General features: G+C 38.3%; 1 protein-coding gene and 1 pseudogene across 1 annotated transcript; both read left to right on the top strand.

Annotated features, from left to right (window-relative positions):
- Window positions 1-42,063: 42,063 nt before the first annotated feature.
- LOC138375626 (small ribosomal subunit protein eS6-like) lies at window positions 42,064-42,794 on the top strand (annotated as a pseudogene).
- A 4,341-nt stretch (window positions 42,795-47,135) lies between these two features.
- On the top strand, window positions 47,136-69,994 carry CR2 (complement C3d receptor 2). The gene is made up of 18 exons (XM_069459496.1): window positions 47,136-47,193; window positions 51,973-52,362; window positions 53,737-53,925; window positions 54,012-54,111; window positions 54,360-54,442; window positions 54,966-55,373; window positions 55,993-56,169; window positions 56,250-56,340; window positions 56,632-56,708; window positions 57,948-58,355; window positions 58,754-58,930; window positions 59,008-59,092; window positions 59,452-59,534; window positions 60,040-60,432; window positions 61,493-61,678; window positions 62,761-62,946; window positions 64,306-64,378; window positions 69,901-69,994. Exons 1-18 carry the CDS (start codon window positions 47,136-47,138, stop codon window positions 69,992-69,994), a joined length of 3,258 nt encoding a protein of 1,085 aa, XP_069315597.1.
- Window positions 69,995-72,089: the final 2,095 nt, after the last annotated feature.

Genomic DNA, 72,089 nt, shown 5'->3' with positions numbered 1-72,089 from the left:
CCTGACCCTGTCCTCACACTCCTATTCAGAGATGCCCTAGACCCGATCTATCAGACAAGCCACTTCCTACAGCAGACTTAACTTTCTTTGTTGATGACAACTCAGTCACAGGTGAAGACTACAAACGCTGGGCGGTGGGGGTCACGGACAAGTTATACTGGCATGCAAAATACCAAACGCCTCAGGGTACCCTCCAAATAGGTCGTCCCTGTTTCCCGGTCATGGTGGTTCCTCAACTTACCCTGTACGGTTAGTCTAAATTCGGGTGGCTCTTCCCAAGATCTCGGCCAAGGTGCGCCATCTTCTTACCGGTCATGGTGAGATTAACCTTAACCTCCTCCATCACAGCCTCTGGCCTCACTGGAGGCACCCTGGGTCATAGTGTCCTTTCCACGCCAATAAAGCCTCTTTACTTAACCCTTTCAACTCTGCTCATCTTTCTTTCTCTGGTGCTGGCCATCCAGAAACCTTACAGTGAGAATAATGGAACATATGAAAAGCAGAGTTCCAGTGAAAAATGTCAGTTATTACTAAGCAGCATAGTGGATTAATTATTGAAATGGAAAGGTTATTGATTTGGTTTGAAGATCAAAATAAGCATAACATTCCTATTAGCGTAGGAATTAAAAGAAAGAGCATACTAGTTTCTGTAACTTATTACAGTACAGGGGTATGATTATTGTTATTACAGTATTACACTGATTATTAATAGATATGAGCCCGTATAGTATTATTATTACCATATATGTGCTGTTCATCAGGGATCCAAGTTACGTACAACTCAGACTTATAGGTGTTCTCAGGAATGTATTTTGTCTATAGCCCAGGACTTCCTGTATCCTGGTTATAGAGACTATAACTACATTTAACAATCTGTATTTTATCATATTGCTTCATGTATTTTGTAATTGTTGAAGTACTTTAGATTCCATATGCTTCATGGCATTTTACTGTAAATACTTCAATATGTATTTCCAAAAGTAAGGACTTTTTTTGCCTTAAACACAATCATCACAACAAGATTAATAATAATTTCTTAATAGTTTCTAATATGAGGATATTCTTTGAACTTTCCTGAAGGTTCTGGTAATAGGCATCTATCCTCGTATTTATTCATTCATTCATTCATAAATACAATGGCCCTGCTCTGCCTATTCTGTAACAACCTGGTGCTTCTTGGGGTAGCAAGGATAACACCAATTCAACTATTCAGAAAAATATCTGAGCACCTACTATGTGCAGGTCACCATATGCTAGGTGCCGCACTTACCAGGAGAACTACACCACAGTGTCTTCCTCAAGTTGCTCATAGTCTGCCACAAGAAGGCCCAAACTATACACTTACACTGAGAGAAGGAATGCAGTTTTAAGTGCTATAGTTTTCACACACACCTGTCCAGAATACAGTGAGTGCTTAAGCTGTGTTAACCAAGTGGACGAGTGGTAGGCAGGGAGACATTCAAGACAGAAAGTTGATTGAGGAAGGACCAGTAGGTGAAATTATCGTGGCAGAATTGGGAACGGCACATAGTACAGCACAATCAAAGTAGGAAAGTCTTGGAGAGAGGGCCAGAGTGTGTCAGCATAGAAGAAAAAGTTATAAACTCCAGATTTTTTATTCTATCTTGATCAAATTAAAAGTTAGAATCAATGGATGCAGGTTTATAATAGCAAGAGTTTTAGATGTTGGCAAATATTGAACTTTAACAATGTAATACCTTGGTTAGCTTTTCCATCTTATTATTTAGATGAGGGTAACAGCTAAAATAATATTTAACAGTTTCCTTGAAGAAAATAATAAATAGTAGGCATGTTGGGGGCAAAGGGATTTTCTTATAGGATTTATATTTATTCTGTATCCTATTGTCATGGGATTGAGCAGTTTTATTTTTTCTCAGGGTAAGCTTTCCTAGGAGATTATACTTTGATTGCAAAGGTTGTATTGCTTTTCCTCTTTAGACTGATGATATTATACTGAATTATATTTGCTCACCACAGAAATAGAAATTTTTTGTTTTGTTTTTGTTTTTTGTAGAAACAAGGTCTCTCTATGTTGCCCAGGCTGGTCTTGAACTCCTGGCCTCAAGCAAACCTCCCTCCTTGGCCTCCCAATGTGCTGGGATTATAGATGTAAGCTACTGCACGTGGCCAGAAATTCGGGTTTTTATAATATTTAACTCACTATCACATTTCTCATTTCTGGGAACACGTGAACATTAATATTTTTGTTTTATCACACTCTAGCCTTTTGTTGTTGTTAATGGCCAATGTACAAATACCTCATTTTCCACCCACCTGCCTTGAATGTTTCCTCCTCCTTATCTGAGCGAAAAACAGCCTCTTCCCTGAAGGCACCGCTTCCCTTTCAGCCTGTTCCAGTGGTGGCTGGTCTATTTTCTTACTTCATGTGACTCATTGTTGAGAGGCGGAGGTGGTGGTTTCCTTGCTCCTCATTGCCACTACTTCCATTTCAGTTCCCCACATGCTTTTAAAAGAGCAACTGTTCCTCTTCCAGTCATTATTGCAATCTCCCTACTTTCTGTTCACTCACCCATGTCTATTGAGGGCTTTGGAACCTGGCTCACTGCCTGCCAACCATTCAACAACATGATATTACCCATGATGACTTCACCATTGACAAGGATCCAGATTTCCAAAGACCTTTCTCAACAAAAGAAAAACAAATACCACATGTTCTCACTTACAAGTGGGAGCTAAACAATGGGTATATGTGGTAATAAAGTGGTGTAATGGACATTGGAAATGAAGAAGGGGGAAGGTGGGAGGGATGAGGGCTAAAAATCTACCTTATTGGGTACAATGTACACTATTCTGGTGAAGGGTACACTAAAATCCCTGACTTCAGCATTACACAATTCATCCGGGTAACAAAAGACACTTGTACCCCCTAAATCTATTGAAATTAAAAAAGGAAATTAGGGTCCCTGGAAGAAATGGCTGATCCCAGGGCTGAGGCAGGGAAAGTAGAAGATAAGCCTGGAATATCTTTGGTACCAGAAATGAAGTGTTGCACAAAAAAAGTAAGTGCTCAAAAAATGATGGTGACAAGCTCCCATTGACCAAATCTGGGACAATTACAGCCAATAAATAATGATGGTGATGGATTATAACACATAGAATAAAATAAGAATTTGAGTTCATACTGGTATAAATGAATAAATGAACGACAAGAAGGAAAAGTCTTTATAGCAGGGTTCCACTTACCTACACGTAGAAGGAATGGCGCAATGAGAAAGCATTTGGCAACCGTCACAATAATTATTATGTCAGGCAAGAATCATCACTGGATTCCAAATTAGTGAGTGAAAATCTGGTGAGAAATAGGATAATTACATAGTCTCCAATTTCCTCCCCCACAAAATATTATTAATAATCGCAAATAGTAACTTTGCAGTGGAAAAATCTGACAGATGATATTTTAACCAAGTGATCAAAATTAACATTGCTGGTAATGGGACAAATAACATCTAGTTCCTCCTGATAGAATATGAGAAGAACTCAGCATCATTTCTGTGGTATTGCTGCCAAAAATGCATAGTATGAACCAAATTACGAGGAAGCATCAGAAAAAAAACATTTGAGGCATAGTCTACAAAATGGCTGACTTTTACTCTTCTAAAATCAAAAAGTTCTGAAAATCAAATAGAAGAAAGCAAATAAAAATAAATTATTCATTTTAAAAATTAAAAAGAAAGTAAAATAATAAATATGAGTACAAAAATCATTGAAATAGAAAATAGAAAAATATAGAGAAAATCAATAAAACCCAAAGTTGGGTCTTCTAAAAAAAAAAAATCAATAAAATTGATAAACTTCCATTTAGACAGATAAAGAATAAAGCAGAGAACACAGGATTCCTAAGTCCTTATTGCTATTCCACAGATAAACCTCCTTGGGCCAACAGAGCTGGGGAATTTCACTCCAGCACCATTTTATATGTTTATAGACCGGTCTAAGATTATGAAACACCATTCTGTGACAAAGGGCTCCACGATCAATGAAGTGGGGAAGTATATTCCACCTACTATAATGGGAGGTACTGAAAAGTCACCTGGCAAAAGATGTCCAGGTATAATTCTGTAGAATGGAAGGGGTGAAGAATTAGAAACATTAATAACATCTACACTGTGCTGTTCCGGGTAATTTCATATCTCCTACCACCAGAAAAGATGAGAACACTGCTGTCACTCATAATGCTATGGCTCTTTAGAATCTGTTCATACAGGTTGAAATGATACAGATTTTCTTGCCCTTGTGGTTCCCTAATGCCATTTATTTATTGTTAATTATATCATTACTCATGACATTGATCATCTATCGTGTCACCCGTGAACACCGGCTCCCTTCCAATGACTCTCACAGGTTGTCACTGTGCTTCATTGATAATAACCACAAATATCACCACAAATATTTATCATGAAGGAAACATCTAAATACTACTTCATTTTTCTTGTCTTGTTAAATTTATTATTTGGAATTTATAGAGTGTCTTAGTCTCGTACTCTTTAGGCTGTAATAACTGCATTCCTAAAATGGGATTTCTGTTAGTGTGGACTGCATCCCTGTCTTCCACACACTGTCACCAGCAGAGGGACAGGCCAGGGGAGGAATGAAAGAGCAGACCTAGTCTCACAAAGAATGTCCATTTCTCCGCCAGCATGGCTGACAGTGGATCCAGGACAGCACCTACGCAGATCACGGGCAGGGCATTGGGAGGAAGGGCATGTGCGTGTTATGGAGCAACAGTCTAGAAAGCTCTTGGGGGAGAACTGCCTGACACACGGGTTGGAGCCAGCAGTGGGGGATGGGGGGCGGGACGGGCTAGGGGAGGAATTAACCGCCCCAGATGCCACAGTAAGGGGCACACAGGGTAAATCTGCGGTCCCCAGCCCTCTGTCCGTGGACCGGCGGTCCGCAGCCTGTTAGGGACTGGGCAGCAGATCTCTGCCACCCGCCCCCCACACCTTCCTGTGTTTGGAAAAATTGTCTTCCATGAAACTTGATGGGGGAAGGCACACAGCAGGCGGTGAAGGGCGGGCAAGCCAGAGAAGCTTCACCTGTATTCATAGCTGCTCCCCATCGCTCACATCACCGCCTGAGCCCTGCCTCCCCCGTCCCCCTACCCAACCCCCCAGTCCGTGGAAAAGTTGTCCTCCATGAAACTGGTCCCTGGTGCCAAAAAGGTTGGGGACCGCTGGGGTAAAGAGCATCTGTTACCACCCTCTCCATCCTCACGTGCCATAATCTAGAGGTGCCAGAGGTGCTTTCACTTGGACTCCCCATTCCCCACCTTTTAATTCATGGGCTTTCATTTAAGGGGGAAGCACTGATCACCTTTAGCGAGAGAATTTCATCAAATGCTTGGGCAAAATGGAGTCTATGGCCATCTTTTTGGTCCAAGTAAAAGAAAGGAAAAAGATAGGTACCAGAACGGGGCAGGTAGTTGCTAACCTTGTGGATGGTTCTACCCGGAGGTTCCTATGACTGTCTGGAGTGAACGTCAAGGGCACAGGATGTCACTTTGTATTTGTCCACCAGGGAGTGGTAATGCGCTGTTGCTGAGGACAGAATCCGAGGCGGTCAGAGGTTCACCTGTAGCTCTGGCGCGCTCCGCTGCTGGGCACCACCGCTGTGAAAACGAGACTTCCCTCTGCTGGGCCAGCAGCTGCTGCTGGTCACTCACACTGCAGACAAAAAAAACAAAAACAAAAACAAAAAAACACAAACAAAACAAACAAACAAACAAACAAAAAAAAGCTCCTTCTGCTGGGCCCAGAGTTTGCATACAGAAAGAACTCTCAAACCAGAAATGCAGATTTTTGGAAATTAGTCATTCTCCCTTAAGTTCAACGCTGTGGAGATTTCCTCCTGTCATAGAAAAAGCAAATTCTGGATCCTAGGGATCCGACCACAGTAACATCTAGCAACAGCCCCGTAGACGCCGCTAGCTTCTCCTTATTTTGATGGCTCTACAGATGCTCTCAAACCCAGACGGCTCAGGTCAATATTGCTCTGAGCATGTTGGGGACTGATTAACAGCTGGCAGTTGTCCCTCTGAGCCACAGACGGAGGTTAACTTGCCCTGTTTGTCAGTGTACACCCCAACGCAGCGTAATCGTGCAATCCCAGACAATTGTTAATTTAGAAGAGACAAGGACTCAATTCTCTATTTGAATAAGGAATCCGATAAAGCTATGGGTTTTATGTTTTGAAAACAAGAAAGAAGAAAAATTCAAAGCTCTTCCTCAAAAATAAGACTTACAAGAATTTATATTTTTGGTAAAAGAGATATAGGAATTTAAGTGTGATCTTCAGGGCTAAAATGATTAAAACAGTGAATCGGAAGCCCATTCTTTTAGGAGATATATGTTATGAACCATAGGATGACTTTTACATAGCAGTAGTTCTAAGAGTCTTTGTAGGAGGGCTGGGGGGGGACACATTTTATCCAGGCTGGCACAGGATTAAGCAGCCAACGCAGGCTTTCCCCTCCTGAAAGTCCCACTCAGAGGAAAAGGCCTTTCAGCTAAGTTTAGGTAATTTGTAATGGGGCAATACACCACTGCTACCAAGAAAACAGAATTATTTACTGTAGGAAAAAAACTCAAATCAAAACAATAAAACTATTCATTGTGGAAAAATTATTAAAACAAAAAGCACTGTGTTGTGTTTAGGTTTCAGGAAAAATAGGAATCATCTTGGTTTATGACTTCAGCTGCCTCAGAAAGAGCAATAAGTAAAATTGTTTACCTTTGCCATCAGAAGTGCAGGAGTTATACTGAATTTGAGAGTTCTGTCATTAATTTTAACACTAGCCATTGGTTTATGTCTTTGTTAAGTATTTAAAACAAACTTCGTCAAACTGTAAAATTCATCATAAAGGATAGTAATATATACTTTATAATAGATAAACCAGTAGAGAGAAATACATACAGTACAAAAACAGATCCAACACTATATGGAAATTTAATTTAGGATGAACTTGACATCTCAATTCAGTAGGAAAAAAATGGCATATTTTTAAAATGAGGCCATCATAAGTGTATATCATTCTGGAAGAAAGATTGTTGCACACACCATTCTATAAAGAAAATCCAGGTGGATTAAATGTCTAAAACTTAAAAACACATATGTGATTTTATTCTCTATCATATATATTGCATATATATGATAAAATTGAGATTTGACTAAACTTGAATAACAGAAACCCAGAAAATATAAAGGAAAAGACTTGATTACATTAAAAGTTACGTGGCAAAAGTCACTGTAGATGTGAGCCAGAGAGAAAATAGTTGTGAATGATAGACAACAGGTTAATATCCAATGTAAAATGATGTCTACAAATTAAAAAGCGAAGACAATCAAATAAAAAATTGGGTAAAACATGTGAACAGGCATGTACAGAGGGAAAATTACATATAGATAATAAATATATGGAAAGAAGTTCAACCTCACAGGTATTCAGAGACATGCAAATAAAAAATTATACATTAGTTTTTATTTATCAAATTGGCAAAATTTTAAACATTCAGTGTTGAAAAGATTTTGGTAAAACATATATCAATGGTAGAAGTGTGAATTTCTACAATGGGAAAGTAATTGGAAAGTAATCTGGCAGTATCGGATAACACCTAAATAAATATATGTAATGTTTAACCTAGAAATCTGAGTTTTATGATATTTATTCTATAAAAGGATATATATGTAAATTTATATATATATGTACATCTATAAGTATATAATAAACATAAAACATTTTCATTGTAGACAATAAATATAGAAATAATAAAGGAAATTGTCCCTAGTTTGAAGATAGCCTTGAACCTGTAGAGTGAATAGGGTCCCAGAATTTCAGGCAGAATGGATAAAGCAGATACAACCACAATAGGTTTATTCTGGTGGAGAAAAAAATTTCCCATTGCTGTTTTAGTTTATTTTGCTTTTATAACTAACTGACTATCTTCTGCTGCCCAATTCCAGAGTTTGAGATATATAGATATGGCATCTAGAAAATACTTGAAACCTTCATACAGGACAAAATTTCATATTTCTGAAATATTACTAATTCAAACAAGTATATTATATTAAAATATCAAGGAAAGTTGTTATATTGTATTGCTAATGAATGTACTCCTTTCCATATACAATTATTGGAGGGTGAGATGGGTTTTTTTCCTCTTTTAAACAGCACAGTGGACTTTGACCACTTATGGTTATGTCTCCATCTAGTGGTAGAAATATATTCTAAACTGCATGAAACATCCGAAGTGCCGAATACATAGGAGTTACTATGGTTATTATCGGGTACATGTTGTCAGGGTCACCAACAGTGTATCCTGTTGTTATTCAGGAAAGAAAGAATACTTTCTGCTGATGATAACTTTTATTTCAATTTTATCTTCTTAAATTCAAGTTAGTAGCATCATATTTTTAAATTTTTTTTCTGTAGGGGAGGGGAGGAGGTCTTGCTATGTTGCCCAGGCTGGTATTTTTCTTTTTTTTGAGATAGAGTCTCACTCTGTTGCTTGAGGTAGAGTGAAGTGGTGTCAGCCTAGCTCACAGCAACATCAAACTCTTGGGCTCAAGTGATCCTACTGCCTCAGCCTCCCGAGTAGCTGGACTACAGGCATGCGCCACCATGCCTGGCTATTTTTTCTATATATATTTTTAGTTGTCTGGGTAATTTCTTTCTATTTTTTAGTAGAGATGGGGTCTCACTCTTGCTCCGGCTGGTCTTGAACTCCTGACCTCGAGCAATCCTCCTGCCTCGGCCTCCCAGAGTGGTAGGATTACAGGCGTGAGCCACCACGCTCGGCCCCCAGGCTGGGCTTGAACTCCTGGCTTCAAGCAATCCTCTTGTTTCAGTCTCTCAAAGTGCTGGGATTACAGGTGTGAGCCACCATGCACAACCAGTAGCATCAATTTTTTAAAGTATCACAATGTCTTTTCCTTATTGACTAAAGCTCTAATTAAAAATATATGTATTAAAGGAACTGGTGGCACTTATTTATGGATTCAATTAGCTATATTGGCATCCTATCAGTTTTGCCTGAACTTTAGAGCTGAGGCTTCTTATCCACACTTATTAATATTTATAGCTTTCAGACCTTCTTAAATATAAAAAGTCCTATGTATAAAATTTATACACTTTTGTGATGACTCTCCATCTGCTAACCGAACCTCTTTGAGTCTTCATTCTTATCTCAACAATGTCAATAAACACTTGAAAAATCTATACTTCTTTCTGCATTTATACATAATGTTTCATTTAACCCTTCCCACAACCCCATGAGGGCTATAGGGAAGGTGTTTATTGTCTCTGTCTTATGATGAAGAAAATGTAGTTCAAAGAGACCTTATAACTCACCGAAACTCAATAAGCAGGTAAATGGCAGAGCTGGAAATTTATCTTAGAATTCTTGATTTCAAGTTCAGGGCTCTTTGTAAGATTTGCCCCCATTTGCAATTATAATGAAGCAAGCTCATATTTGTATAAATGCTTAAGTCCAATAGCAAAACAAATTATTGCAAAATTACATAATAAAGATGATAATGAGATCCTTGAATGTTAGAAGCTTATGGGGAAATCAGATAGAGAAATACTTCATCAAAGTATATACATCAGGCTGAGTTTAGCTGACCATCAAAATAAAAAATCTCCAGAAATTTGAAAGTCCTGACACACAGACAATCTATTCAAATATATATTTTTTCTGTCTTCTCACTCCCTTGCTGTGGCCATCTTCTTAAAACACTACTGGATGGATCATTGCTAAGTGAAGGCTTCCGCTGTAAATTAGAACAGTAACAAGGAGAAAAGGCTACACAGTTCAGTTCAACAAGCATATGTTAATACTAGCAAAAAAAAGAGAAGCAACCTAAACATTTGTGTTTGCCGACTATATGTATAAGGTGTTACGTGTGAGAAGTGTGTATGTTGGGGCTGGAGGCTGCTGTAAGGAAGAGTAATACCTAAAGGAAACTTTTGTTTCCCCTCCTCCTCTACCTCCCTTTCCCATTTCACTCTATTCCCATCAAAGGGATTCTAACTTGTATAAAACTGTGAGACAACAGAAATGGGAGACAGAGATACAAACTGAATCATATCTTTTTTTGCTCCTATGTCTGATAACACCTGAACATAACATCTAACAGGTAGTCTCCAGGTCCAAGTGCAGTGGTACATTGAGTACCTACTGTGTGTCTGTAGAAGAGCGGATTCTGAACAGACGCTCCATGTAAACAGCAACTGCATCGCAACCTCAATTTCTCTTAACTTCTGTCTCCTGACACTCCCCATCCCAGATCCATGAATTCCTTTAAAAACAATGGGAAGCAAAACCCAAAGAGCTAATCTCATACTCGCTTTCTTCCTTCTCAGCCACTACAGACAACAGAAGGGAACCAGAATTACTGTGGCCCTAATAATCTAACCAGGCATACTCAAAACTAATCATGGATTTTTATTTTAGGATAAATACAAGGCCTGCAATTGACTTTGGAAACCTAGACTTTCTTCCCTTCCCATCATAGGCAATAAGTAAGGCTAGGCTGGTGCACATCTTTTCCTGCCCCGGGAAAGGTTTCATTATGTCCGGACAAGTGATTTCCTAACCTGAGGTCAAGACTGTCTTAATCGTATTTCACAGATAGGCCAATGCTTAGCATACTTCTCAGCCCAGAGGAGCTTTTGAGTTGTAGCTAGAAAAGACATTAGGCTGGGCGTCAGGAAATCAGATTCCAGTCCTAGCTGTCCCTGGCTTGTGTGCTCCTGGGTGAGGCACCTACCTCTCAGGACCTTAACTCCCTCTCCTGAGAATTTAATGGTTTAACGTAGAGAATCTCAAAGGTTTCTCCTAACATTAGCAAGCTGATTCTATAACTTAATCAAGAGCTAGAAATGAATTGCTGACCTCTGTTTCAAAGTCCCTGGTACGGAAATGCATCAATTCTATGAGTAATCCTTGCCAAAAAGTCTGCCGTGTAGATCGCTGAAGCCAGCTTGGTACAAGCTCTTTCAAGAAAGGATCCCACCTTTCCTTTAGGTTAAACATGTTGTTTGTCAACATACTAAATCTTTGGTTTTTCAAGTGTCAAAAAGATAGACAACTTCAGGGGTGTCTTTATCTACTCCTGGAGAATCGCCATTATCATTGCTGGTGGTCCTCTTTCTTTTTCTTAGTAAACTTTAACCTAGGTTTTAAAATTTCATGGAAATCACAGATCCTTGGACTCTCTTAGCTCTTTTTCAATATACAGCTTGAGTTTTTGTTCTTTAAGGTGCTCTTCCTGAGCCTCTCTTGGAAAGAGGAGTTGCCCACAATGGAACATTGCACTCCGTCCTCAACTAGGCAACAAGGCTGTCCTGCTCCGTGCTAGGGCCATGCTATTCCTAAGACCTGCCCTCGCCCCTTACTACTTGGCCCTCCAGGGATCCTGAATCCTTTTGGAGAGAGGTTCCCTAAGGGCCTGATAGAGGAATTATTTCCCTGCTGTATTCCTCAATTTTCTCAAATTAGTGTCATGTTCTCCCGTAATTTTTTTTGTGCCCCCCCGCCCCCCCAAAATTTTAGAGTCCCAAGTTTTCCAAATGATTCATTCGTTTGCAGAAGGCCACGAGAAGTCCCGTCTTCTGCAGGGAAGTCTGGGGCAATTCAATTGCCTAAATTTCCAGCTAAGGGTCTCTAGGGATTTTCTCAAAGCGAGGAGGTATGGAATGCTTCCAACTACTCCTGGAAGTTTCCAACTAGGAGGTCAACCAGAGACCCCTTCAGTCCAGCACTACACAAGCCCTCAGGGAGACACCCACACCTTCTGGAGCCACAAGCTGGTGCGAAGCATGTCAGGCACCTACTAGCTCCCACCTGCTCCTCACAGGAGGGTGCCCCCACCCCCACATCTCACTGTGTCGTGGCTCCGGGCCTCGATGCTTTGCCTGAGTGGGAAATGACAACCACCCGAGAACACCACGACTCTTTCCTCCTCCACCTCCATTTGTAAAGTTGTGTTTCTCATGCTGGTTGCCAGATATTTGTTATATCATTCTCTATACCTCTTTATATATCTGAATGACTTTGTTAAAGCAAATAAAATAGAAAAGGATTGGTTTCTATTTTATCACCTTCCACTCCAGCTAACGGAAGCATTGCTTCTTTGAGTGGGACAAAACTCTTATTGAGTTTTTTCCTAATGCTATTATATATTTTCTTATCAGATCAGTCGAGAAAATAAAAAATAGCTGCTAGTTGAAAGATCATTTGCATCCTTAAATATTTAACAATTATCTTGAGTCAAATAATAAGGGTGAGATTTTGTCTTAAATTTCATTTTAAAGAAATGGAACTTAATAAATACAAGTTCTTAATACAATTTTAGAAGGCTTTTTTTGTTCTTTTCAACAGATACTTATTCATTACTGTATTAGGCTGGTGTTCCATTAGGAGTCCTGGAGTGTACAAATTAAAAAAACATGCTCCGTGCCATTAATTACCTTATAATCAGATAAGAAGGTAATAAATTCATATATTAACACCTAAAATTCTTTTGGGAAAAAAAAACATATTCTAAATCATACATTCATTAAAAGTTAACTATCTACAATTCAGGAAAATGTATGACTTGGGGAGGCAGTATCATGTACTTAATATACTATATATACGTCTAAGCAATATGGTAGACTACTGGGCTGACTTTTGAAGCTTCCCCCGTCCATACAGAATAATTAGAAACATTGGATACAATAAACCCCAATTAAGTTTTTCTTTTATTGATGTTCTTATTTTGATTTTTATTTATAACTGTATTGAGGTATAATTGGAATAAAATAAACTGTACACATTTAGACTGTACAATTTGATAATTTGTGACATATGTATATACCTTTGAAATCACCGTGAAGATGATAAACATTTCTATCATTCCCTTCAAAAAAGAGTTTCCATTTGCCTCTTTGCAAACCATCCTTTCCATTCCCAATTAAGCTTTAAAATGCTTAGCTGAAAATATATATAATTATGTGTCAATTATAAATTAAAAAATACATAGCTGAGATTAAAATTAAGAAAGAGAAATCCCTAGGTAGAGGAAATGAGTAGAATATTCAAAGTCAATGTACTGGGTAAGAACTAAACCCAGTGACCTGAGGAAGAAACAGGATGGGGGGAATCCCTAAGGGGATTTTTAACACACACCAGGGTTGTAAATTTGAGCCTAAGGTCCCAGGTAATACTGGAACCTAGAAATGGGCCCTTTAATCAATCTGACAGCTAGTCCATAATATGGAAATTAGAATACCGTCCCCACTAAGCCACTGAGGCAGCAACAAAGGTCGCCAACTAGTCTCGGCTGTGGGGGGAAAAAAGAAATAGGAAGCCCACTTCTGACCCTTTCTGAGAGTGGTGTCTGAATTTGCATTAACCTGTCTGCGTGGAAAACCCCAACTGTTAAATTCTTATATAAACTGAAATCCCTGGGGCCCTGGTACAGTCAAATGTGCTCCTGTCCCACACGAACCAGTACACTTGATTCCTGTGGACACAGTCGCCCCTGGAGATGAGTTCCTTGTAAAAATTTATAATCCACAAGAGGAGACAAAGAACTAGGGAAGAGAGAGATGTGGGGCACAGTGAACTAAAGAAATCACATCAAAGAAACACAGCTGATAGAAAAATATGAAAATACGTTCAATTAAGGATATTTACAATGCTCAAAGAAGAAGTAAGGAGGAGAAGCCGCAATATGGGAGCAAGGTATAATGAAAAGGACCCGATATATTTTCAAAAGAACGAAACAGAAATTCTAAAAAGTAATTCACACTTCCACATGCAGCCAGGTAGCATAATACCAGACTTTCCCTGCTCTCATGAACAGCGAGCAAACTGGATAAAATACATAAAGCGGTTGTTTTCATATACTACATAACAGCCAGAACAGAACCACGATCCCTGAGAGAAGGGAAACAAAGTTGTTGACCTCTACAATTGCCCTGCTTTCTGCATGGAGACACATTCGGAATCACAACAGAGAGAGGGAAAGCCCAAGCCAAACAAAGCGAGTTCCTAGACTTCAGGAGATAGAGATAAGGTTTGGGGAGTCTAAGGTGGCAGGAACTTTCTGGGGAGAATACATAATAGAGTGACAGACAGGAAGAGCTCCAGAAATCTGTCACCTTGAGGGTCACCTTGAGACAGACATTTTGTAAGAGGCGGCGCAGGATTGGAGACAGAGGTTGGCATTTGGTGCTGGCCAGTTGGCTAGAATTTGCAGGACAGAGGAGCAGAGAAGAGGGTGCTGGACAGACCTGCAGAGGAGTGTTCTCAAGTCTATGCATGAGTACTGTGTACACATGTATATGAAATCACTTGAGGCCAGAGAAACAATCACCAGAAAGACACAGTCAGAAAGTTCTTGAAGCTTAACTATTCTGCGAATAATTTGTGTTGTCACCAGAGAGACTGGAAAGACCTCACAACACACAGGATATCAGGTAGAAACCTAAGAAGGTATTGCCTTAGTACTGGGGCTAAATTAGCTCTAGACCAAAGGCTGTTCTGAACCTTCTTAATAAAACTTAGGTTTTATTATCTATGCTTCTAATAATCTAATCTTCTAATGCTCACAATGCTCTAATCTAACAATCTAATGCTTCTCTTTAAGATATTTTTATGGTGGTAAAATATACACCACATAAAATTTAACATTTTAAGCATCTTTAAGTGTACAATTCAATGGCATTTGTTACATCATCGTGTTGCACAGCCATCACCACTATCCATTTCCAGGATTTTTTTTGTCATCCTAAACAGAAATGGTACCCATTAAATAAGAATTGCCTGTTCCTTACTCCCTCCAGCCTCTGGTAACCCCTACTGTCTGTCTCTATGAAGTTGTCTATTCCTGCTGTCTAAGTGGAATCATATAATATTTGTCCTTTTCTGCCTGGCTTGTTTGACTCAGCCTGTTTTCAAGGTTCATCTGTGTTGTGGCATTTATCAGAATATCATTCTTTTTTAAGGCTAAATAACATTCCATTATACATATATATCACTTTTTACAAATCCATTATCTGTTGATGGAAATTTGAGTTCTTTCCACATTTTGACTATTGTGAATAATGCTTCTGTAAGCATTGGTGTTCAAGTATCGGTTCAAGTCTTTGCTTTCCATTCTTTTGAGTATGTACCTAAAAGTGGAATTGCTGAATTATATGGTGATTCTGTGCTTACCTTTTTGAAGAACTGCCAAACTGTTTCCCACAACACCTGCACCATTCTACATTCCCATCAGCAATACATAAGCTCTCCAATTTCTCTACACCCTTTTAAAATATATGCAAATTAATTTAATCTTAAATTAATCTTAAATTTTAATCTTAATTTTTAATTTTAAAATCCTTCCTGCCCAGATGGTAGAAAATTCTACTTCATTCCTTCTTGTGCCCTCCACACTCACCCCAAGGATGTATCAAGTCCAAGGGACTTACACAGGGTGTTGGGGGTTGGGCCCCTTGGTCCACAAAGGTTACCACTAAAATGCTCTTTGCTGCTGATTGACACTTTCAGGGTTGGCAGGTGTCTGTGGCTTCCATACCACACTTGAGACGTGGGACATTCTTGTAAGGCAGGGAAACTCAGCACCTGTAAATTCTACTCTCTGTAAGATCATGTAGACCCAGCACTACCAGAGAGCCCTTCCTGGTCCCCCGTGCTCTGAAATGCACAAACCCCTCTCTCAACCCCTAGGAATCATTTTGTTTTTTGGACGAAGTTTCGCTGAGCCCTTTCTGTTTTATCCAAACTCCCAATTTCTCTTAAAAATTTTGCAAGCCTTTACACCTCAAATAAAAGACCGGAAATCTTGCAGATAACTTCTGCTTTTTCACCAACCTCACATCTTCCCAGAAACAGTGAAGCACAGTCACAGTCAGGTACCTGAACAATTGATTGGGGAAGGAAATGGGGAAATTAGTGGGGGGTAGGGAAGGGAGGTCATTAATACTTCAAAATATCCAGACAAACAGATTTTTAAGCAAACACAAAAACAAAAACGTATACATGCTCAGGGAGAAAATTTGAGAAATGCAGTAAGTGTGAAGAAAAGTAGAAATTATTTGTAATCACACCACCCAAAGTTAACATTTTGATATATATATATCCTTCCAATCTTTTCTGTAAGCACAGACATGTACTTTACAACTTTAAGTTTGTAGAATATATATGTTACTTGTCTTTCAACATTTTAGGGTCACCCTCTCTTAAATAACCAAATAAAATATTTTAGGCTTCTATTTTATTGGATTTCCAGAAGTCCAGTGCCCGCTCTACTAGTTCTGAGTTTTCTAAATGACAGAGAACACACTAACATTCTCTAACATTCTTCTGATTACTCATTTTTTACCCACTCTTTCTGGCTTTCTCTAGATGCTCTATGCTCTCCAATACCATAGCCACAAGCTACATATCGTTATTTAAATTTAAGCTAGTTACATTTAAATAAAATGGAAAATTGATCTCCCAGTCTCACTAACCACATTTTAAATATTCAGTAGGCATGTGTGGCTAGTAGCTATCATATTAGACAGTGCATATCTAGAACATTCTGCCATTGCAGAAAGTTTTATTGGACAGTTGCTCTAGATTACCTCAACTCAATCTGACCCCTCCCCTATATCTGCTATCATTTTCTCTTATTATCTAGCTCCCACTCTTGTATTCCCCAAAACACCAAAACCACATTGCTGCTGGTTATGTTTTTTTTTTTTTTAAAGCATCTTACGAAGGTTTAGCAATAGCAGAGGAATATTATTTTTTTAAAAAATAGGAAAACAATTTAAAAATGAATAGCAGGTTTCACTGTTGCACAAGTTCACTAACCTGCACTGACCCGGTGTATAAATCCAACCAACTGGTTAACCAATTGGGCCTCAGTTCTAAAACGGATAGGTGGAGTAATAACTATATTTTATCCAAATGTTATCTGATTTGTAGTACCTATTGTGCTCTTTTCTTCTACTTAAAAACACCATATAATATAAATATATAGAATGTAAAGTTAAAAATTATGACCAAGTGTCTTTGTGCAATTAGATGTTTATTGTCATTACAGATAGTCCCCAGCCTGCTCCCATAAAATTGACCATCTTTGTGCTGCTTCTCTCTTTCCGGAACAAGTGCTGTGATCTTCCATCTTTCACATTGCCAAGGTAAGAACTGAAAACTCTTGTTACTTTCTCATGCTGAGCAATTTGGCTCCTGATTTTTCGAAGCCTCTCTCTATCTAGACTGGCCTGTGGCCTTGTGTTCCGGAGCTCAAGAGACTCCTTCATCAAGCTTCCCTAAACAAAAGAGCTGTTTTTCCCCCAAGGAGAATTTTGTCATTCTGTCATTTTTCTAAAATGCTGAAGTAGCTATCGGGAAATTTGGTTTTATAATGAATGGCCTTTTTTTAAAATTCTTGTTTCATGCTGCTTTTTTTCACTTCTCAATATTTCATAAATATTTTCTTCATTTTTTTGTGAATGTCTATAATAATATTTCATAGTTACAACCTACTTTATGCCTTATTATTAGATATTTAAGTATTTTATTTGTTTGTTTTTATCATGCTACAAATACAGTGATTAGTAACTTTTGAACACACTTCTGCTTATTTCTCTAAGATAGATTTCTGGAAGTGAAATTATTTGATCCAGAATAGTTGAGCAAATATTCATCACATTCTCACTGTGAGTGAGTTTACACTCTCTTCCCCTACCCCATTGATGTTGGACTTGGCCAAGTGACTTGCTTTGGCCAAATGAACTTCAGCACATTTGATACAATCAAAATTTTAAATGTGCTTCTGTAGCTGGACTTGCCCTCTTGCACTTTTATAGTCTGCCATGAAAAGAGAACACTGTGGGTAGCCACTGACCTTTCATCTTGGTCCCCTGAAATACACGTGGACCAGATTTGAATCCAATCCATAGACTGGAGCCAAGCCCAGCTAACTCCTAAAACTGAGTCACTCAGCTAAGTTTATCATAGATCAACCAAAATAGAGTCAACCTACAGAAGCAAGAGCATGAGAAAAAATACTGGTTGATAAGACAATGAATTTTAGGATAGATTGTTACATGGCATTATCATAGTGTTTGCTAACTATAATAATACACTTTCCTTTTTAAGATTTTTGCTTAGTAACAAGACTTCCAAAATGTTCTTGGGTCATGGGCTCTAGCCAGAACTTATGGTTCCATCTCTAATAAGCTCAAAAGATTAAAAACTTTACAGTGACTAGAGAACTTTTATTATACAACCAAGACCAAAATCTAAACTAACCTAAACCAGAATATTATAACTCAAAGTATTAATTTATGGTTCGAAAATCCTGTAAATTTAGCTTTTCAAGTCCAGGCAAGAGTCTCCACGATGATTTTAAAATGCACATTCTTAAATGGCTTTATTGATGGAACAAGGTCATTATGATTCACAAGAAAATACCTAAGTAGCTCTGCTACAAACTGTAGCTACTTGACATACACTGGACAAAGGTGAATGTCCATGTTTAGGAGTGCTATGAACAAGCACAACATTGTACTCTCTGCAACAGTGAAGGAAATAAGTGTATTTCCCATTTTTGCATCAGCCTATATAGCTAATTTTAATGGAAGTGAAGAGAGACTAAGGACTATATGCTTTATTGATTAATTCTAAATGTACAGAGAATGTGAAGAAAAAAATAAGCTCAAGACTTTAAATCCTCAATTTAAAGAGAACAAAGAACAAAAAGTTTTCTGAAGGCACAAAAGAAATCTTTATCTGCTATAGCCAAAGGGCCAAAATTTCTGAAAAACCAAACCTAAAGTTATATCCTAAGGATGACAGAGTTGCAATGAGATACTTTTATTTTGAAGAAACTTTAATGAACTTCCCAGAGTGGTTTATCTTGTAGGGGAATGCTGATCCTTACCAAGACCTACCTTCACCAGTTCCCATTGCTTCTAAGCCTATAACCATTTTCAAATTCTACCAGTTCTCTGGGCCTGGGTACATGTGTGATTTGGGAAGAAGTATCATATGCATGAAAAGAATCTCAAGATTTTTCCAATTTATGTCCTCAGAAATCTAGGACATATGAAAGGGGATCTTAACCATGTTGAATTAGCTTGGAAGAAATATAATGTTATATTTTTTTTCCAGATTTGGCATAGGTTCACTAACAAGACATTCTGGATTTGGTGTATTAGCTGAGATAACTGGAAATGGTTCTAACATTTTGCTCCACTGGTTGACTAAAACCGGAATTCAAACATGGTCTATGCTGAATAAAATTGAGATGCCAGAACCTTCTAGGTATATTGTAGAGAAAGGTATCTAACCATTAAGCAAATTTCTGCTTCCAGCAAAGATGGAGGAATAGGAACTAGATTTATCCTTCCACCTATAATAAAGAAAAAAATGAATAAACTGTATGAAACAATGATTTGGAAGACATTGGACATCAGTGATCCCTGTGAGATGGAAAACAAATAACAGTGTATGTTCACAAAGATAAGTAAAGGTATGGAAGGTATTTTAAAAAAGACCTAAATTGAACTTCTGGAGGTGAAAACTACAATGTCCAAAATGAAAACTATACTGGATAGGATTAACAATAAATTAGATGCAGAAAAAAAATTAGTAAACACGAAAACATAGTAGTAGAAACTAGCCAAAATAAAATATAGAGAGAAGAAAAAAAAAAAGGTCAGAGCATCAGTGAGCATTGGGGTAATTTCAAGTGGTATACATGTTATTGGAATCCTCAAAGATAAGGAGAAAGATGGGAGAACAGGAAAATATATTGAGGAAATAGTGGCCAAAAATTTTATTAATTTGATGAAAACCATAATGCACAGATCAAAGAAGCTCAATGAACCCCAGGTACAAGAAACATGAAAAAAATTAAACTGAGGCACATTGTAATCAAATTGTTTAAAACCAATTAAAAAATAAAATCTGATAAGCAGTCAGAGATAGACACTAATGTATAAGGGAAGAATGATATGGATGAAAGCAAATTTATTGTCAGACTCAGTGCAAGCAAGAAGACAGTGAAGCAACATTTTAAAACAGTGAATAAAAACCCTGACAATCTAGAATTCCAGTGAAAATATTTTTGAAAAATGAGAGCAAAATAAGGAATTTTTCAGATATACAAAAACTGAGTTAGTCACCAGCAGACTTACAAGACATAGTTAAAGAAAGGTTTCATGAAGAAGGAAAATATTAATACTAGACGCAAATATTGATCTCTATAAAGGAATGAAGAGCACCATAAATGGTAACTATATAGATAAAATAAACATATAAGGGTTTTTTTTATTATTCAAACATTAAGGGATATAGGAATTCTGAAGTGAAATCTGTTCAAGCTATTTAACTTCCACCTAATTGTGTTCCATGGAATCTAGAGGATACAACCTTCCCTAAAGTTTGAGAAATACATTGGTGAAAGGAGTTCCAGCATTCTTTAAGTCTACTGTACTAGATTCTTTATGAAGGCCAGAGATGATAGCAAGAAATTCTGCCATTGAAAAGGCCTCTTTGAATTCAATAGAGATGATTGGATCTTGAAGTGGTAAAGTCCAAGTGATAGCACTTATTCAACAGAGACCAGATAGATGTGGTTATTGTAATTAACATACAGAGCAAAGCAGTAATCAGAATGGTTGATCCACAGATATACTTGACATTGTCTAACTGATTAAGGTTGTCCCTTTGACAGATATAGATAAACAATAAGTAGAATTTTGACTCAGTGGGCTCACGTGGTCCCTGAACACAGTTAATGGCTCTTTTCCAATTCTGGAATGCATAGTTGGAATACACATAACAATTTGCAGAATCCAAATATTGTTTTCCTAATTAGCGTATTGAGGGCCAGTCAATACCCGGATTGTTTCCCTGATCCATGTATTTTCCTAGTAGGAAAGGACAAGGGGAAACCTTTAGAACTTCCTCTACTTACCAAAAGTGTAAACTAAAAGCAGTGCCAGCAATTTCCTGGAGAAATTGCAGAGATTGGTGTAACCATCAAAGATCTGAAGGATTCAGAGCTGATGATTTTTACAACATTTTCATTCAACTTACCTGTTTGGTCCATGCAGAAAATAAATGGTCTGTAAATGATAGTGGCTTAACATTAAATTAACGAAAGTCTGACTCCAACTGATAGAGCCAATCAACATAGTCTCTTCTAACTGCTATATACCTGGTCCAGACAATATTTTACTCTGTGTCTATTAGTAAAAACCACCAAAAGCAATTTGCTTTCATCTGGCAGGGCCATCAATGCATCTTTTCTATTCTACTTAGGATTATATCAACTCTCTAACCTTCTTTTTCTAGTCTGTAGGGACCTGGATCATCTCTCCATTGCAAAGAATATTACAGCCCAAGGCATAACTTAGAATGGAGAGAAATCTAGGATGATAGTGGTAGAAGGTGAGCTAGAAAGATAATCAAGGGCCAGACAATGCAGCATCTTGTAACCAAGAACTTTGAGAATGTTAAGGATTTTGGTCTATAACTTAAAAACAATGGAAAGCCTTTAAATATTTTTAAAGCTTCAGGGATTGGTAAAAGTGTGTGTGTGTGAGGGGGTGATGGTGACATTTTTTCTGTTATTCCAATAACAATGAGGAATTTATTTAGCCAAGAAGAACAAAACAAGAATTCCATTTTGAAAAGATCACTCTTGGTGTGGTATAAAAAATGGATTAGAATGGGAGGTACAAAAATGCAAGGGAAATCAATTAGAAGGCTAGTGAGTTATTTCAAGTTACAGATGGTGGTAGGTCAGAATGTGGTTGTAGAAGATAAAGAAAGTACAAATGGATAGAAGCAGTGTTTAGAATAAAATATAGATGTATCGCTTGACTGTTTTTGGTGTGTAGGAATGCAACTGGTATGTGTACATTGATTTTGTAACCTGAGACTTTGCTAAATTTATTTATCAATTCCAGGTGGACCCTTTGGGGTTTTCTAGATATAAGGTCATATCATCTGCAAAAAGTAATAGTTTGATTTCCTCTTTCCTGATTTGGAAACTCTTAATTTCTTTCTTTTGCTTGATTGCTCTCGGTAGGGCTTCCAGCACTATGTTGAATAGAAGAGGTGACAATGGCATTCTTGTCACGTTCCAGGTCTTAGTGGAAATACTTTCAACTTTTCCCCATCCAGTATGATGCTGGCTGTGGGTTTGTCATATATGGCTTTTATAATTTTGAGATATGTTCCTTCTTTGCCTAGTTTGTTGAGGGTTTTTATCATGAAAGTGTGCTGAATTTTGTTGGATGTTTTTTCTGCATCTGTGAGATGATCATATGATCTTTTATTTTGCTTCTGTTTATGTGGTTAATCACATTTATTGATTTACGTACATTGAACCATTCTTGCATCCCAGTGATGAAGCCCACTTGGTCAAGGAGGACTATTTTTTTTTAATTTGGTTTGCTAATATTTTATTGAGGCCAGAGAGCTAGGTAGAAAACCAGTAGATAATGATATCTATGGAAGCCAACCAAACAAATTGTTCCAAGAAGAAATGAGTGGTTAATGTCAAATTCTACCGAGAACTAAAGAATGTCCATTGGCTCTGATGATATGGAGGTGATTGTCAACCTTAGTGAGACAGGCAGGGGCTAAATCAAAGTAGGTTAAACATTAGGTAAAAGGTGTTGAAAAGAATAGGCTGTCTATAACTCTTTCAAGAGGTTAAGAAGTTTGGCTTCGAAAGTGAGGAGAAAAGGGTGCTACAATAGGGTAGCTAGAATAGGGCCTGAGGAGAAGAGACTGGGGGAAAGAAGCTTTTTGAAACATTTTTTAGCACTTTTAAATGTCACTGGGAATGATCCAATATTAGAAAGCAGTTGAAAATACAGGCAAGGAAGAGGAATTATTTGATAGTGAAATGTTTCTGAAAAATCAGGAAAGAATAGAATCCAAGACCTCATGTGAAAGGATTGACTTTGAATAGGAGTAGAGACAGGGTGGAAAAGGGAAAAGATGAGTGCAGATGGAGGTTCATAGGGTTGGTAGTAGGAACTTGGGAGCATGTACCTTCTCAGTAAAGCAGATGAGAAGGCAGGAAAGGGGTGATATAGCTGGAAGGGTGAGAAATATAAAGAAGGCAGAAAGTAATCACTGAGAAAGTGAATTAACAAAAGGAAAGCAATTGCAAAGTCGCGCTACACAAGGTTGAGGACCGATTTGAAACTGGTTACTCTGAATCTATCCACCAGTGCAACCTACTATGTGACTTTGTGGCAGTGTGCAGGTAAAGAAAGCAGAAAGTAAGGTTGTTGAAGTTTTAGGGCTTTCTAAACACTTGTTATGAGGACATAGAAAGGCAAAGGAGTTTGCGCTATTAACAAGAGGGCTATTGAACTTGTAGTATAGTCTCTAAATTGATTAACAAGGACCTGAAGAAAAAGTGGGCAGGTGGATTAGGAGAATAGGGGTAAAGGGGACAGAAAGTCCAAATGAGGTCAAACAAAGGTCAAGTAGTTTGACCTTTGAATAAGAAAGTTGAATGTAGAGGAGGTTGTGGACAGAGAGCAGGATGTTTGAATTAGTGATTTTGGAAATGGTACAATATTAGGATATAACAGAGTCAAGGGTGTTACCAAGGGAGTAGTTTGTTGGAAGTATCTACTTGGAACCATGCTAAATTTGAACCTCACTCGTCAATATAAAATTACAATCATAATTTTTAACCTTGGCATTGTGGTTGATACTATTAAAATAAATCCATAGGGATAAGTTTGCATGTTCAATCTCTGAATCCATTCCCATGGACTTCATTTACATATCTTCAACTGCTAGCACCTGTAAAAATTTATATTTAGGGTTGCATACTTCCTCTTGATGGCATTTAAATTTTTTACCCATTTACCAGAATTTCCTAAGGCTGTGGTCACAACCTTGGCTGATCATCAGAATCATCAGGTGACCTTTTTAAATTTATAAATTCTCAGGCTACCCACAGTTAACCTGTTCCAATGTTCTTAGGTGGGACATGAGAATTTGTGTATTAAAAAAGTTTCCCAAGTGATTCTGACAATTGGTCAGGGATGGCAACCATTGCTCTGAGAGTTAGGGAAGTATTCCTTAGTTGATTTGCCTCTGAATTCTCAATTCTTCAATGCAAATTTTGGGATCTGGACATCTCAGCGGAACCAACTAGGGTGCTAGAAGAAGGGGCCACAAACTATATGTAAACAAACGGAGCCAAAATGTACATTTCTTGGAGTTAATTTGTGTATTTTGAATAGTTTTAAAATATTAATACAATTCTATTATTTTACCTTCTGGTTGTCTTTTAAAAAGGGGCTACCTATTTAATAATTTCTCTATTATAATAGTAATGTTGAGATAATAATTTTATACAGTATCATATAATTGTATGATAAACTCTACTGTAAAATGGTATAATTATTTGTGATATCAGTTTCAAAGTTTTCTTATTGTCTTATGTTCTCTTCCATATGTCAGTTTTAAAAACTGAAAAAAAGAGAGATAACTTAGGAAGCTATTGTAGAAGCCTGGGTTAGAGGTGATGATGATGAAAACTACAAAAATAGCAAGAAGGATCCAAAGAAGAGAAAAAAGTTGAAAGTGATTTATAAGATAGGATAGAAAAAAAATTGGGATTATAAGTGGTATCTTCACATTTCTATAGGAGTTTGAAAACTAACTTTCTACTACTCACTGAAGTGCCACAAAGTAGAAACCTTTTTTAATTTGGTTTAAAGACAATATATTTAATCTTTTTCAAATTATATGATTATTCCTAATATTTACTTGTTTTTTAACCAAAAAACCATCCAAGACTTAAAACCAACTTTTAAAGTTGTCATAAACACTCTTTAACCTAAAAGAAGAATCGAAAAGCAAGTGCAGTGTACCTTGGTTCCTATTTCCTATGGGAACTCTGACTAGAGTTTAAGACAAAGCCCATGGGGGAAAGGAGGAAGTGAATTTAATTACGTAAGTCAGATCAACCTGAGAGTAGCTAGGTTAAAATAGTAAGAAAATTCACCAACTCCAAGTGAAGGAAATTAAACCCTTTAAAATCCCTATGTTTAGAAATACAGTTCAACTACAGAAACACTGCTGGGAAGCACATGCATGATCAGAGTTTGTGCTTAACTTAAATTCATTTTATTTTTACGTTAATCTTTGCAAAATAATTATGCCTAGCAATTGATAGTTCACTCCAAATCAAAGCTTTACTTTGGCCCTCTCAGTGACTTGGAAGAATTTTTGCATTAAATTTATGATTGAGATGAAATAGGGATGAATAACCATGCTGGTTGAAAAGATAAGAATCCAAAATAATATTAACCTAGGAAAACTTTAGGCCAAATGTAACATGGAGAAATATTATAATACAAATACAACTAAATACTGTCACTTTGCTAATTTTTAAAAAAATCTTCAAGTGCTCAAATGTATAAGTTCAATATAGATACTAACAATGGCTTAAGAACAGCACATGTGAAAAATAACTCCCGGATGTAATTAACTCAGTATGAGAAAGATTGGGATAGAACTGTCTAAATCACTTTGACATTTTGGACCACGTTAGTGCAAGTGTGGTGTTCAGGAACAGGGAGATGATAATCTTCTCCTTCTCTTTGCACCATGTTGAGGTTAGATTTGTCCATCACAGTTCAGAAGGAGCATGAGCAAAATGTGTTGTGTCCAACAATGAGTGGAAAAAATGGTATAAGAACTTGAATACATAATATAATTATTTAAAGAAGTAAAATACTTGACCAGTAGAAGAGAGGGACATTTTAGCTCGTGTCAAACAGTGAAGTAGCATTAGATTCCTTCTGTGTGATTCCAAGTGGCAGGACTCAGTAAGGACAATGATTGAAAAGAACAGGTAGGCAAGTTGTGTCTCCATGCCAAAACATGTAGGGAGAAATTTGCCTTAGCAAATTTCAGTCAAGAGGGAACTCGTAAAGCTCTTTGTGAGTAATGGTAAAGAAGAGTGTCTTGTATAAGGCAGAGGAATGAAATGTTTAAAGGCCCCAAAAGTTCTCAAATATTGGTGCCAAGCTGACAGCTGACAACATTAAAATAATCACCTGGAAAATCATTAAAAACACAAATTCTAGATCCTTTACCAGGGGCTTCTAAGTTATTTGGCCTGGGTTCAGACATGGGAATCTGTATCCTTAACATGCTCCTGCATGATTGTGATGGCCAGCCATGTTCAGAGATTACCGAATCATATTATTTCTAAAGTTCTATTCCAAATCGAAACCCTATAATATCAAGTGCTTACAAAAGATTATGCTATTGGTCAAATGGCCTAACAAAATATTCGGTGAGGTTAAGATTTAATTTATATTTATTAATTTATCCTTAGTTGATTTATAAGAATATCCTAAAAATATGACCTAAAATAGAATTTGGAAGAATTTAGAAACAAAAACAAACACTATTTTATTGTCTAGTTATTCCACTGGATTTACTAAAAAACATTGATGTTTGTCAGATATCATTGGAAGTCCCGGGTCAAATATAATACCCCTTTTATCATCCTGAGAAAACACCGGCCTTTCTTGGTTTAATATAGGGGTTTTCCAAAAGGGAGAAAAGGGTTATTTGTCCAGATGTCCAGTTGTACTCTCTGATGGGCACTCATTTAAAAAACATATTGGAAAATTGCTTATGATTAAAAGTTTCACAAAGCACAAAGTCCTTTAGTCAGCATGAACATAAGCCAGTAACGCTCAAGAATTGTTTCTGTGATATCTGTTATCTACTTCCGGATTCGGGTTCTACTGTGTGTACTCAAATATATGGTACCGGGGCCTTAGAGAATAATTTGTTTCCTTGCTGAACTGAAAAAGCAGGATAAAGGCAGAGTTTGCTAGCATAACATCTACAAAAAGTAGTATGGAGATACCTCAAAGAACTAAAAGGAGAAATACCATTTGATCCAGCAATTGCACTATTGAGTATTTACCCAAAGGAAAAAAAGACATTCTATTAAAAAAACAGCTGCACTTGAATGTTTATAGCAGCACAATTCACAATTGCAAAGATGTGGAAACAACCCAAGTGCCCATCGATACGTGAGTGGATTAATAAAATGTGGTATAAGTATACCATGGAGTGCTACTCAGCCATAAAAAATGGTGAACTAATACCTCTTGTATTAACCTGGGTGGAACTGGAGACCCTTCTTCTAAGTGAAGTATCACAAGAATGGAAAAACAAACACAACATATACTCACCATTAAATTGGAACTAATAGTTCAACACTTACGTGCACATATGGAAATAAAATTCATTGGAAATCAAGCAGGTGGGGGGGGGAAGGAGGGGATGGGTAAATTCACACCTAATGGGTACAATGCACACTAGGGGATGGGCACACTGACTCAAATGGCACAAAAGCAATTTATGTAACCAAAACGTTTGTACTCCCATACTATTCTGAAATTAAAAAAAAAGAAAAAATGAGACTTTATTTTGAATATTTTATAGTTGGTCCCAAGTAGTACCCGATTCAGGCGGAGCTCATCAGCTCCAGTTAGAATGCACTGGGAACCTGTTAAGTCAAGAGTGCTGTATCTGGCACTCTGGGAATCCAATAATTTTGGTCAGATATGTTCTTTGCTCTCTAGATGTTTTCAAATGCTACTTAATTTATTGTTTAATAGAATAATCTAAAGATCTATAGTTCTGTAATCTAAGGAGTGATTTTTAAGAGACATAAAATTCATTTGCATCTTTATGGTCATTATAGCAGGAAATTATTTAATCTTAATTTTAACCATGAGTTCTCTGGAAATGCGACTAGTACTGACCACTGGTAATATTTTGTGTGTATTTCCCTGTTTATGATAAGAATACATCTATGAGTAACTTCAGGTTATATGTTTATTCAACTTTTCCAGAGAATAAAATTCTTTCTAAAAATAAAAATACAGACAGAGTTTCTATAGATGAGGCTATAGGCCTACTTTCAACACAGCAGTTTTCAAAGTGCTAAGGAAGAGAGATAAAAGTCATAAAACACGAGAGCTGAAATAGCTCTTAAGAATTTTAGAGTTCAACCCTCCCACCTTTTATAAATGAGAACCTGAAGCCATGGATAAGGAATGTGAATTGATCAAAGTTTTTCCTTTAGACAGTGATAGAATTGGGACTAGAACCTTAGCTTCCATTCTCAGGCACATAGGAGAAGAAATTCCAAGAACACGTATCTCAGACACCGCTGTAAGGAAAAGTGGCCCCACAGAAGCAGAGGTGGGCCGTGGTGACGGGAGACGCACCTAACAGTCAATAGAGCCCGTGCTGACGACGAGCACTGGACGGCACATGCAGAAAACATGCATGTAGGATGACAGTGGTGGGGAATCAACAACTGTGGTAACTCAAGAGTAAGGACCTGGAGAAAGGAACTGGAGGCTAAATTCAGGCTATTGGGATGGAAATTTAATCCAAGATCTCTAGGTTAGTATTTACTGAGATGCTGTTTATATCATCGATAGAACATAAGAAATATAAAGAGAAGCAGAAACTTAGTATACGAAGAAAACATTGCTCTAAAGAAAGAGATTTAGTTGCATAGAACATGCTGTGGCTTTTTAAGGGAGCTGTAGGGGGGAAGATGATACCTGGACAGAAAGCATCGGTTTCCCCTTTACCACCACGATGGTGTCACACTAGTGGGACTAAAAATAATTTAAAGTCATAGAACAGTTTTAAAGTTAGGATAAAGGTTAGAAGAGTCCTCAAATGAATTAGTGTCTAGGAGGCAATATTAGGGGTCATAGAAGAAGGAAAATAGAATTTTGGTTCTCTTCTCAAATTGGACAAACCAGGTATTACAAAATAAGACTTTACAGAAATGCTATAAGACTAACATTTAACTAGTTGTCATTCAATCTTTTTGAATAAGAGTCTGGAGTTGTAGTTACATCGGGAAAATGATGAAGTATATTTTGGAATATGTTCAGTAGGATATTATGTGAATATTAAAGTGATACATATGAAGATTTTAGAAATACATTGAAGAAATTTTAAGATTTAAGATAAGTGAAAAAGAGGTACATATATCAAAGGTTTTTTTGATAAACAATTGATATAGAAGTAGTTTTAAATAATAAAGTGACAAGATATAAGGTATTATTATTATAACTATAGGAAAGTTAGTCTTGCAGTTAGATTAAGAAGGTCACAGAACACATGTAGCTGTTGTTTTAAGAAGGGTGGCTTATGGGCCTAATTTTTTTTGTAAAGTTATGCAAGTAATAAACATTTGTTTTAAATAGTTAAATCGAATCCTTGGCCAAACATGACAACCCATGTATAATATAAATTTCAGGGGGTTGGTAGAACAAATTTAATGAATCAAATATAGTTTTACCATGCCATAAAATCTTTAAGAAGGATGGTAATCCATGACTAGAAAACACGTAAAGAAAATATAGACTGTAATTGTGTAACAAACTTATCAAAAATGAAGCAACGGTGAAATTTTTTAAAATATAAAATTAGAAAATGGACCAAGAACAGTTGACTGGGACAACAAAGTTGACTTTCAAACTACGAATTATTAATAGTTGGGGAAAGTTGTGAAAAATGACAAGATCTAGAACATGGGTTTTATGTTGGTGTCAGAGTCACAAGGAAAGAAATCTGTGCACCTGTATGCCCAGTTTTGCCAAGAGGAGTCTTCCTTCTTCATCTTCCCAGGGTCCTATCACAGTCTGTGCTCAGCAGAAGTTTTGGGGTTGTCCTGATTCCACCATAAAAGTCCTACGCAGTTTGAACACAACTAAGGACATTCTCCTTTTAAAAACGCTTCTCTAAGTCACAGACATCTCAATGTTCCAAGTTTCTAAATTACCATTTACAAGCTTCTTTTATTGGCCCCTATCTAGATTTGGGATCTCCCGGAAGCAGGTCTGAGTGCAAGTAGTCTACAGGGGAAGTGATTCCAGGAAATACTAGCAGAGGCCCAGGGAAGTGAGACAGGAAAGGGAAGGAGACCAATAAAGGTGCATTATCATGCCAGTTAGGACCACTGAAAATGTCTGGCACGCCACCTCACTGGACAACTGCAAGGGACACTGAAGAACCCACCTCAAATTTACCCCAAAAGAGGGACAAAGAAGTTGCGGTATTTCCCCACCAACCCCACACCTGTCATTAGCTGAGAACTGCTTACTGAGTCATGACTGTCCAGCAGGTCTGACTTGCCCTGTGTGGGCCCAACATTGTCCCATGGTGAGGCACAGGGTCCCAGAGTTTGCTGCAAACAGTTTTAGGTGTGCAGAAGTGAATGCTAAGGGGTTCCTACAGCTAGCTACAGCATCTTCTGCTACAGTTCCTTTCATATAGAACAAAGGATGTCGGTCAAGACACACTCTGTGTGCTTCCATTTTTCTCTCTGTATGTGCACTTAACAAGAGAAGTCATCACTTATCTTCTCTGGGCTGAAAATTTTTAGTCTATATTTCACATTCTTTCTTCCCCCCCAAACTCAGGTTCCACATTCCTGATTATTAATAGCACTTGGATATCTCAATGTCAACCTTCAAAATTCCGAATCCTTTCTCATTGTTATAGAAAATTTCAGTCTTTCCACAAATTTGTTGAGCCCTAACTAGGGTGCTAGGCATTGCTCAGGTAGTGGGGATATACCGATAAATAAACAAGATTTGCCTTCACAGATTTTAAAGTCTGAGGGCAAATACAGGAGCATAGGCAAATAAATAGGCGATCGTAGAGTGGAAAGCCATGAGAAATGGGGGTCCACAGTGCTATGGTTGATGATGGAGGGGCACATGGCCTGGGTGGAGGAGTCAGGAATGCTTTTTGGAAGAAGTGAGGCCAAGAGTGAGCCAAAAGAATGAATAGAAATTAACAATTCTTATCAAGGCTATCTTCTCAAGACTCAGCACAGGGCCTAGAACAGAGTAAGTTCCCAGCTTACATTTCAGATGGAGAAAAAAATAGATAAGAGCCTCAAAGTTTTGAAAGGAAGCACTCTGCATTTGGGCACATCGAAGTAACCTTGGATGGCAAGGGAAGGGATGAATCTGCATCTATGATGAATGATACTGGTGATGGAGGAGAACTATTCATTCCAGAAGATAGAAATGTGACTGAAAACTAATAACATCTGCTGTGCACTCCCTTCTGGCTCCAATAACATTTAGAACAGTGAATTAGTAAAAGCACTGATCTAGTCTTGGGGAATAGAGAAGGGTCCCCAGGGAATGTGAGCTCTAAGTTGAAACCTGAGAAATAGTTGTCCAAAAGAGAGGTGGTGGTAGAATTGGTAGAAAAGGAGGTAGGAGACTATCCCAGGAAGGGAGCAGCTCATTCAAGGATGCAAGCTCAGGGACCTGGGAAGTTCAGGTGGTAATGCAAGCAGTTCAAAATTTGCGGGGGAAGGTGAGAACAAGAGGTTGAAAGACCCTGATCATAAGTCCTACAGGTCATGTAAAGATATTTGAGCTTGAGGACAATGAGAAATCAAAGTATTTTATGTGGAGTAATGGGATCAGGCAGGCTAGGCACCCAAAAAAGGATTTCTCAAGGCTAACATATGTGTCCCCGTATTTCAAGGCCTAATCTTTTCACTTCACAGTTTCAGAAAGTGGCTTCCATCAGCATGAGGACCATGGACTGTTTTTTAGTGGAGAGATTCACACTAACAGAACTCCCAAGAAACTGTTTTTATAAATTGTATGCATTTTCCAAAGACCAGTATATTCTTATCTCCTACACAGAGCCTCTCCTCCCTTCTCTGTATCACAGTCTAGACATCAGAAGGTCACTTCTTAAGTTGGAATCAGAGAAAAGATACAAGGAGAGTATATGGAGTGATATTTCACCCAGTTTTACCCAAGCCTGTGGCTCTCAACCCTAAATGTACTTTAGAATCACTGGGGGAGCTTTTTAAAATTACCATTTCCCCTCTTAGACCAATTAAATAAGAATCTGTGGGAATGAGCCCCCATTTGTTTTTGTAAACCTCTCACATGATTCTAACGTGCAGCCACTGATCTAGGTCTTGGTATAATCTGATGAGACAGCCTCTCTGGTGAGTAGATGTTTATGTCCCTCCAGACTGAGCATTTGCCTTGCTAAATAAGAATGATACACAATACCAACTTTGTTGTCTCTGACCCCAGGTTTTCTAGTTTCTGTTGCAAACTACCTCTGTTCCATTAAAATATACTTTCTTTTTCATTGTGAAATATATCAAACATGCAGGAAAAGAGAACAATAAGCAAGTGTGAACCCAATACCAGTCATATCTCATCATTTTGTACACTTGCTTCATATTTTTTTAATAAGATAACAGATAGTAAGTCCCTTATCCAGTCCAAATTCTCTCCTTCTACACTTAAAGGTAAGCACTATCCCTAAAGTGATGCATCCATTCTATGTAAAAAAAATTTAAAAAATGGATGCATTTTTAAAAAATGGATGCAAAAATAGTACTATTTTGCATACTTGGGACTTTTATATAAATGGCATAACCCTCCTGCAATTTTCCATGTTTGCTCAAGAATATGATTTTGAGAACTATTTATATTGATACATATAGCTTTAATTCAACCATTTTCACTGATGTATAAATTATATAAATTTATGTAAATGCTAGAGTTTCCCTTGGGTATTTACCTAGAAGTGGAATTGTTGGGTCAACACATATATACATCTTTAAAGTTACTAGATATGGCCAAATTATTTTCCAGAGTAGTTGTAATTTAGTTTCCCACCAGCAGAGTATGAAAGTTCCCTTTGAATCACACCCTCTTGAATGCTTAGGGTGTGAAATAATGTTAGTTTTATCTTGCAATTCCTTTATTACCAGTGAGGTTGAGCATCTTTTCTTACATTTATTGGCTATGCAGTTTTTCTTTGCTAGGAAGCAAGGGTCATGAACTTTGTTAGCCGGCATCAAATTATTTAGCCAACATAGAATAAATTTATGATATTCTTCAAGGAGAAATTTAAAAAAATATGTTTATCAATGGAAATCTAGAATTAACTAACTATTGGATAATAGATTATTACAAATTATATAGAATTATTTGGAGGAAAATATTATAATTATATTGTTACATAAAAGCATAAAGTAGAAAAATATATGCAATTAAACACTTTAGGAAAGAAGAGGGCTAGGATGAAACCATGGAAATTATTTTAAGAAAAGGGTTCCTCTATCTCAACAGCAAAGGAGATTGACTTTTCATTGTTTTTATGATCCCTACATTTTAACTACCAGATAAATTCTGTCTCATTAAAGATCACAGGAATAGAGAGGGGTAGCACTATCACCTTCCACAATATAAGGTGCTTCCTGAAAAGGAGGTGAGGTTTTCAATGACAATGAAATGTTTTCAGAGTTAGAACTATGTGTGAAATCATTTTGTTATTCAGAGATTTGAGGCCTGTGATTAACCTTTAGGATCACTTAATTACACTAGAATGAGATCTTTGTCTAATGTATCTAGTAATTAGAATAGTACCTGGCTCATACCATGTGTTCCATAAATATTTATTGAATGAATGAGAGAAAGAAATTGATACATGTCAGTCTGGGTTGCTATAAAGGGACACCTGAGACTGAGTAATTTATAAAGAAAAGAGGTTTGTTTGGGTCACAGTTTTGCAGACTATACCAGAAGCATGGTCCCAGGGACCTTGGGAAGCTTTCAACCGTGGTGGAAGGTGAGGGGCAGCAGGCATCACCTTGCCGGTGAGAAGAAGAAAGCAATGGAGAGAGGGGAGGTAGGTGCCGGGTTCTTTAACAATCAGCTCTTGGGAACCAATTGAGGGAGAACTCACTCATTACCATGTGGGCAGCACCAACCCATTCACAAGGGATCTGTCCACTGGACTGAAACATCTCCCACTAAACTCCGCCTCTGATATTGGGGATCCAATTTCAACATGAGATTTGAAATATCCAAACTATATCAGATACTACAATGTAAGGATACCATTGCCCTTGCCTATGATTTTTTCAAAAATAAATCCTATTTCAGTGTATAAACCCATGGAAACATGGCTCCTAGATAGCAGCAGAAGTGAACAGCACGTGACAGCAGAGTGGGCTAGTTCTCCTGGAGTCTCAGCTTTTAAAACCTCTGAGGAGTTACAGCCCCTTCAACAATCACAAAAGCAAAGATAAGCGGAAGATAAAGGGAATTACACTTAATATGAATGTGGAATTTCGAGGTAGATTAAATTAGAAGTCCCTTTGGGAAGGCTTGCTGTGGAGAAGTGGTGGCCACTATGTTTTCAAAAGACACTGTCAGACTGATACTGGTGGCTTTATTTTCCACCACTGATTGTAACACCTGGAGAGGCAAATGCTATAGACGCCACGGTGATCTGTTCATTTCATCAGTATCACAACAAAAACCACCGAGCTCCTTTATAATTCTCAAAGTTCTACAAGACTTTCTCTTCCATAATATGTTAATGCCGGCAGAAATAGTTTGTACGGCGGTAAATACAGACACAGAATATTGAGAGGAGGAAAAGGACTGAGGGCAAGTTAGCCATGAAAAAAGATGTTATGCTAGGAGGAAACTGTGACATACGTTATTGCATGTTGAAACTGCAAACTGACTTCTGACGAGACACACTGGAAGCATCAGAGAAGTGAGGGAATCATGACAAAATTTACTGGCCATTGAGTTAATTTTTAAAAGTCTAAGAAACTAACATTAACAGGAGAGAGTGATATAATATCAGAATGATTACGAATTAATGCAGTAGAAGGGAGAAATAAGCAAACAAGGACAACACTAAAACCTTTGACTAAGGGTCGAAGCCTTTGTGTGATTGTGCAGTTTTGCTCTGCCCAAAAGCTAAAATATTAATAGAAAGTGAAGTCTAGTCCAAGCTAGTCTGGATGGGGCCTCTGTGCTATTAATATTAATAGTGGCTATTGCAAAGTGCTACAAAGTACATCAACAAATCTTCATAACTGCTGTTAAGCTTTCAAAACCACCAGTCGAAGAAGTAGCAGCGACTTATAAAACGATCCCTAGAGGAAAACTACATGTCTAATCACTTTGAACAAGACCGCATTTTATTACTTATGCTACTTCTTATACTAAATGTTTTGGAGAAGTACATGTGTTAGACATATGATGGACAAATATACTGGGGAATTATTGCTTATAACTTATAATGGCTGAAATCTCCACGATGTTAAAAGATAAATGGTTACTAACAGAGGTAGTAAATATGTTTAGATACAATGATTCATTAATATTTTCATGCATTATTTAACTTTGATGCATGAACTGTTTTCTAAAACTTCTAAAGGAACATAGATTTTATTTCCTTTGATTTGCCAACAGTGGAACTTGAAATGGCTATGAATTAACACTTAAAATTATATGTTAGCTGGCTAGAATTTATAGACCTTCTGGGAAGTTTACAGTTTGGGGTATGATAGACTGTCTAAGTTTCCTATCTGTTGTAACAGCTGATTTTATGTATCTTTGTTCATATTAACTGGAATTAAAAGTGACATTGAACGTGTGTAAATGTGCTTCAGTGTATTGACTCCCTGTTGTCGTGTGATTATAAGTTATAGACCCTTTCTGAACTTTGACCTTTTCACCTATTTGCTATAGTTCCAAAATTTAGCTATCATTGATCTACTTCTGGGATAGATATGTGTGTATATACATATACATATATATGAAAATAGCATAATCTCAAATTGTTTTATGTTGCCCAATGACCTAGGAAGTTTAAAAAGGGACTTTTAAAGCTGTAAACATTTTATTAATATTAGGTTTATTGCTGCTGTTGTTTTTTATTGCTTTTGAGTTTAGAGAAATTGCTTTTATTTTAATCTTCAAATCCTATAACCTCAAGTGAGCATACTAATCTGAGCTCTTACAGATGTGTTAAAATTGCTTTAATAAGTTTATCAACTTTTATGTATTCCATTATTTCTGTAATGAAAGAGACTCAATTTTTCACTGGGTTAAGTTATGCTATTTTTCATATTAATAAGTAATTTCACAGCCTATTGATTTTGAAAAAATTCAAAACTACTTCACTTGATTACTCTTTGTTTTATTTCCAGTACTGGGAATGATTTTTTTCTAATTCCTCCTAGTATACAATCTGTACTCTAACTTATGAAAATCATTTTGCTTCCCATTAGAAGACCAAATGGTCTTGGGCTTTAAAGATGCCTTTTTAAAATCCTACTTTGTTCTTATTCTTTGTAAATTTGTATATATATTTCAATTAACTGCCAATAATCTGTATAGCTTGGCCCTGTCTTTTCTCAATCTTTGAATCTCTGGTGAAAAACTTTTTAAGCAAATACTTAATAGCTGCATAAATTGGGGAAGGGAAAGTTGTCGGAGAGACAGAAATACAGATGATGAGACATGATTAATCCTTAATCCTGTGTTTTTCTGAAGCCGAGTATATCTGTATAAATAAAAATCTGGATAAGCCCCAAGTAAGAGGAACAAAGGAGCTATTGAGAAAGGGTGGGGAAGTCTGGAAGGAGTGTGAAAGGACACCCTCTTCCACTACTTACTGTTCCCTCACTGTTCTTAGTCACGGCCACCTCAGGAGGCAGACATAGGATGCCCCGATGACAGCCTCCGTTCCCAATGGCATCAGGGTGATGTCCGGGTATTCTGCATCCCTGAAAACTGTGAGTGGTCAAGTTTTTTATTTCAGTACCTCATAAAAAAAGGATCTGAAATAGGTTAAATATGGTAAAATATTAATATGATGCACAAATCCGTGAGTTTTGCAGGAAGGGAGGTTCAAATGGCAGCAAAACCTCTGTTTGCCTTGACTTCCAAGGAATGAAAACAGAAATGGTGATGAAATGCCTGCCAAGCATTAGGCGGCACGGAAAGCCCCTGTGAATGTCCCTGTCCCCATCCTCCAGTCCAGCCCACGCCAGTATCACCACCAGCATCACCACCTGGTGTCAAGGTCTGAACTGCAAATAGCTATTTGACCATTTTTGTGGACAGCTCATTGATTAGCATTATGGGATAGAAGTATTCTGACGTAAATTACCAGAGGGGGTGCCAGTTTTAAACTGGCCACTCACTAAGATAATCCAGTGGTTTGGGAGGGGAAAGGAGTTATCCTAGCCAGGATCTAGACACTGATTCTACTCATTTTGATATTACATTAATTCTGCTTCATAAAAGGGAGAGAATGTTCCTCCTTATGTGACTCCTGAATGAACTTCTTTCACAATTTAGGGTCCAACATTCCACACCTCCTGACCCAGTGTGGAAACCCCCAAAGGGAGCAGTTCCTCTTCTTTTTAGATTAACTGACCAAATTTTTTTTTCCAGGAAATTTCTAAGAATCTATTTTTTTTTTTACATATGACTTTTATGTTGTATGCAAGATACTCATATGCTAAGTAATGTTAGTTTAATTAGGTTGTAAAACATTACAGATGTTTTGAAATTCCATGTCAGCGTCATGACAGAAAGCTGTAACTGATTTTTAAAATATTTGAGTTGGGAAAACTTAAGTCTCAGGGAGAGTGACTTTCTTCTCTTGCGTAATAGCTCTCTGTGTGTTCTCTGCCACCCTCCTCTACCGACTGTACTTGTGTGTCCTTGGCAATACCCCAGAAGGTTCAGGCCCCGGACTCCATCAACACTGAGAACCACAACTTGCAGATGTATTAGCCCCACTTATACAATGGTTTTGCTTTGTTCTGGAACAAGGATCCCATCCACAACCTATGGTCTAAGGGTACCTTGCGCATGGATGTAATTCTGCTATAAGAAAGGAGGGCTAGGAAGAGATAGTTTAGGATGACTTAATGTCAATCTCTTTTATAATTCACCAGAAGGCAGGAAGTTCCAAGATTGATGATCCTTGGCTAAATCACAGATTGGGCAGCATTTTGCTAGGAAGTTCTGGGTTCATTCATTCAGCAAACTTACCAGGTCTTCTTGATCCAACTGTAGGAATGACCCCTGGCACATTTAGAATATTCATCATTACTTTGATTTTTATCCTTCTCTCTAATGTTCATCACTCTCACTAATCATTTGTTTAATTAATTAGACTTTGCAAATAATCCAACTTGACTCTTGTTTGTTTTCTATTTGGTTGATTTTTCCTTTTAATTTCAATATCTCCTTCCTTCTACTTTCTTTGAAATTTTATTTCTAACCTCTTGTGATAGGCGCTTTTCAGTTCCTTCTTTTCAATATATCCATGTAAGTCTAATCGAACCTCCTTCTAAAACCTATATCCCACAAATTTTAATTTGTAATTTTCCCCCTATAGTTCAGTTTGAAATACATACTAGTATATGTTAATTTCTATTATGATTTTGATTTTCTTCTCTGGCCCATGTGTTATTTAGACATGTCTACCTTAATTTTTAAATATACAGGTTTTTTTTTAAAGTTACCCTTTAGTTATTGATTTGTATTAATAGCTTAATAACATTGAGGTCAGAAAACATATGCTGCGTGGTTTCAATCTTTGATGTTTTTGAGACTTGCCTTATGATCTAGTTTATGGTCAAGTTTTATAAATTAGTCCTGTGTATCTGAAAAAAAAAGTGTATTCTGCATGTGTTCTATGCAACCCTTATGTCTTGCATGTTAATCATGCTGTACAAATTTTTAATATATTTGCTAATTTTCGGTCTACTTATTCTATCAATTATTGACAGGTAAGTTGAAATGTATCTGTGAATTTGAATTTTAATTTTGAATCTGTCTTTTTCTTCTTGTAGTTCTGTTGAATTTGCCTTAAATGCCTTGAGAATATGTTATTACATGCAAACTTAAAATCATTACATTATCTGAGTGAATTCTATTTTGTCAACAATAGATACAACTCCATTACATCTCTTTCACTACTGTTTCTATGATTCATCTTTTTCTGTTGCTGATTTTCAAGCTTCCTGTATCTTTAGTCTTCTTTGTTTTAAAAAAAAATCAGTTTTATTGAGCTCTAATTCACATACCACAGAATTCATCCGTTTAAAGTCTACAATTCAATGGTTTTTAGTATTTTCACCACCACAATCAATTTCAGAACATTTTCATCACCTAAAGAAGAAACCGTGTACTCTTTAGTATCACTCTCTAATCCTGCCATCATCCTCCCCTCCATTGCTAAGCAACCACTAATCTATTTCCTGTCTATATAGATTTCCCTATTGTGGACTTCAATATGAATGGAATCATACACTATGTGGACTTTTGTGACTGGCTTCTTTCACTTAGCATGATGTTTACAAGGTTCATCCAAGTTGTAACATTTATCAGCATTTTATTCCTTTTTGTGGCTGAATAATATTTAATTACATAGATATACCACACTTTGGTTATCCATCATCAGTTGATTGACATTTAGATTGTTTCCACTTTTTGGCCATTATTAATAATGCTGCTATGAACATTCATGTACAAGTCTTTGTGTGGACATAAGCTTTCACTGCTCTTGGGTATATACCTAGGAGAGAAATTGCTGGGTTTAATTGTTTGAGGAACTACCAGATTGTTTTCCAAAGTTTCTGTGCCATTTTACATTCCCACCAGTGGTGTATGAGGATTATAATTTATTATCTGACTTTTTTTAGTCTAGCCATCCTAGTAAGCCTTGATTTCCATTCCCAGTGACACAAAAGTCTATAAAAATCAAAGCTAAAATTCTCCAACACTCCTAAAATGCCCTACTGGATTTCCCCTTTCTCTTTTATTTTGACCTAATAATTTCAATTATATATTCTTATTACATATATTTATAGAGATAGATCCAAACACATACACATACACATACTCCAGCACTTTGAGTTGTTTTCAGTGGAATGATTTGTTCAATTAATCTAAGATATAGTACACTAATTTATTTGTCTACCCATTTACCAATACCACACACTGTCCTAAATATTAAGAATTTATGTCATGATACCAAAGAGAACAAGCATCACCAAGTGTCACTTTGACTGTTATTGTCCTTTTGTTCTTCTTAAAAATTTTAGAATAGCATTGTTGGGTTCCTTGGAAAATGTTAAATTTTGACTAAAATTTCATTGAATGTATATATCAGTTTATAGAGAGCTGTTATATATATATATATTTTGTTTTTTTGGTTTTTTGGTTTTTTTTTTTTTGAGACAGCATCTCACTCTGTTGCCCGGACTAGAGTGCTGTGGTGTCAGCCTAGCTCACAGCAACCTCAAACTCCTGGGCTCAAGCGATCCTCCTGCCTCAGCCTCCCAAGTAGCTGGGACTACAGGCATATGTCACCATGCCCAGCTAATTTTTTCTATATATATTTTTAGCTGTCCATATAATTTCTTTCTATTTTTAGTAGAGACGGGGTCTCGCTCTTGCTCAGGCTGGTCTCGAACTCCTGAGAGAGCTGTTATATTTTTTAATCAAGTCTTCCTATCCATGAATGTGTTTATTTATTCATTTATTTAGATCATATTTAACTTATCTGAATAATATTTTATGATTTTTTTCCATAAAGTTTCACATACTTTTGTTAGATTTATTCCTATGATGCATTTCCAGTAAGCATCCCATCTTCTTCAGATTTAAAACAAACCTAGTTTAAAATAGAACACCTCTAATATTTCACCATACAGAATGATATTTGCTGTAGAATTTTTGCAAATACCTTTATCAGGCTAAGGAAGTTTCTTTCTATTTCTTTTTGGTTAAGAGGGTTTTTAAAAATCTGTTAGATTATATTAAATATTTTGTGAGTTTATCTTTGTGGTTGATTTTAATTGGTGAAAAACCTGGTGGTCTCCATCAAGGATGCATCCCCTGAAAAGGAATGTTATTTCCTTCACTTAGAAGCCAGAAGACCACAATAGCTCCCTTCCAGGTTACCAAGCTTAAGTCAAGAAGTTTAGGTCAAATCACTTACCTCAAAATTCCCTACATGCAAAGCTTAGTCTCCCAATTATAGTAAAAAATGACATTTGCCACAGGGCAATCTCCTTTTGTGTATCCCTCGTAAATCATTGCTCCAATTTCAGTTCCATTTAGATTTTTTTATTGTCCTCACTGGCACCAACACATATGTATTCTGGATTTTGTTTATTATAAATGGCTACAGAATCCTTCCAATGCATAGCTAAAGTCTTAAGTGTAGTACAAGGTGATATAAACCAGTGTAGAAACCCCATTCCTCAGGAAATCTGTGTATTTATTCATTCAAAATATTTCTATTGAGTGTCTACCATGTGCCAAGCAATATTCATGAAGTAGGGGGTTTGGACATAGAATAACAAATAGACTAAAAAAACAAAATATATCCTTCTTCATGGGTCTTACATTATAGAAAGAAACAAACACAGAAAATATCATTGTAAAAATGTCCATGATGTTCAATAGAGCTAAGTACTAAGAGAAGGAAAATAGACTGAAGAATGGGATATGAATGAAAAGGTAGGTAGAAATATAAAAGGATGTACAGGGACGATCTCACTGAGAAGGTGTCTTAGAGTACAGACTAAAGAAAAGAGAGAGCTGGCCAGTGGGAGAGTCAGGAGAACATCATTCTGGGCAGAGAAAATACAACAATCTGAGGGCAAAGGACCCCATTCAGAGGTTGAAGGGTGCATTCTAGAACAGCAGAGGCCACTGTGGCCAGAGGGGGGAAGAGAAAAGTAGTGGAAGATGAACCGAGAGGTTAAGGGAAAGTAGATCCTATGGTGCTGACTAGGTCATACTTATGACATTGATTTTTACTTTGAAAGAAATAGGAAATTATTGGAGGGTTTGAAGCAGAAAGGAGTGATTATTTTTTTCTTTTTGACAAACATTTAAACGGAATCACCGCAAGAGGACTTGAGTTTCAGTGGTGGTGAATGATGTTTATTTGTAAAGGAATGTATTTGGGAAATCCAGGAAGGATCACAAGGACATGCACCAAATGTATCATGACTCTAACTGTGACACAAATGAAATGATACAAATGCAAGAAGAAAACACAGATGGGGAGGCTATTGGCTGCTGCAAGATGAAGCTGAATATCTCCTTCCCGGCCACTGGCTGCCAGACACTCATTGAAGTGGAGGAGAAACACACACTTCGTACTTTCTGTGAGACGCGTATGGCCACGGAAGTTGCTGCTGATGCTCTGGGTGAAGAATGAAAGGGTCGAGTCAGTGGTGGGAACGACAAGCTAGGTTTCCCCACGAAGCAGGGTGTCTTGACCCATGGCCGTGTTTGCCTGCTACCGAGTAAGGGGCATTCCTGTTATAGACCAAGGAGAACTGGAGAAACAAAGTGCAAATCTGTTCAGGATTGTATTGTGGATGCCAACCTGAGTGCTCTCAATTTGGTTATTGTATAAAAAGGAAAGGAGGATACCCCTGGACTGACTGATACTACAGTACCTCATCATCTGGGGCCCAAAAGAGCTAGCAGAATTTGCAAACTTTTCAATCTGTCTATGATGTTCGCCAATATGTTGCAAGGAAGCCCTGAAACAAAGAAGGTAAAGAAACCTAGGAACAAAGCACCCAAGATTCAGCGACTTGTAACTCCACGTGTCCTGCAACATAAACGCTGGCATATTGCTCTGAAGAAGCAACATGCTAAGAAAAATAAGGAAGAGGCTGCAGAATATGCTGAAAGTTTTGGCCAAGAGAATGAAGGAGGCCAAAAGAAAGCTCCAGGAACAGATTGCCAAGAGACATAGGCTGTCCTGAGGACATCTATTTCTGAGTCCAGCCAAAAATAAGATTTTTTGAGTGAAATGATAAATAAGACCATATCCCCCCCCAAAGAAAACATAGATGAATTATTCTATAACCTGGGTATACATAAAGACTTTTTAACTAAGAATCCTAATCCAGATGCAATAGAAGAAAAAATTGATCAACTTGACTGCATAAAAACAGAAAATGTTTGCAAGGCAAAGCACCACCATAAACAAAGTCAAAAGACAACTGACAAACTGAGAGAAAATGTTTCAAAATACATCACAGATAAAGGACAAATAATCCTAATTTATATTTTAAAAAGGTCTTAAAATTTGAGGGAGAAAAAGGCAAAAATACATGATAGAAAATGGATGCAAATATGAACAGAAAACTCATAAAAGAATAAAATAGCTATTAAACCTACAAAGATATGTTCAAGTTCACTCATAATAAGATAAATGCAAATTAAAACTACACTGAGATACAATTTCTCATTTATCAGATTGGCTAAAATTTAAAACCATGATGACAACACATTAGGTTAATGAGACTCTGGGGAAACAGGTGTTCTCATACCTTCCTGGGAGGAATGTAAGTTGGTACAACTTTTATTGAGGGAATTTGGCAATATCTAAAATAACTACATATGTGTTTATCATTTGTCCCAGCAATCCCACTCCCAGGAATTTAAAATGAAGATACACTTCCAACAGTAGGAAAATAAATATGTGCAAGGTTATTCTTTGCAGCATTAAAAACAACCTAAATGTCCACACATGGGGAGACGGTTGAATAAACCGTTGTTTATTCATCCATTGTATGGATGTCCACACAATGAAGTAGCTGTAGAAAAGAATGAGTGCTGTCTCTGAACTCATACGGAGTGAATTTCAGCGTATCTGTTAAGTGTAAAAAGCAAACTATAAAATGCTTTCTTTCATGTAATAAAAGAGAAGAAATAAGACAAATGTGTTATCTGCCATTTGGACAGAAGTAAAGACAGATAAACCAGAAACCACAGAAATTGAGTACTTATGGGAGGTGTGTGGGAAGAAAAGTGATGAGAGAAGTAATGCTTACTTGGTTATATCTTTTTGTATAGCTCTGACATTCAGAACTACGTTAATGTTTCACCTATGCAAAAAAAAACAACATCAAAATGAGTGGAAAAAATAAAATAGAATACACAAAGAAATTAATTGTATTTCAAATGAATAACATAACCACACTGAAGAGAGGGGATAATTAATCTCAGTAACTTTTTTTTTTTTTTTTTCCGGAGACAAAGTCTTGCTCTATTGCCCGGGCTAGAGTGCCATGGCGTCAGCCTAGCTCACAGCAACCTCAAACTCCTGGGCTTAAGCAATCCTCCTGCCTCAGCCTCCCGAGTAGCTGGGACTACAGGCATGCGCCACCATGCCCGGCTAATTTTTTTCTATATATTTTTAGTTGTCCAGCTAATTTCTTTCTATTTTTAGTAGAGACGGGGTCTCGATCTTGCTCAGGCTGGTCTCGAATTCCTGAGCTCAAACGATCCACCCGCCTCAGTCTCCCAGAGTGCTAGGATTACAGGCGTGAGCCACTGTGCCCGGCCAATCTCAGTATAACTTTTGAACACAGCAATATTGTTTTTATACTTTCAGGCTATAAATAAAATAAAATTCTAAAAAATAGTAGGTTTGATTTCCACCATGGTGCGAAGTTAGTCATTTTAAAGTTCTTTCTGTGTATTCTAAGATTGAGTAAATAAGTAAGTATATTGTGGAACCAGGTGTCTCATTGTTGAAGAAGGGAGTAAAACACATGGAAAGAGGGAACCGTAGAATGAAATCCATGGTAATGGACTAGAATTGGAAGATTTGATATGAATTTAAGACTTAGATACAAATGTAGACAGAAATAGGATTAAATAGACATAGGAATGGATATCCATACAAATATTTCCTTGCTCTGTCCGGTGAGAAGGTGTAGAAGCAATGATACTCCAATAACAACAGACACACAGCATCCAAATCTTGGTTTCTAAATCCATTCTCTACTAAAAAAAAAGAGCAGCATTCCTTGGAGCGCTGGCACGTTCCACTGCTGGGTCTGCAGAAGCACAGGGTGAGTCTGAAGCATCTTTTTTTTTCTTTTGCCCTAAAGTAAGGAAATGCTCAAAGTATGATAAGAACAGGTCAAAACGACAAAAGCTCCCACTGGCCAAATCAAGGACAATTTGAGCATCAGAATAAATAAGACAGCAACAGATTATGACCCATTGAATAAATAAATACAATTCATATTGATATAGACAATGAGCCTATGCTGATATAGACAAATAAATGAATAAATAACTAGACAAGAAAGGAAAGCTTCTTCTTTATGGCAGAATGCCAAATAATGAATAGAGAAGTAATGACTAAATTATAAAAAAATACCACTTGACAACTCACATAGTAATAATTGATTTAGGCAAGAATCATCAGTGGATGCTGAAATTAATGGGTAAAAATTTGATGAAAAATGATGCATTTACATGAAGTATCTCCCCAGAAGATACTTATTTATTACAAAGGGGAAATACTAACTTTCATTATAGAAACCTAGCAGATACCACCTTAAATAAGTGTCAAAGTTATCACCTCCAGTAATAGGACAAATAGATAACATGTGTCTCCTGATAAGGACACAATGCCCTCTGCTATTCCTGCCAAAAAATTAGATTATATAACCTGAATCTAATCACGAAGAAATTACAGACAAACTCAAATTGAGGGATGTGGGAGCAGCCTCCAGAATGGCCCCCAGCGATCTGTGCCTCCTGGTATTTCTATCGACATACAGCCCTCCACCCTGAAAAGGGCTGATCTGTGTAATCAAAAGGATATTCCGGAGAAAACATAGTGTGATTTCTGAGGATAACTCATAAAAGACATTGTGGTTTCTGCCTTTCTTGTTCTGGGAAGACTTAGCTGCCATGTCATGAGGACACAACATTCAAGCAACCAGCACAGTGGCAAGATCCACAGGGTAAAGGAATAAGGCATCTGGCCAACAGCCAGGTGAGTGAGCCGTCTTAGGTGTGGATCCTCCAGTCCCAGTTAACCCTTCAGATCACTCTAGCTCCTGCTGACGTCTGGACCGCAATCTCATGAGAGATTCCAAGCCAGAAACAACTAAGCAACCCACAGAAACTATGTGAGATAATGTTTATTCTTGTTTTAAGGCACTAAGTTTATGGCAGTTTGTTACTATGCAATAGATAATGAATTTAAAAGTCATTTTGCAAAAATAATTGCTGTATATTCTTCAAAAACGTCAAGGTCATGAGAGACAAAGACTGAGAACACTTTTCCAGATTAAAGAAGAAAAAAGATATCAACAATGCAACATAGGATCCTGGAATGATCCTGGGGGGAAAAAAAAAGTAAGTTGCTAATGTTGTTTTTTTATGCTATAATGAAGATTATTGAGATGATTGTTGAAATTTGAATGCAGTCGGTAGCTTATAAAGTAACAGTCTATCAACGTTAATTTCTTATTTTTGATCATTGTACTGTACTTATGGAAGAGAATGTCCTTGTTTTTAGGAAATACACACTGAAGTATTTAGAGGAGAGATAAATGCCTGTAAATTATTTCAAACGGTCCAAAGTAATAATTATATAATCATATATATGTATATATCTGTATCTAGAGAGAAGAGAGAGGGAATGGTAAAGAAAATATAGTAAAATGTTAACGTTTAGAAAGCCAGGGTGACAGGTATTTGGGAATTCTCTGTACTATTCGTAAAACTTTTCTGTAGAAATTACTTCAAAATAAAAAGAACTTAATAGTGGAGGTGGCTGCTGTTCCTAAATTTCCTAAGTAAACACACTTTTTCCAAACTGGGGGTTGAATCTATTAATAGGTTTTGAAAGGAGTTTAGTGGATCCAAATTAATTTTTTTTTAAAGATAGGATAGCATAGTATACCATAGCATGGCATGGCACGGCATAGCATAGAAGGCAAGCACGTAGATTAGCAAAGGTGAGTGTTACTTTGTGCAATTTTTGTTCCAGAAAGAAAAAAAGTGAGTGTAGTGGGTTGTCCGGTCAAAAGCAGTTGGAAAGCCACAGCCCTGAGGGGCCAGTATGAGCCAAAGACTGACTGGAGTTCCTCCGCCCGCCCCCCTCCTGCCGGGCCGCCCCTCCCCGCCTCTTCCATGCTCACCGGCGTGGCGTCCCCCGCCACCTGCAGGTGTGCGCGCGAACCCAGCACGTGTTGCCAGACACTATTTAAGGGCCCGCCTCCCCTGGCTCGCAGCTGCCTGCTGCTCCGGCCTTGTCCTCTTGGAGCTGCCAGAGGCTCGCGGGTCTCAGAACGCATCCCGCTGCGGGGACTGCCGCCGTGGCATGGGCACCGCGGGCCTGTTCTGGGTTTTCTGGGCTGTTGTCGCGCCAGGCGTCCTCGGTGAGCTGGGAGGGGGAGGACGGAGGTAGGGACGCGTGTGGGGCAGGGAAGGTTTCTGTGCCGCGATGCAAAGCAGGGAACCAAAAGCGAGAAAGTGCGGGCAGGGCTGGACGCTTGCCTGTCTCCCGCCGGCATGGGGAACTCCGCAATCTCCTGGTCCTGAATGTCCCCATTGGCTCCTCCAGGAGCAGGGACCTCCAGAACTGGAGTCTGCGCCACGGAGGGATGCTGTCTGACATGCCGGGTGGGGCGGATGGCTCACTCCCCCGCCCCCGGGATTCAGCAGGTGCTCATTGCTCTCTGCCCGGAGGTCGCCGGCGCCACCGCTAGTCACAAACCCAAAACCTGCTCAGGCTGTGTACAAGGTCGCGGCGCGCTCCACTCAGCGCAGGGGTTTCTGCACACGCTGAGCTCCGCTTCTGCCCACTCCCTTCCCTAAATAAGAATAATACCTGGTTCCCAAGCCTCGTTCTCGGATTTTCTGAGCTTTGATGTGATATTGGTAAAGAGATCCTAAACGTTAAACATCTGTACTTAGTTTTTAAAGTGAATACATGAATGAAAACTATAAGTTTCATCCTGTTATTTACTTTCTGTAATGATTTGGGCTTCCAGAAGTTCTCATTCAATGTTTTTTATAACATTTTTTTACAGATTGACTTGATTTTAAAGTGTTAAAATTTGTTAAGAGCAGAGTCTCTTGGCTGTAAGATAGGCCTAACTTTCTAATTGTCTCCAGGGTACAGTGAATTCCTAGTTCATAAGATGTTTACCACACGCAGACTTCAGTAACTGGGTGACTTTGGGCAAGTCATTTAGCTACCTGACCCTCAGTTTCTTCATCTGCAAAATGAAACTGGTGATGAATTGTCCTATCACATCACTAAGTTGTTCTGAATATTAGATGAAACTAGGCAAATGGAAGTTAGATGTTAGTTGTCACTACTAAATATCAATAAGCCTTATAATAAGTATATACCTGTTTTTATGTAGCCAGCATTTAAGCGACCACCCCCAGCTTGTTAAGGTGTCTGGGATATTGCATATATTGCTTTATTACAACTTACTCTGTCTGCTTTCCTGACATTTAACTGTCTCCTGACCCTTAGTTACACATCTCTCAAAACCATTATCTTCAACTCTTTCTTTTTTCTACATATTCATTCTCTTTGAACAAATGCCCATTCACCACTTTCTCTAACACCTCCATGGGGTACAGTCCCAGACCTGGCTTCTCACTTGTTTCTAAATTTCAGAGAGGAGATTATCAATTAAAAATCAAATGCTTCATCAGTCATGCCAATTCATCCGCCCCTCCAAGTATGCACCCAGGACCAGAGCAGGCTCATCGTCTAGGTCACTTAACTCCAAAGACCAAGTCTGCCTGTCGACCGTTAAAGCTACGTCTGTTATCTTTTTGTCATTCTTATATCAATATGCTAATTCTAAGCACTGTAATTACTTGTGTAACAATGTCCTCTCTTCCAGGTCACTCTCCTGCCAGTCTCTTTAACCTTTCCAATCATGGAAACCAAAATTTTAAAAATACGTGTATTTTAATTATTTTACTCCCTGGATCAGAAATATAAAAGGGCTCCCTCCTGCCTGTGGGAGAAAATCTAATCTTTTCGGCCGTCTTAGCCCTTTGGAGTCGGTCCTCACCTGTGCATGTGTCCTGACTCCCCATCATGATCACGTGTGTGCGGCTTACCCTCTTGCTCACCTGTCACCATTGCTTGTGCCCTACCACAGCGGTCCCCAACCTTTTTGGCACCAGGGACTGGTTTCATGGGAGACCATTTTTCCAGGGACTGGGGACGGGCAGGTGTGGTGTGGTGCAGAGCTCAGGCGGTGATGCGCCGCTGTTTCCTAACAGGCTACGGACCAGTGATGGGCTGCGACCTGGGGCTTGGGGACCGCAGCCTTGCCACTCCCCCTGCTGACTTGTACTGCTACTGTGCAGCTAGCGCCACAGATCATCTCTGGGCTCCTTGCCAGTTCCTGCACTTTCGTGTGCTTAAGAAACTCTTAAAGTGCCTATTTAAAATGTGGGTTCCTGAGTTCCACCTCACCCTCCAGAGATTGATAGGTTTGGAATGTGGCCCAGGAAGTTGAGGTTTAACAAGCACTCTAGAAGATTCTGAAGCAATTGTTTATAAGGCATGCTGCTTAGCAAAGGCAATGGGAAGCACATTTGCTTCTTAGTGTTTTCCCACTTTTTCCTTTTGTCTATTTGCATAAAGAGATTCAAATTTCCTAGACTCTTAGATTTCACCCAAGCCTTCACTGGCAACCTAACCTCATCCTACACTAAGAACGTGAAATAAGAATTCTCCCATTTTCCAATCTGCTGATCCAGAAACCTGTCTCCATGATGGATCAGATCCTGCGCTCCCTGCTTAAAACCTGCTAGAGCTTCCCATCACACTAGAATGAAATACATGCCCCTTATTCTCTACTCAGAGGCCTCTCTCTCTCTCTGAAATTCTATGTACCCCGCCTACTCCTCTGCCCCAGCCCCACTGGCCTTCTCTTTAGTCCTTGAACACAGCCGTGTGTGCCTGGCCTTCACACCGGCTATCGTTCTACTGAGATGCTCATGCTACAGGCCATCCCTTGCCTGGCTCCTTCCTGACATTCAAGGCTCAGCCCAGTGTTGCTCTTCTCTGACGCTGGTCCGCAGTAGCCCCTACACCAGGACACTCTCTCATACATAACCACTTTCTGTTCCGTACAGACTACTGTCACCATCTGAAACTGTTAGACATTAATTATATATAGGTTTTTTTTGTATAAAAATTATACCTCAATAAAGCTGGAAAAAAATATTAACATCCCCTCCCACAAAAAAACCCCAAGCTGAAAACCAAATGAAAACCTATGTGCTCATCCTTTCCTACTGCCCCCAGGCTCTGACTCCACTTTTAAGCAAACAAACAAAACCCACTGATTTTTACTTATCAAGTTGTAAGAAGATTGAACAATTCCAGGATCTCTTGGAAATTTTGTGAAGAATGATTTTTTTCAGCTCTTCCTCTGAAGCCTGTTCTAAAGATTCTTTGCACCTCTGAGCTTATTTCTCTGTATATTCACCCATACTGCAATGATATGTGTTTTTGTCCCAGGTAATAGTGTCCCATTTTAGACATCTTTTCTAAAGATCAAAGTTGGCAGGATAATTGGTGACAAAAAAAAAAAAAGCAGAGGAGAAGTCTTAGCCTCTCCTAGTTTTGGTATTTGTGTGGTCTTTGTCTATAGGTCAGTGTAAGTTCCTGCCAAAGCATCCTTTGGCCAAGCCTAAAATTCAGAGTGATTAAGTCCAAGTTTACTGTTGGGCCATCTTGGGAATACAGATGCCTTCTTGGGGATATCAAGAGGTCATTGTTTATCACCTGCCTGGGGACCTCCAAGTGGTCAGAGGCACATCTTCTACTGAGAGAAAATTCTATGCAACTGAAAATTGGTTTGTTCTGATGATGATGTGCTACCCCTTATTAAGGTTCCAGTTAAATGGCAAATCTTCTAATCAGTGTGTCCCAGAAGGAATGACAGCACTCTGGAATAATAAGTTTCTTGTCTGTGAAGTGGAGTAGAAAACGAAAATAATCAAGTGTGGATCTTGCCTCTTGACTTTTGGTGTATTCTGATGCATTTATCGATTGCAACATATTATGTGTGCTTTGAACATATATATGTCACTCTTCTCTATGTTTTAGAGCGCACACCAAAAATGTTAAATTTATTCAGCTGATTACATATTATATTGCAGATTCTGTAATTATAACAATAACGGGTCTCGAAAGTTACCTTTGCTGGAACCAACTATATAGCATATATATATGATGTGCTGAAACAGTTTGGCTGTGTCTTTTATTACCAGTTCCTCTACCGAGGACCTCCTCTTGGAGCCAAGGGGAAATTAACTGGAAGTTCTGGAGGTTGGAGGTTTTCCCTTTTTTTGAGACTCACTCAGAACAGGTGTGCATATACCAAAGTAGCTATAAGCAATTAATATCCTTTATGCTAATTAGGACAAGGAAGGATATGAGGTCTTTATTCAAAACCTCCGTTCACTTCCTGTGACTTTTTCAAGGGATTCCAGTGTCAAGGGATGACAAATGACCTGTAGTGAGGCTGTAGCACCTTTAGTAGCAGGACCAAATGTGGTTACCATCTGTAGCCCCAGTTGTATGCTTGAAACGGTTATTGAATACTTGTTATGTTCTAGATATTGTACTTGCCCTGTTCACATACAGGGCAAGCTCTGGATTCTCTAGCTCTGGATTCTCACCACATCTTACGAAGTAGCTTGAATTATACTAGAGACCAGGAAACTGGGGCTTACGGAGGGTAAGACTTGCCTAAGGTCACACAGCTACTGAGTGGCAGTGGGTATTTGAAACCAGATCTACTGAGCTCAAGTTTCTTTAGTCCATGGTACCTCCCCACATGTAATTAATATGTTATTTTCATGTGCCAAATTTTCCTTTTGTTTCATTATTAAAGTTGATTAGTCTCAGAACTTTGGGTTACATTCTGTTTCATTGTTACTGCTTAATCAAGATGGTTTATGTGGATTTGTTTGCTGAGGATCAAGAGGGAGGTGAGAATTCAGGAGCTTGGGAATAAGCAGGGACTATGAGTAAGAAATAAATTAGACAAATGTCTAAGTTTGTTTCTAGAAAAGGGATATGACCTACGTTTGGGTCTTTTATCTACATTTGTGTCTTTCTATTGCTATGATCAGTATGCTTACATAGTTCTTTTTCTACTTTCCAGGGATTTCTTGTGGCCCTCCTCCTCCTATCCAAAATGGTTGGCTTAGTCAGTACTCTGAACCCATAGCTCTTGGTACTGTCGTAAGGTACACTTGTGGGATTAGCTTCCGCCTCATCGGAGAAAAAAATATTTTTTGTATAAGTAAAGACCAAGTGAAAGCAATCTGGGATAAAGCTGCTCCTGTATGTGAATACTACAATAAAAACTCTGTTTGCTCTCGGCCCAGCATACCAGGGGGCTACATAAGTAAAGACTCTAGGCCACCATACAGACATGGTGATTCCGTGACGTTTGCCTGCAAAAACAACTTCACCATGAAAGGAAACAAAACTGTTTGGTGCCAAACAAATGCAAAATGGGGACCGACACCACTGCCTATCTGTGAGAGTGGTGAGTATGAACACAAAGCTGAGTTGAAGGTTGGGGTCTTGCAATTCTGTGCAGAGCGTGTTTTGAACCCTTCTGAAGAGAGAACAGTATGAATGTGTAAGGATGGCATGGGGGGAGGAAGCAAGGGAAAAGGTGAAAATGGTGGTTTCCTGGTTTTTTTTTCTTAGTTGTGGAGGAAGATAACTACTCATTCAAAGAAGATTAATTGAGCAAAGGAGTTTGAAGTATAATGGGAAACTGTAATTGAACATACCTAATAATTGAGAACTAAGTCTCACAAGAATGGGGTGAGAGTTTGTTGGGGCCATGAGAATTGGGTGGTTTTAAACTGGCCTATCCAGGTTACTGTTAAAATGAGAAGAAATGTGGACTCCAATAGTGCAAATACACCCAACAGATTTAAAAGTAATCTACAGATAGCTGTTAATAGAGTCTGGCACAGAGGATGCCCTGCTCTCTGTGAGCATGTTCTGAAGTGAGTCACTATTTCCCCAAGTTATCTCCTGAGCCATCACATCTCAAACCAAATGCCTCTGAAGATAGGGACAACGGTCAATCCTTCATTCCTTCTCATTTGGTTTGGTCTATGTTGCTGCTGAAACCTAAATATGAATTTCAATTCTACAATTACAAGAATTGACAATATTTGACAAGAATCTTTACCGTCAAAATTAGGTATTTGTTTTCTTAATAAAGAACAATATTGATAAATTCTAAGTGGATTAAAGAGCTGAACAGCTATTCAATTATTAGAAGTAGGATTCTGTTTATCAATCTATTGATAAATAGTCTTGGAGGTAGATCTTAGGATACTAACAGAATGGAGTGGCTATAGAAAACAATTAAGCCTTTATAAAGATTTAGATAGACCTATATGTGTTGCCATGGAAAGATATCATAGACATACTACTAAGTAAAAGGCACAAGGGATAGAATAATATGTATTAGGTACACAACCATACAATGTATGTGTATATACATATTATGTATAGGATTCTGGTAAACCATATTACTAATGTCTACCAGGATAACCCTCTAAGTGGTAGCTTGCTACACTTGGAATAAGGATAGAGTGAGAATATAGGTGAGAATTGACTTTTTTTGGTAATTGAAATTTTTCACAAGGCAAATGTAAATACATATAGTGTAACTAAAAATGAAAAATATTATACTATTCATGGCATAAAATGGATACAATTAAACTACACCTGTTTGATCTTTAAGAGGCTACGTTGAAAGTCAATGACAACTGGTTACCATAGATATGTGCGTGTCATTTATTTGGATCTGTGTCCCAAGTCAACATCTCGGTTGTGAAGGATGCATCATCTGATGGCTTTTTTCCTGACGTGTGTGTCATGTGCGTGTGTAAAGATTTTCCCCTGGAGTGTTCACCACTTCCCGCGATCCCCAACGGACATCACACAGGGGAGAATGTGGGCTCCATTGCCCCTGGATTGTCTGTGACGTACAGCTGTGAACCTGGTTACTTGCTTCTTGGAGAAAAGATCATTCGCTGTTTGTCTTCGGGAGCCTGGAGTGCTGTCGCTCCCACATGTGAAGGTACCCAAAATTTACAGCTGATTTTAAGCATTTGGGCTGTTCTGTTACTTGCCATGCTTTTCTCATCTCCGGCTTGCTTTATTTAGAGGCACAGTGCAAACCTCCAGGACGATTGCTCAATGGGCAGATAGAGATGCCACTAAGTTTTCGGGTTGGCGTTGCTGTGAACTTTTCCTGTAACGAAGGGTGAGTGTCAGAAGGGTCTATGAGACTTAATTCATTTATTTGGGTTACACGTGCATGGTGTGAACTGTGTGGAACTTGCAGAAGGCTCCTCTGGGAGGATCTATGGACAGCCTGGGGTGAGGTTGTGAGAGGCAATGCTGATAGAAAGGGTGCACATCAGTGAAGTCTTGTCTCGGATTTTAGGTAGAGGCTGCTGTTCTTCAGCACAAACTGCCTGATAGTTCTGAATGACAACCCTCTGTCTCCAGGTATCGATTACAAGGCCAAGCTTCTAGTCGGTGTGTAATTGCTGGAGAACAAGCTGTTTGGACCAAAATGCCCGAATGTAAAGGTAGGTAAGGCAACTGAGGTTTGTTCAGAATTTGTGGCAAATTCTGATTTTTTTTCCTTAATGGGAAGTCCAACAGCACCCTGCATTCTCAGCTTAACTAAAAGCTTCTAGTTCAGTTGTTACCATAAAGACTCGTAAAGAGCAAAGAACTCCTGGAGATCTTTAAAAGAGATGGTCTTCACTGACGCATCCTTCATTTACCTCCTTATCATCTGCTTCCTCAAGTAAAATGGGGTTCCTGGGATCTTCCTCCTCTGAAAGCTACGTGGACTTGCTAAGTAGGCTGCCAGGCCACGTGCATCAGGGAGATTGTATATTTGGTAGAAGAAATCAAAGGATCGGCAGAGTAGGTAAACTCAGGAATGAAGCTTTAAAATTATACTTTCAATAGCTGCCTTGATGGATTCATTACAGACCCAGATATCACTGTCCTAGGATGTAGGAGTGGCATCAGCAGCATCCGAGGCATTCTTTGTTTGCAGTGCACCTGCGATCTTGTCATTTCTCTCTGTAATTTCCTTAGAAATTTTTTGCCCACCGCCTCCCTCTATTGTCAATGGAAGACATACAGGCAGCTCTTCAGGGAATGTTCCATATGGAAGAACAGTCACTTACACTTGTGACCCGGACCCAGAGGAAGGAGTGAAGTTCATCCTTATTGGCAAGAACATTATCCGTTGTACAACCGATAGTCAGAAGACTGGGACCTGGAGTGGCCCTGCCCCGCGCTGTGAACTTTCTACTTCTGCGATTCATTGTCCACCTCCCCAGATCCTACGAGGCCAGATGTTAAGTGCACAGAAAGATCAATACACTTATAACGACACTGTGGTATTTGCTTGCCTGTCTGGCTTCACCTTGAAGGGCAGCAAGCAAAGCCGATGTAATGCCCAAGGCATGTGGGAGCCATCGGCACCAGTCTGCGAAAAGGGTGAGTGTTCCAATACTCAGAAAAGGTGTCACTGATTCATCTTTTTAAAAAATTAGAAGGGGTTTTCAGTTTTAAGCAGAGCCTTTTCTAGTTTCTACGCCCCTCAACTATACTAAATATAATGAATATGGGTTTTATAGAGGACTTGCCTAACACCATCCCCCTACCATTGTTGCATTTTGTGGGAACATGCTTGGGAAGAATATTAGGAATCACTAAGTTGCCTGTTTCTTTAGGGATAAAAATAAGTGGGAGGAAAAATGCTTGTTTGTCTTAATAGAGATTTCTTAAAAGGGAAGTCATCAAAGCCACCATCCCAGGGGTGTATCAGAATCTTCCATAAAAGCAAACAAGATGATTCTTTAAGAAGGGAAGAGACCGGAGAGGAGTTACAGCACCAGGTGGGAACTGAACCAAATCTGCAGCAGTCTCAGTGGAGAAAAGGAAAAAAAAAGATCGAGAAACACTGATCTAAAATGACCCAATTCTGGACTGCAAGATATCTTCTGTTTCATACAACTTCTACCGGAGTGGAATTGTAGCATTAATTCTTTGGCCCAGTTTCCTTCTGTTGTTGTTTACTTAAGGAGTTTTTTTGTTTTTTTTTCCTTTTCTTTAGAATGCCAGGCCCCTCCTGAAATCCTCAATGGGCAAAAGGAAGATAGACACATGGTCCACTTTGACCCTGGAACATCCATAAAATATAGTTGTGACATTGGCTATGTGCTGGTGGGAGAAGAATCCATACATTGTACCCACGAGGGAGTGTGGACACCCACTGCCCCCAAATGCAAAGGTGCCAGGTCTCAAATGTAGACGTTTTGCCCATATTGAGATTGCCTTGAGTCCATTTCTCATCCAAGTCTTTTTTCTTAGAGGCAGAATGTAAACCTGCAGGAAAGAAGCTCTTTACAAAACCCCAGAATCAATTTATTAGACCACATGTTAACCCTTTTTGCAAAGAAGGGTGAGTGAAGGCTGTCTCAGCCTAAACCAGGTCTGGCTTGTAAGTGCACACTGTGAGCTCTATGTGAGAGTTTGTCCCATGGTCCTTCCCTGTCACGTGTTCATGGAAGTGTCAATCACGCTATTCTTCCATGCATGGAAATTATGCCTGTGCAGTGTATGGATGGTGCTGATGTTGGCTACATTTTTGTTCCTGTTGCTTCTTGTCCTGAAAGTGGCAAGTCTGCTTTGCAGACTCTTGCTTAGCTTAGTGGTCACCTGGTGGCAAAATGACATGACTCTTTGTCTCTAGGTACCGGTTAGGAGAAAGTGTTTATGAGCAGTGTGAAGACAAAATTCCTTGGTCTGTGGAGATTCGTGTTTGCAATGGTGAGTAGCAAAAGGATATAGAACTACAATAATGTGTGATCTATGCATTGCCTGGAAGATTTCTGTTTTAGGCTATGTTATGGGAACTAGAGTGTTCCATTCTGTTCTATTAGGTTTGCTGACAGTTAAAGTTGCACAGTTTTGCCACATCTTTCTGTTGTCACCTTTTCCTGCTTCAATTAGTTAAGTTAAACGTACAATAGGTACTGATTCTCTTTTTTGACTCAAGATTATAAGAATAATGACAGCAGTGAGTATACAAGCCACCATCTTCATTTTGGGTACACCACAGTTTAGTGGAGAGGTCAGGGGATTGGTGTCGGGTCTGATCTCAGATTCTGTTTCCACTGCTTAATAGGCATACAACTTTGGGCAATTTACGTAACTTCTCTGGAAGTCTAGCCTCTCTGTGAAGTTGGTATGAGATTACAGAGTAAAAAGTTACTAGAATTTAAAGATCCTATCCCCGCTTTCTAGATGAGGACAGTGCCTGTCCCAAAGTAGGTACTCAATCAGCCATAAATATTTTTAGGTAACCATATAGACTATCCTATCACCTCAGAACAAACAGCACTCAAGAAAGCATAATTCTATTCTCCTGTGCCTTTTATTCTCCTATTGGCTATTTAAGAAAGAACTCTTCTTTTAATTAGCCATTTACTACTGGGCCTCACTGCCTCAGAATATGATATTGATCAAGTATATTCACTTTCTTTTTTTTTTTTTTTTTGAGACAGCGTCTCACTCTGTTGCCCAGGCTAGAGTGAGTGCCGTGGCGTCAGCCTAGCTCACAGCAACCTCAAACTCCTGAGCTCAAGCGATCCTCCTGTCTCAGCCTCTCGAGTAGCTGGGACTACAGGCATGCGCCACCATGCCCGGCTAATTTTTTCTATATATATTTTTAGCTGTCCATATAATTTCTTTCTATTTTTGGTAGAGATGGGGTCTCGCTCTTGCTCAGGCTGGTCTCGAACTCCTGAGCTCAAACGATCCGCCCACCTCGGCCTCCCAGAGTGCTAGGATTACAGGCGTGAGCCACCGCGCCCGGCCAAGTATATTCACTTTCAATAAAGATTTCCCTTCCTGTGAAATCTAAGTTAAATTTTACATATATAATGAGATTTGATACAAAATTGACCTAAACCCTCCAGGAACCAACAGGTTCATAACCAGTTTCATTTCTATCCTTTAGTGTTTAATACTGGAATAGAATCCCACAATATCTTTTCATCTCTCCAGAAATCACCTGCCCACCACCCCCTGTTATCTACCATGGGACACACACAGGGAGCTCCTCAGAAGATTTTGTATATGGAACCACAGTCACTTACACATGTAACCCCGGGCCAGAGAGAGGAGTGCAATTCAACCTCATTGGAGGGAGCACCATCCGCTGTATAAGTGACGATCAAAAAAGAGGCATCTGGAGTGGCCCTGCACCCCGTTGTGACCTTTCCCTCCCGGCTGTCCAATGCTCACGTGTCCACATTGCAAATGGATTCAAGATATCTGGCAAGGAAGCCCCGTATTTCTACAATGACACTGTGACATTCAAGTGTAAGAATGGATTTACTTTGAAGGGCAGTAGTCAGATTCGTTGCAAAGCCAATAACACCTGGGATCCTGAAATACCAGTTTGTGAAAAAGGTAAAAACCCAATAAGGAAAAAAAAAACAAAAACAGAAATTTATTTACTTATTCTTGTTCACTATCTCTCACTCAAAACTGTATTATGGAGAAAGGCAAGGGGGCACAGATTACTTTCCATGTCTTCCATTCTGTGATAGAATGTTCTGTGTGTTGTGTGTGGTCTTTGTGTAAATGCCCCGTTGGATCTGGGGTCATCTATTCAGGGCAGATAACAAGAGGACCCTTTAAAGGGGCCTCGTTCCTTCAAAAGAACAGACAACATTCAGTGATGAATCAGAGCTTCGTGGTCTTTGGCTTTGAAGTTGCAGATTGTTTATTGTGAAATGTTGTAGATGTAATGTTCTTGAGTCAAGATTCCTCTGTGTTGGTATTTATGTGGGGAGTTTTCTCTTCAGACTGCCAGCCACCTCCTGGGATACACCATGGTCAGCATACAGGTGGAAATACGGTCTTCTTTGTCTCTGGGATGACTGTAGACTACACTTGTGACCCTGGCTACTTTCTTGTGGGAAACAAATCCATTCACTGTGTGCCTTCGGGACATTGGAGTCCTTCTGCCCCACGGTGTGAAGGTACTTTGAGTTCCAGTTGTCTTTCTCTTTGATATGAGGCATCTATAAATACTGCAATTCCATTTTTACTCCTACAGAGGCATGTCAGCCTGTGAGAGAGTATCTTCAGGAAATTCCAGTTGCTTCACGTGTGGAACCAGTTAATACGTCCTGTCCAGACGGGTAAGAGATGATTGAATCTGAGAAAGGGTCTCCCCCTTGATTTGCATATTAACTCTACCCTCACCTTGTCTTGGTGACTCCCTTTAGAGGCTCCTCATTGTCATATGCACAGAGAATGTGAGGTCCCAATGGCCTAACTAGCAACTCTGACTTTTCAGTCCTTTCTTGACATGGAAAGGGCTTTGCTGTGAGTGACTCTAAGTCTAAAGTAGTTTTCTTAATTGGAAGATTGAGCTCTTCAAGCCCTGTCTACCAAAGTTCTTGTTTAGAAGTCCCTCTGAATTTGTGTTTTGAAGAGGCTAGGTTGCAGAGATGTGATATTGGGAAGAGGAAATGTATTATAATCTGTCTCTCTGCAGGTACCAGTTGACTGGACATGCTTATTGGAAGTGTCAAGATGCCAGCAAGGGGGTTTGGTTCCAAAAAGTTCCACTTTGTAAAGGTGAGTTAGGAAAAAAAACCTGACAGTGGTAGTAGACCGTTAGCTAGGCGAGGCCACTGAAGAGCTAGTCTACCACGGCTTCTACATACAGCCTCTGGGCTCTCCTTCAGTGGAAGTAAGATAAGAAAAATCTTACAGTGCTTCGTCAGCACTGGCCTTGGGAAACAACATTGTCAAGTAGGAGCTATTTGCCATGTATCTGCTAATTTTGCTAACAATAAAAAATATATAAGCTCATATTGCTAGGTCATAGGAACATAGCTGTATTTGTTTCTTTCTTAATACTTTACTGACATTTCTAAAAATTTTTTTTGAATATGTATGACTCATGTAATTATAATATTTAGTAAAGCTGTTTTAGAAAAGCATAATCCAGGTTCCAAAACTTAAATAAATTTCTAGTTATATGAAATATATGCAGTTATACAGTATCATTTGTACCTGAAGGAAGGCTATCCACCTTGATGTATTAGCTGAAGTTGAATTCCCTAAATCTCTTCTGCAGTTATTCACTGTCAACCTCCACCAGTGATTGACAATGGGAGGCACTCAGGCATGATGGCAGGACCCTTTGTATATGGAAATGAAGTCTCTTATGAATGCGACCAAGGATTCTATCTTCTGGGAGAGAAAAATTTACAGTGCAGAAATGACCCTGAAGGACATGGATCTTGGAGTGGCCCTCCCCCTCAGTGCTTAGAATCTCCTGCTGTAACTCATTGCCCTAACCCGGAAGTCAAACACGGATACATGCTCAATGAAACTCATTCTGCATATTCCCACAATGACATAGTGTATGTTGCCTGCAATCCTGGCTTCATCATGAATGGCAGTCACTTGATTAAGTGTCATACGGATAACACATGGGTGCCAGGTGTACCAACTTGTGTCAGAATGGGTAAGATATTTTAAGGGATAAAATATGGGTTCTTGTACAGAATAAAGCAAAAGGTTTTTGAATCTGCACTTGCCATAGTGTCTAAAGAAAAGCACCTCAAAGCTAAGGCAATTATATTGTTTTACACGATACCTGCCTTTTCTTATCTTCTCACCTGATTTTTTTTTCCCCCTTTCCTTTTTCAGTATGTTGCACGCTAGTACATGAGAGAATCATGGTTAACTTCCAAACTGAAGTCTACAAATTTATTATTTTTATGAATTTAGAATAAGAAAAATGCACATATCATTTTTTTTTTTTTTGGCAAATGTTTGGTGGTAATATTGCTTGATAATTTGATATTATAATACCAGCCAGAAAGAGAACTTTGGGTGTTCTGGAGAATGCAGCTGGCCTTTAAACCCACTGAATTATCTTTCTCATAATTTTAGTTATCATTTGGCATCCTCATTCCTTTCAGTGGCTACACCAGAGGCTACCAATTGGTGACCCATGACCTGAATCCTGCTCCCCAGAACTGTTTTCTTTGGCCAGCAGAGTAGTCTTATTTTAAGTGAAACCCATCTTCAGCCCAAGACAAATAGTAAACCTGCAAGCAGTGAGGCCCCCTTTACCTCCCTGTAATATACTAGTAACTTCAGCTGAGTGGTGGCTGCCAATTTTAGAAGCATGGGCCTCTCTGATTTTCCGTCTGGTGGCTTCCCTTCCTAGTTCCTGGAATCATTTGAATGTGTGACCTTAGACTACAGCCTGCCTGCTATTTAAAGGGAAAAGAAAAGAGTACTGTTGGCTGATGGACTACAGTTGTGGACCACAGCCATTGTTGTTTCATTATCTTACTTTTGGCACTTTTCTTCAGATCATATATTAATATGATATAGATGGGAAATGCAGATCTCTGTCCAGTGTTGCTTGGTCTGCGTGTAATGAGTGAGTGTTTCTGGATCCCAGTTAGTTGACTTGCTGCCTGCTGCCTTTCTGTGTCACCATCACCCAGAGATAGTGTTGGCTATGTGTTTCTCTGTGCAGAATTAAAGACCCTTTCTTATTGGTGTCTAAGCTTTCTTAGGGTGTCAACCTCCATCCAAGATCCCCAACGGGAATCATACTGGTGGCAGTATAGCTAAGTTTTTCCCTGGAATGTCAATCCTGTACAGCTGTGACCAAGGCTATCTGCTGGTGGGAGAGGCACTCCTTGTTTGCACATATGAAGGAACCTGGAGCCAACCTGCCCCTTATTGTGAAGGTGCTTTATCTATTTTTTCTTATTTTTAAATCAAATTTGTGCCTAATAGATATATTCAGTTACGTGCTTTCATCTTAAAATAGCCAATGAAATGCATCATTTGGATCATCTAATTAAATGCATTTAATTGGATTAATGTATTCGTTAATCTAAAGATCTCAAAATAAGAAAAATGTCTTAGGCTGTTGTCTACCTAGTGAATGACCACTTCTGTAGTCATTTACATATAGAAAGTTGAAGTGCTTTTGTAACTTAAGCAACTAAAGCACAGATCGTATTTTCACTGTGGTTACCATTATGATAAGTGTGTATTTGACAAAGTACCAGTAAAAAGCACAATGATCTTTTGAGTATATTTCCTCTGAGTCATGGTGGAATTATGGGTAAATTTTTAATAAAAGTTTCAGAAAGTCATTTTCATTATCATAAACAATGCATATGAAATATGACTAGTAAGCTAATATCATTTGCTGAGTGCTTTTTTCTCTATGCCAGATACTGTGCACAGCCCTTTACCTGCATTTTCTCATTTAGTCTTCATGACAGCCACCTGAGCTTGGTGCTATTGTTACCCCTGTTTTATAGATGAGGTTCCAGTAACATGGAGAGATTTGTAATTTACCCAAAGTCATACATGTAGTAAGAACTAGAGTCAAGATTCAAATCCAAGATCTTGTACTATTGACCCCTACATTGCAGAGAGGAGAAATGAGAAAGCATGTACAAGTATGAAGAATTAGTAAGACCAGAAGCAGATAAAACAATTCAGAATGCTTAGTATTACCTGTTCAGCCCTTATCATTCCTCTAAGAAGCTGTTAAAATTATCCAACACTGTCAGCATAGAAACTGAAGCAAAAAGAAAGAAAATAATCTGGCTTAAATTACCTAGAGGTTATTGAGATAGACGGCTGACACTTAAAGACTGTGCCTAGGATATTGTCTTAGCCTATTTCAACAAAGCTTTCCTTGCTGAGAATGAAGTAAGTTGGTGTCATAAACCTTTCTATTAAGGGCAGTTTCTGTTTTCCTGGTGGAAGACCAAAATGTGACTCTGCCTTAATTAGATCTCTTTAATTTCAGAGGTAAACTGTAGCTCTCCAGCAAATATCAACGGAGTCCAGAGGGGGCTGGAGCCTAAGAAAATGTATCAGTATGGAGCCATCGTAACTCTGGAGTGTGAAGACGGGTACACCCTAGACGGCAGTCCTCAGAGCCAGTGCCAGGCCGACCATCAGTGGAACCCTCCCCTGGCTGTTTGCAAATCCTGTAAGAGCCAAGGGCTTCACAGCTGCGGGTACCTGGCCCATGGAGAGAAGAGAGCGAGGGTCTCCCTCAATGTGGAGTCTCTGGGGTTTTAAATTGACCTAGGTCTGTGACCAGTGGTACAATGACATAAGAACTTGAAGTGGGGGATCTATTCTAGAACAAGCACAGCTGTCTGAGGATGAGGGAAGTAAATAAAAGAAAATCGTGAGGAACACTACCTTAAAAGGAACCAAAATGCAAAACTAACCACCTTAGTTACCGTGGAGACGGCCCTACTTGCTGCATCTTGATTTTTAAGCGCTTATTAATTTGACAGGGAGCTCCAAAAATATGTTAACTAACCACGTATGACAGTTAATATTTGCATTCTAACCTGAGAAATCTCTGATTATGAAATTGAGTATATTGGGTTTTTCCATCGGTGAACTCCCACAACCGACCTGATTAAAGTGAAAACAAAAAAACAAAACCAAAAAGTCCAGTAAGTTGTTACATAAGAAAAGTGTGGGCATGACTCAGGGTTCCAATGTATTTTTTAAATAGACTTAGAAGGGAGCTGAGTGTTGACTTCTGGGACATTACCATGGGACTTAGGGCTACATTGAATTATGCTACTGGACTAATATTTTCATGATTTTGTATTCTCCTTAGATTCATTTGTTCCTATTCTTTCTGGTAAGTTTTCTTTAAAACTTGAAGAAAAGCTTTTATGATGTTTTATAAAAATACATAAAACTAGAGGTCCTGTATCCTACCTGTTAATATTTTTTTTACTTTAACTCATAGGAAATGACATTTTTTGGTGTTTTAAGGATATTGTAATATGCATGTCACATTACAAAATGTCACTTTGAGATAGAGTTAGATAAATAATTTGAATAGCCTATTATTCCTTCTTTTTAAATTGATATTTTAGTTTTCATTAACTCTTGGTCTTTTGCATGATTTGGTATTATTGAAATAGGATGGCCTATTTTGCTGTAGCAAAATATATTTAGCAACTGAGAGTTAAATGTTGTTAAGCAAAATTATAAGAACATGGTGTCCTGTGCTCCTAATTTCACTCCAGTGACAAAAATGTTAATAAAAATGAAAGGAACATAAAAACTCCATGGAAAGTTGACTGGAACTCCCTGGTCATGTGCCTGGTGCTTTTGATTAAATTTGGGCTGGATCACATCAGAAAAAACTTAAGCCCAAGTATGATTATTCAGGAATTCAGTATTTATGACCAAAAAGGGTTAAGTGTAAGAGTCACATAACATTTTCACCACCACTAGCAGTAGGCCCCCACAATCAGTTCAAAACAATATAGGTCATGTTTTTCTGGCATTTAATACTCATTATTTTGTTTTCTAGGTATTTCTGCATGTGCATTACTTCTTATCTGCTTGATTGGTGTCACGGTACACATAATAAAACACAGAGAACGGTAAGTTCAAATGCACACTTGACCAAAATGCACAAAATGTTTGGGCTTCTTGCCTGAAACTAAATACAGAAGCACAAGTTATGTGAAATGAATACTGCAATGTGATACTGGAATAAACTATCTTCTGTTATACAGAAGGAAGCCCTTTCTGTTAAGACTTAAAAGATACTATAAACACTTAGCTTATTTCATTGAGTGATGTTTATTCAGATGGTACATTGTAGAAAATCTAGAGAATAGAAAGAAACAAACAACAATTCCAGTGGGAACAACTACAAATATTTTGGTATATTTCTATCTGATCTTTTCCTTACATTCTCTTTTTAAACTGAAATTTTGGCATTATCATCTCCTTTTTTTGCATTTAGACTAATATTAATATTTTTCATGTCTTTAAATTATGTTTTATTTTTAGTTACTTAATAGCATATTTTTCTATTGTATGTATTTATGTGTTGCGGAAATTTTAAGTTTAATCTTAAGTTACTTTAGTTTTAAGTTAAATTTTAAGTTACTCGCATATTTATTTTGATAATATATAAAGATGTGAGAAACACCGTTGAATAAAGCTTTTCATACCAACTTATTTCCTTAGGATAGATTTCTAGAATTCCTAAGGATAAGTGTATGAGCATTTAATATGCTTAATAAACATTGCCAAATGACTTTCCAGAAAGTTTGTTCTAATTTGATAATATATCACATAATTAATGTACCTGGATATGTTGTATTTCTCAACCCCTTTTTCTGCTTCATTGATCTGTCTAGTCTTCCATCACAAATCACTTTGTGTTTAATTAGTATAGCTTTAGAGTATTATATTGTATTAATAACATCTGGCAAGGCAGGAAACCCCACTGTAAGTTTTTGAAATTTTTCTCTCTTTTCTATTTGTTCCTATAGGTGATTTTTAGAATCATTTGTAATTTTCTAAAATCAAACATACCATGATTGTATTTAAGTGTCTAGATTAATTTCTGAGAAACTGGCATCTTTTCTGTAATGTCTTCTCATTCAGAAACATTTTAGGTCTTTCCATTTGTTCAAGTAATCTTTTCTCTCACTCGGTTGTTTTCATGATTACTTAAATATATTACTAGGTTTCTATGTTTTGTTATGTTTTGTTCTCTTATCCAGAAATTAGACATACTTTTACATTTTATTTTTAGTTATTTTTTAACATCTGAATCTATGAGGGATTTATTTTGTGGTGTGGTGGTCGAAGTATACCCACTTGCACTTTTTGTGATATAGGCATTTTTTTCGAAGACTATTTTGAGTAAACCATCTCCTCACCGTTGGTTTGTAGTTTTCTTTAACAGATAAAGTGTACCTTTTTAATTCTTATATAAACTGTGGATTATGTCAGAGCTATCTGACCTAGATGTAGAAGATAGATTTTTGTTCCACTGATCTATGAACCAGCACTACTCTATTAATAACCATAGCTTCATAATAGTTTTTGTGAGACAGTTCAACTTTCTCCTTCTTTAAACTATTTTGAAATTTTCTTCTATTCATTTTTGCAGGTAGACTATAGAATTATTTGCATGACAACCACACCCCCATCCCCAGAAAAAGAAATCAAATGTTAGGATTTTGAAGGAAGGGCCTTAAAACTATATATTTAGGTGGAAAGAATGGACTTCTTCAAAATATTCACTATTTCCTTCCAGAAACATAGATGATGGATTTGGGTGCTTTTTCTACATCTCTTAGTTAAAATGTAATATTAATAGCTTACCTCATATAAACTACATTAACATATAAGTCACTTGTTTTTATTGACTTTTTAAATAGAATCATTTTCTGCTACATCCAGTAATTAATTTCAAATTATATCTAGGAAAGCTTATCTTCATATAGTTATTAATGTTAATAGTTTTTCAGTGAGTTACCAAATTATCTAAGTATAAAACTATATTTTCTACCAATTATTATTGTCACATCATGTCCACTGACTCTACCTCGTCATTTACTTATTTTTGTCTTAGAACCAGAATTTCCAAGAAAATATTCAATAATAGTAGGAAATATTGGCATATTTTCCCCTGGATTTCTAATGTAAAGCCTTTTGTGTTTTATCACTAAAAATTATGCTGGATGCTTTTGGGTTTTTTCTTTTTCTGTTTTATGTTACAGGAAGAAGTATATTTCTATTCCTACTCACAAAAGTTGGGGTTTTTTCCTTATGAAATCACTAGAAATTTTTTCTTCTTTCCTTTTTTAATCACATCTTTCCATCACTATAAATTTTTTATAATTATGTCTTTTTAAAATACGAAAGTAAATATGCTTATGACAAATTAAATCATTTTTAAAGAAACTGAACCATCTCTTTCACTGCACGACCACTGGTACATTCAAAGCCCAACATGTTACATTAATGAACATCAGCAATTTGCTGTAGACATTTCCACATGTTGCTCTATCTAGCATTATACATGCATGGCTTTTTAAAAATTTGACCAGTAATGTTAGAGAAATAGAAGTGATATGAAAAGAGATAACAACCGTGTCCATTCATTTTTTATACAATAACTACTGGGTGCCTACTATGTTTTAGCTCTACGCAAAGCCTAGTAAGATGTGGGTTCTGTCATCAAGGAGGTCACAGCCTGGTAGAGGACGACAAGCATGTAAAGAAACTAGTACCGTAAAATAATGTTACTATAGGGGATTATATGATACTTGGCAGGGACACAAACAAATGGTCAATACTTGGGAGTTTTGATCAGAAAATATTCCATAGTGGAGGAGATGTTTCAGGTGAGCCTCAAGAGAATGTAGACAAAGAGAGAAAAGTATTCCAGATAGAAGGAGAGGTTTGAATAAAGGCCCAGAAGCTTGACTTTCCACCATGTGTTATGAGAACTACATAAGCAAATTGACATGGCTGGGAAATGTGTGTGTGTGTGTGTGTGTGTGTGTGTGTGACAGTGACTGAAGCAAAGGTGGCATAGGTTTAGGTGGATGCATGGCATGAAAAATCCCAACACATACATCCCATGGAAACTGCACAATACTGATAATGTGCAAGGTATCCATCTTTACAAAAGGTATCATCAGGTGTCAGCCTGGGAATGTTGTGTGCGTAGGTTCTTGAGTCTCCATGTGTGCTAGTGTTACAGAAGATAATCAGGTGAAGTCTTAACCAAGTCTCAGTAACTTCAAGTAGGGGATGACCAAGTCATGCAACCTCAAACATGTCACCCGAAAACTACCAGCAAAATTACTTTAGCATGCCAAGTCACCTGGATCTATCATTCACCATGCCCCCAGTGCTGCCTGATGCCACTGTTCATAGTGGCTTAATGCCTAGTCTAGGCGTCAGACAGGAAGAAATTGCATTGAAACTACATACTGATGGCATCCATGAACCTGAGAAGCTTGTTCTAGGCCTGGGAGAGCCAACCTCTTCAATGGGCTGTACTTAGACTGTAGCGTTTACCAGAACGTGTGCCACACAGTCCTGGTTTTGTGAACGACTTCAGTAGAAATGGTGTTCTGTGGCCAAATAGGATTGGGAAGTATTGCGTACTATATTTTTTTTCTTGTGGAGAGTCACAATGGCCATGAGAATATTTAAGATCTGGCAACAAAGAAACCTATTTTGTTTTATTTTTAACAAGAATTTTCCAAACTTAATTGGACTGCAGAACTCTTTTTTTTTTTCCACATAATGCTTTTAACATCGCATGGAACTGATGTTCCATTTAGCAGACATTGGGGAAATCTAGAAGGGTCTTTAGGAGCTAGGTCATCAAAAGCCTTGCATGCTAGGACAAGACCCTGGAGTTTATCCTATAAGATCTTGAGCCAAGAATTAAAGTTTAGATTTGCCTTTAAAAAAAAAAAAAAAAGGGACAAGATTGTGTTCCCCAGGACTTGGTGACTTGGTGGATATGGTGAGAAGGAGGCACATGGAATGGCGGACACGAAGGTGACTAGGTGGACCCAGTGCTTCATTTTTACTAAAAGAGGAGAGGGGCAGGTTTGAGGGGAAAGATGAAGAGTTCAGTTCTGACCATGATATGGGAATTGAGAGAAGGGCTGGGACTCAGGTGAGTGACACTGAAATCAGAATGGAAGGCTTGGGACCAAAAAGAGCAGAACAAGTAAAAATCCAGACGAGAACAGACCTCAGAGGGATGGTAATGCCTAAAAGTCAGGAGGGTAAGGAGCAGTCAGAGGCAGAGGGAAAACCAGGAGAGAGTCGTTTTCATGGGATTCAAGAGTGAAAACGGTCAAAAAAAAAAAAAAAAAAGGAAAAGAAAAAAAAATAGGGATGTCATTTGCACAACTTTCCTCATGGGAAGTTAGAAGATAATTTTAGCCAAGAGTAATTTCAAATTTGAATAAATAGAAAGTGCGGTCTCTATCTCTTTCCTTCATGCTACTAAGTTTGCTATCAGAGCATTGCACATGTAGGAAAATTTGCAAATTTGGGGAATGCCTACAAGCTCAAATAATTCATAATAGTCTAGTATTATTGTTTATTAACACGATTATATCATTTACTATATTTAAGTGCCTCGATTGATATGAAACCAACGTATCCGTTAAACTAAATTCCTGTGTCACTCATTTTATTTCCATTTACTAACCTACTTCAATTTATTTTCTGATAAATCATAGAGACATTTAAGCTGCCTTAAATACTTTTTGCAAATAAGATGAGTAATCATTTTTAAATGACTGTTGAGTGACAAAATTAAATGTTTCAAAAAGTCACCCACACATTTGAAAGAGAGCATGCTATTCTTCTCTAGTCATCTAAAATATTTTCACAAAGCCTAAATTTCACATGGATCTAAAAATTACCATTTTATAATATTGTTATTGTATCTTCGATATTCTGACCTTTTAAATATGGTAGTGAGTGACATGTTGTGAGTGCCCTTAGCAGTAATATTTGTTCTCCAGTAATTTTGTAATACTTTATTTCAGAGTTCTACATGGTAGATTATCACATTTTATTGTCATTCAGTAATTCTGGCAGTTTTAGAAATTCAGTGAAATATGTGTGCTTTCAAAGAGCAAAAGTGAAAACATTCTCTTGAAAATTGTTTAAAGCTTTTAGTGCTAAGTGACCATGTAAGGATTTTGAATTGAACATAAAATATAAAGATTTTCTTTTAAGTTGGACTGGAAGATTGTATCCCAAAAGGGTAAAGTTATCATATTCAAAAATAAATGCTACTTTTTGATTTTTTTTTTTTCAATTTGGGATTTGTAGTTGTTAGTCATGTAAGTTGGGGATCTGAGGAAAAGCTGCTTCATGTCAGCTTCTGACTTGGACACTTCCAAGCCTAGCAAGTTATCGATTTCATGTGCCTTTCCAAAAAATGGGGTTATAGTGTTTACACTTCATAGGATACTTTTGACGATAAACTGAAATCATCCATGAAAAATACTTACCATGTGTTGGGAATTATAGAAAGCAAAGAATGGTTACATCTTTATAATAATCATGTTCAATGAGTCAATGTTTTATTTGTTTCTTCCTTCTTCCTGTTTAGCAATTATTATACAAACAAAAGCCCTCAAGAAGAAGCTGTCCATGTAGAAACGCGAGAAGTATATTCTATTGATCCATACAACCCAGCAAGCTAATCAGAGGACAAACTGGTATCTAATGAAACTGAAATATTCTTATTAATGTATATGTCAAAATTTCCTTCAACTTATACTTATCAATAAGCATAGTACTCAGGACATGTGGTTCTGACTATGGCACGCGTCTCTAGTAATCATGCACAGCACTTGTTAACTTACCTACTTCATATGGCCAACTAATGCTCCTGGTGTGTGGTTTTTTTAAAATCTATTCTTCCATTCAACAAATATTAAACTACATAACAAAACAACTAAGAATAACATAAGAAGATGATAAGCATTACAAAAAGAAATCAAGTAGGCAAGGGGATAGAGAGAGCAGGGTGCTTGCAAAGGAAGTCCTCACCAAGAAAATGGCATTTGAGCAAAGACTCAAGGGAAGTAAGGAGTGAGCCATGTGGCCATATGGGGGAGGGGCATTCCAGGAAGGGAGAGCAGTAGGTGCAAAGGCTGTAAGTTTGTGTGTGTGTGTGTGTGTGTGTGTGTGTGTGTCAGTTGTGTTGGAGGCACAGCAAGGAGGCCGTGTGGCCTAGAGTGGTAGAGATGAGATCAGAGAGAAGGGGGTGGGGTGGGGAGAGGATGATCTTACTGAGCGTGCCTGGTCATTGTAATGAGCTTGGTTTTATTCTGAGTTGGGAACCATTGGAGGGTTTTAAGCAGAGGAGTGACACAATCCCCTTAACTGCTGTGTTGAGAACAGACTACAGGAAGCCAAGGGTGGAAGATGGGCATCAGTGACGAGGCTACTGCAATGGCCCAGGCAGGACAGTGTGAGTGGCTACCACCAGGCTGGTGAGAGGAGGTCAGATGACACATGCATTCTTAAGCTAGTGACAATAGGATTTGCTAACGGTTTGTATCAGAATATGAGAGGTAAAGAGAGGCATCAATGGTGACTCCAGAGCTTTTTGGCCCAAGCAACTGGAAGGGTAGAATTAGCATTAATTAAGATGATTGAGAATGTGAAGAGTGGGATTGGGGAGAAAAATCAGGGTTACCTCTTCAGAGATGATAAGTGTGAGATGTCTAATAGAAGTGGCAAAAAGATATTCTGTGTTTCAGGCAATAGGTCCAGGCTGGATGCAAACGTGGGCCTTGTGATTGTGTGGACGTACGTAGCAAGGGGGCTGAATGAGACCAGCGGGGGGTGAAAGAGGCAAAGGGAAGAGAAAAGTTCCAAGCACTGAGCCTCGGCTCCTCCAGCGTTAGGAGTCATGGAGCGAGAAGGGAGCAACAGAGGAGTGAAGAAGCAGCCTCTGGCACAGGAGAAAAACCTCAGAGTCAGGGGAAGGAAGAATTTTAGGGAGGATCAACTCTTTCAAGAGCTACTGGTAGGTCAAGAAAGATGAATCGTGAAAATTGACCACAGGATTTAGCAGCACAAAACTTGTTGGCGAACTTGACGAGACAGTTTTGACTGGAGTGAGCTTAAGAGAGAATGAAAGAAGAGAAATCGCAAATATCAACTGTAGACAACTCTTTCAAGGAGTTTTTCTATGAAGAGGAGCAGAAAAGTAGAGTGATAGCAAGAGTAAAATGCAAAGTCAATGGAAATATTTTTTAAAAATGGAGTAACAGCCGCTATGTCTAGTCTATAAACTGATGGGAATGACCTAGTAGAAGGGGAAGAGCGACTGCGGGGAAGAGAGGGAAGGATTGCCGGAGCAAGGTCTGGGTGAGCCAGAAGGGGCAGAGTCTACTGCTTAAGCAGAGGAACTGGCCTTAGACAGGGGTGTGCGCTTAGTCACAGGAGGGACAGTGCAGCTGAGGGCGGGTGGGAGCAGGGGTGCCAATGCACGGTGGACGCTCTCTTCTGAGCATTCTGTTTTCTCAGTGAATGGAAAGCAAAGTGATCAGCTGGGAGTGAGACCGGGGAAAGGAGATGTTAGAAAGTCAAGGAGGAAGGAGAAGGCATTAAATAGTGACCGGAGAGTTAAATATTGAATGACGGGGAACACAGGAAGGTGGACAGGCAACGTGAGGGGTCACCTGGGGTTTCCGGAGAAAATTGGGGGGAACATTTTAAAAGTACTCTGCCCGGGCATTATGCTACGGGTTTTTTATGCCTTTTCGCATTTAGCTCTCGGTGCCC

This window comes from Eulemur rufifrons, chromosome 27, assembly GCF_041146395.1.
Source record: "Eulemur rufifrons isolate Redbay chromosome 27, OSU_ERuf_1, whole genome shotgun sequence".
Classification (NCBI taxonomy): Eukaryota; Metazoa; Chordata; class Mammalia; order Primates; family Lemuridae; genus Eulemur; species Eulemur rufifrons.
The sequence above is the reverse complement of the archived record's forward strand: the minus strand, read 5'-3'. Positions and strand labels throughout refer to the sequence as shown.

Coding starts and splice junctions, on each gene's coding strand:
- CR2 (XM_069459496.1), top strand. CDS start 47,136: ATGGGCACCGCGGGCCTGTTCTGGGTTTTCTGGGCTGTTGTCGCGCCA. Junction 56,341..56,631: donor AACCCTTTTTGCAAAGAAGG/GTGAGTGAAGGC, acceptor CTTTGTCTCTAG/GTACCGGTTAGGAGAAAGTG. Junction 60,433..61,492: donor ACCAACTTGTGTCAGAATGG/GTAAGATATTTT, acceptor TTGGTGTCTAAG/CTTTCTTAGGGTGTCAACCT.